At 31.8% G+C, this 72,089-nt stretch overlaps 2 protein-coding genes across 2 annotated transcripts; both read left to right on the forward strand.

The window, feature by feature from the left end:
- The first annotated feature begins 3,204 nt into the window (after positions 1 to 3,204).
- LOC144845052 (paladin-like) lies at positions 3,205 to 28,471 on the forward strand. Its single transcript, XM_078702180.1, has 18 exons — positions 3,205 to 3,316; positions 8,906 to 9,149; positions 9,807 to 9,986; positions 10,856 to 11,011; positions 13,485 to 13,724; positions 14,486 to 14,631; positions 14,977 to 15,085; positions 19,984 to 20,088; positions 20,941 to 21,036; positions 21,447 to 21,581; positions 22,108 to 22,224; positions 22,412 to 22,645; positions 23,030 to 23,182; positions 23,712 to 23,861; positions 23,997 to 24,077; positions 24,751 to 24,891; positions 26,132 to 26,284; positions 26,739 to 28,471. Exons 2-18 carry the CDS (start codon positions 8,913 to 8,915, stop codon positions 26,907 to 26,909), a joined length of 2,604 nt encoding a protein of 867 aa, XP_078558306.1. The 5' UTR covers positions 3,205 to 3,316; positions 8,906 to 8,912; the 3' UTR covers positions 26,910 to 28,471.
- A 903-nt stretch (positions 28,472 to 29,374) lies between these two features.
- On the forward strand, positions 29,375 to 53,687 carry LOC144845051 (uncharacterized). The gene is made up of 2 exons (XM_078702179.1): positions 29,375 to 29,806; positions 48,591 to 53,687. Exons 1-2 carry the CDS (start codon positions 29,452 to 29,454, stop codon positions 51,437 to 51,439), a joined length of 3,204 nt encoding a protein of 1,067 aa, XP_078558305.1. The 5' UTR covers positions 29,375 to 29,451; the 3' UTR covers positions 51,440 to 53,687.
- Positions 53,688 to 72,089: the final 18,402 nt, after the last annotated feature.

Consider the following 72,089-nt stretch of genomic DNA (forward strand, 5'->3'; position numbering starts at 1 on the left):
AATTTCTAAGCCGATGAATGATAACAAGAATTAAAAAAAAGGTCGCTTACAATTACTTATCACATAGGTCTTATCTTAATGATGGAGTAAGAGCAGTTTTCTGTTTGGGCTCATGCCTATTACTTGCTCCTGGCAAGATGAAATGTAAAACGTACTTTTAAGAACTTTTGCCGAATAAATATTATTATTATTATTTTATTTCATTATTATTACTATAAGAAAATGTGTCAATTTAGTTTTTATAGTTTGTCAGTAAATCATCAGTAGGCCTATTCAGTTGATATTGCTTCTGCATGTACTTTTATTATATAGTAAGGCTTACGTGTAAGTTCCGTAAGTATAAATATTTTATATAGTATACATGTAAATGTAAAATTTCCTGTCCGCAGTATATTTATTCCAATTTCTCAAACATATTATTCAAGTGAGATGTTAATGTAATTGACCGGAAGCCTCGTTTTAATAAGCCTGTTGCCCTTCAGTCTTATTTAAGTATACATTTCCACTAGCATGAAATCGATCAACCACGTTTAAGTAAGGGAAGAAGAACAAATTGACAAAAATGACTGAAATAATGATATCAGAAAGATTATTGTACCGAAGTCTGTACGTTCTTGCGTCTTAAAAGACTATTTAGAGTGTATCATTACAATTTACGGCTGAAAGACATATCTTGATAGGAAGATTAAGGCGTTTGAAATGAATAATTATGCTACTGTTACTTATTGTAAATAGCGAGATGTCCTGAAGCTAAAAACAAAAGATGAAAATGTAAATTGTACAAAATTTCACTCATTTAAAAGTCCAGATATTTCAGTTCCAAAACTTAATTGTAGAACGCCCTCTTTGGTTAAATAGGAAGATAAATCTTATGAGATCAACAAATAATGACAGTATCGACGATAGAACATTAAAATCAAATCAAATGGAAATGTTCTCCACGTTCAATAAATATGCTTTATTAGTATACAATATAAACATTCATTTGAATCTAATACTGGAGTTTGGTTCTCAATAATCGACTCAACTTTACTCGTCTACTTCAAGGGACAGATTTTTAAAGAGAGATTCTCAAATTTACTTCTGGTAAACTTAACTTAACTGTTTTATTCCTCTCACATTTTTTGAGATGCACAAAAATGAAAAAAGTTTGCGAATCAACATCAACAATCTTAAATGCATAAGATGGCGTACTTCCATATTGAACAATGTTTTACGCTCTTTAAATAGATTTTTAATTTAAAAACATAAAGGTTTCATCCTCATAATATTGCCAAAGGCCAAACTTTTCCTATTCGTGTTGGCCTTCGTGATAATTTATGCGATAATCAACGACTATAATTATTAATCTCATCTTATACAGAAAATAATGTTGGTGGTGGTGGCAAATATAAACAATATTTTAATGAATATATAATATTATAGTAAGCAATGTTTATGATTCTTCTTTAGGATAATTTATAATCAAGTATCAGCCTCGATCAAAAATGTAACTTCATTAGAAAATTATGGTAATTGAAGATGTTTAATCATACACATAGCCTATACTGTGTTACCACTTTTTCCAGTAGTGCCGCCAATTTTACCATATTCATGCATTCTCTACTACTCTATTAAAACTAATCTGATTTCTGGTACAAAACGTGATCTTTAATTGAACTAAAGACTTTCAATTTAGATCAACTTACATATTTACATTATTATATTTGTAATCAATATTTTGTAATGTATTTGGCTTCTTATTTTGAAATATTATTAAAAGATGTATGCAAGGTCATTTACGACATTGTATGCATAATATCGTTGACTTTTAAAAAATCGATTAAATAATTGTCTATATATAAACTTTAATAAACTTATATAATCTAATTTTGGTACGGATATTATTTTGATTATTTATGATACATTTTTGTCGTAATTACGAAAAGTTATTGAATAATTAACTTTGATAATAAAGTTGTAATGTAATCAAATATTCCCTATATACAATATGAGATCGCATTGATTACATCCATTTCAACAGATTTTATTTTAATTTTTTGATTGATTTATTTTCTGCCGTATTCGTATTATTTTGAACGGCTTGCCTTCATAATCATACAGAGCAAGACCGTAATTTAAAGTTCAAGCTTCATCCATTATCCCCATTTTAAAAGTGCAAAAGGAGTCCCATTACTTCGGTGATTAAGATGCGAGAATCGGTGGATGAATTAATCAACACAAATCTGATCCCAATATCCTTATATATTAGTGGCTTTGCTTTTAAGACTCCACGTCAAAATGCACAGTGCCACAGCTACACGTTTTTCCCATCCGTATGACGTTATAAAATAAAGAGTTTTTTTGTGGTTTTTTTTAAAGTCTACAGCAGCGTTCCGCAACCTTTTTTGACCGTGACCCCATGATCCTATTTTTGAAATGTTCGCGACTCAACATTGCGTATTTGATCTTACAGATATATTTTATTTTAAAAACATTATGAGTGTCACCAGCCACTGGATCAGAGGCTACTAATCAATATACCCAATGAAGAGGGCGCACACAATTAATTGAGCAACACCGACGGCAACATTTTGATCACCCCCTCTATGGGATTAGCTCGTGAGAAAATGTCACGTGCTCTGAAATACTTTTGGCCAATGGGCATTGTCGAAAATATTTCTTTTAACAATTAAAATTGTTCAATGTTTGTAGTATAGTAGCTGTAAGCTCACTGTACTGTATATAAATTATATTTGATATCACTAAACTCATGTTTTCCTACAATACTATAAATAACAATTGCTTAAGTTTTAAGATGTTTTTTTGTGTGTTTAGTTATCAGATACCAGTGATGTATCAGGATAAAAATATTATTAAAGACTAAGAACTTATAAGGTGGATTAAACCATTAAACTTTGCTAAAGTGTTTATACATATACAACAGTAAGTAACTCACCAATTACAAGATGGATTTAAACTAAATCTTTTCATTTATAACGCCCATTAATTTTATTCGAGCTCTATAGCTCTTATTTCGTAATTTAATTTTGATATAATTACTAGTTATATTGTATTGTGCTGCTTGTGCATTGCAGTTTATTTACTTGTTAATTTTGAAGTGGGTTTTCATCAACCAATCCTTCCGATTTAGTAACGACGCCCTCAATATGCTTGGGAAAGAGAAAAGACCAGACAAGAAAAAGAAGACGACTGCAGCGATCTCAAAGAAGAGATAAGTGTGTCTGCCTCAAAGTAGATGATTAAGCTTCGTTGTCGGCTGGTTTTCATGTTTAATCCATTAATTTTAAATCTTGATTAACAATGTAAATGAGAGGTACGGTACGTGTTGTTGTTTTTTAGATATATAATAAGATACACGTCAAGTTCTTTGAGTAAGTGTGTGTAGGCTAGATAATGTAGGCCTCCTCGACTCTGAGTAAGGTCGACTTCGTGTGTCTCAATCATGGTCACAGACACTCACTCATTTCAGTATGTACTTTTCTGTTAGTTTTAAAAACTTAACTTGTTTTTCGTTAAATATCAATTTCATTTGAAGCAGGGTCTCCTCCATAAGTAGTATGAAAGGGCCTATCTTCTCGGGTGACAACTTAACTTATTTTATTCATTAATTTAGAACTGAAAATTACCTCATGTACTTAATTGTTCCCTTTTCTCACGTATAGAAACTCCTGCATCGTGACTGCATCGTTACCGGCATATATATATCTATTTATCACATAGGGCTATGTCAGGAATATAATCAGTATATACCAACATTTATTGATAAAGTGTCAAGGTATATCCGGCCAATAAAAGTTTCTTGTTAATTCAATTCTAAAGATAGTTTATTTTGTTTATGAAATATATGATGTCCACCCTATTTTAATCCTGCTTTTTACTTCTAACATGGAAAGTTTAAAATCAATGGAAGCATCTACGGCTCCTGATCAAATTTTTCCGTCCATTCATCTGCATATCTCTTCTTCCCCACACCCCCCTTATTTTCAACAATGTTCTCGTCTTGAGGTAGTCCGACCAATTCGCCATCTTAAAGTAAAGTACTTCGCACGTTCTATGAAAACAATTTGCAGAGAAGCATTGGATACAATTGACTTATGCACAAGATCACACACACGGGGATGTTACGTCTTAGCATTGCGTTGAATATTCCTAGTACTGTAATATTAGTAGTTGAGCAGGTCTGGTTGATGTAGGCATGGCGTGACCCGTTCTAACAGAAAACCATACCAGCATGGTAATATTCCCTGTATATTCCCTGCGCACAGAAATAAACTATTCAGACGTGTTTCCTCGATTCCTTGACTCAGTTTTGGTAGATTCAGACGATAACCAATCGCAATTTCTTCTTAACCGATTTCTTTCCACTGCTGGACGAAGGCCTCTTCACCAATTGACCATTCACTTCTGTCTCTAGCTACTCTTTGCCATGCAATGCCACCATGTGTTGCAAGTTGCAAGTTAATAGATCAAAATCCCCAAATTGTGTCTATAGCTCGAAACAGAATGTCAATTGTACTATTTTATTTGTTATGAAAAGAATGATGCCGAGTGATGTGTTGATATATTTTTCATTGAGGGTTGCCAAACCCTTCTTGTACCATGAATCTCCAAAGGCTTGTTTTATCTAGGTAAGTGGCACTCAATCAACAGCTTAAATGGTCCAATATAAACTTTTCTCAAATTTGTTTTGGTCAAATACAGTATTGTATTGTATTAAGTATTCTTAATTTTTCACACAAAAATCATAATAATAAATAATTAATATTAAAAGAAGTAAAAGTACTATAAAGTTTGAAAAACAGGATTTTTTTTTTTACCATATTTAATGAGGATGATCCATCCAGCAATTGCTGATCATTAGGAACCCTGAGAGGTTCACAAGACAAACATATACACAAGATGATCTACATAAACAAAGTCTTATTACAAGTCTTTGGGAGTGGAGTTGTAATTTTGTCCTTAGAAAAAATCCTGACATGTGACGGGACTTGAACCCAGGACCCTTAGAGTGGTAGCCAAGCATCATAACCACCAAGCCACCTACCTCAAGCAAGCAAAGCTTTTGATCTGTGGCACAAAAAACTACCAAATCTACTTCAATCTGCATTCCGTTTTCATTTCTTTCATTACTTTAGGCAACCACCAGACCACCCTATTTTGTTAATGTCTTTGAGAAAGTTGATTAACTGTGTGAATAAATTAACCAAATTTCTTGAAAATTTCAGAAACAGGAAAATGTTTCCATAACTAGTTAAATAGCAGTTTTTAACCGGCAACTTTTAGCTGCAACGCAAAATAACGATTATTTGATTGACAGCTGTAGTTTTTTTAACAGTTGACCACCTGATCTGATTGCATTTGGGTAATGTTAATGTTTTTTCAACGACCAGCCACAAATTTAAATGGTTATATGGGAGCACAAATTTAGCAGAAATGTACTGTGTCTAACATTTTTATTTTTATTAAATAATTTATTCGGCAGTATGTAGCACAAACAGGCCCTTACAGTACTCATTTAATCGAGACAAAGTTCTCAATTAAATAGTTATTTTGAAATTTTCTACACAAAACAATCTAAACATATTGACAGTAAGAAAATGTGATTCTAGCAGCCTCAATGTTACTAATAGGCTGATAATCCTTTTTTAAAATATAATCTAAACAGTCTATAAATTTTGTGTGAATCTTGCGAAATAAACTGAAAAGAACGATTTTACTTCAAGGCCTAACCTATTGATTGATAAATTAATAAGTATATACGTGTATCTACCTATTGAGGAATAGAATATTCTATAACTGTTGCTAAGCAACTTTGCTTGACAAAGCCTTTCTCTTGGTAAGTACCATCTCTAATTGTCATCATCTTTCCATGTGAAATATACATTGACACTTTGTAAATTACCATTGTTCCGCTGTGTCGGTTTTGTTAATCAGCGTGTCTATTTACGTCTGTTACAATTGTAAGGGAAAAATACCTACTTTACTAGGTTTAGTATAATGTGCAATTCAACTAATAAATCTATTTGAAAAGGAAAATACAGAATTGTTGCAGAGAATTTCAGAAACTTTGTCTGTCATCAACAGTTTGAAAGAAAATTGTGTATATTATAAAACTTACTGTTTTAGTGTCTTTTGCTTGTTGCAGTATTGTTAAGTAAACATCAAGAGTTTCATCAATGTTTAACAACTTGTTTTAAAAATTGAAAGCCAATGCCGATATTGGCTTGGATATATAGGTAAGATGATTTCTTGTTTTCTATTTCTATTGATTACTTTAGTTGGAAAAAGTCTCATGTTTAATTTTGTGTATATATATACTTAATTATTAAGTGTTGGAAGTGTTCAGTTATTAAAATAAACTTATATTTACTTGGTTGTAATAAACCAATCTTTTTGAACAGAAAATGTGATCATTTTGGTTGAATAAAAATGTTTAGTATTCTTAAATCATTTAATTTTACTGAAAATTAATTTGTAAGTTTTCATTATGAATTAGAATTGGTATTTAATTAGTTTTTCTTACATGGTCAAGAAACTGTTAACATCAGTATAATTGTCCTTTAATGGTCAGCCATAGTGGCATTGAAATGTTTTAGAAAATATTATTATTATTTTGTTTTGTAGTCTTTTATCTTTTGTATGGTAGTCTTCGCTTTCTTCTATTTAGTAAATTAGAATGTTGTTCCTTATTGAGGTAGAGTAGCGTATTCTTAATTCTACATTCAATTTGACTGTACATATTACAAATATATTGTCTTTGTATCTTTTTTTAACAGTTTCTTGTACACTAAACTGCTTTGTTGTTCTTTTAAATACTATTTTAGTTCTAAATATTATATTTTCCTCAAACAGAATTATTTTCAAACACTTTTTGTATTACATTTGGTTTTGAGTGAATTTTGTTTTGCTTTTGATTAGTTTGCTAAGTTTGGTATTTTAAGCTTTGATGAATAATATTACGCTTATTAATTCTATTTATAGTTTACGTTGCACATTAACTTATCTGATAATTAGATTGTGAAAATTGTGGATGATAAATTTCTTTTTAATTCAAAATTGTATGTCATCTGATCTGATGTTTTAGATTAGTTTATATAGTTTATTCATTTTGTGCTGTTTTAATATGCATTGAATTTGTAAAACATATATCCAAAGGCAAAACAATGCTGTGGGTTGCTAGCAGTAGATGGATCTTAAAATAACGATGTGCTAAATCAAATTGAAACAGTCAGAGATAAATACTTCATAAAAAAAAAAAAATTAATAATTTATAATCTTAAGTGTTCTTCTACGAGGCTGTATCTTTCCTTTATCATCCTTTATCGTGGCTAGTAAATAATATTGGTAAAATCATTTTTATAGACTGTAGTACTGTATTATATATTTATAATTATTTAAAATTAATATGTTAAATATAATATAATTATTATTTAATAAATATAGTCTTTTGATATTTCTAAAATTACTGTAACTATAAATCATGACACACCATTTTCCCAATAAGTTGACCATCTGCAGAAAAAGGGTGCAGGCTTTGGTCTCTCTACCACCTGAAGACTATATGACACACAATAGACTTTATTGTAAAGTGGTTTAGATCATACGTTCTTAATTCATCTTTTAGTAACTCTTAACATAATATATGTATGTCTATTGTAGTACAACCGTATGTCTATGATGTGTAGTTAGTAATTAGCCAGGTACTGTATACTTGAAATAATTATAGTTTTGTGCATGCAACTGTGATCACCTACAATGTCTTGTAGCACTTTAGTCTACAGAGAATACTTTCACAATCCATATTAATTGTTTCCACACATATAATCTGGGATAATTTGATTTTGTTCTCATAGCTCTACTGAGTAGATCAACTTTACTTGCTACAATTTGCATACTACACCATACAAAATACAGTAAATAGTAAAAAAAATATATATCATTTACTTCATAATTAGCCCACAGGGTACAGAGGAGTTATTAATGTTTTGTTTAACCATGGAGGAATTGTTTGGTTAAACATTAGTTTATTGAGCTACAATGTTTAAAGGCCATTCTCAACCATACTTTATTTTCTTCCAAACCTAACTTTACTGCTATAGAACTGCTGGTGTTTATTGAGCTACTGTATACCAAATTTGATGCAATAATATAACAGCCAAGTAATGGTTTTCTGTATTTTCTTTGCTCTTTTTGATTCATAATTGACAAGTGATACATTGTGTGAAACTCATGCATTTCAGCCTACTTCTCACAGACTCCCATGCTGAACATTGAAAACAAGCCATTATTTCCTTTGATAATGTTATAATCGTGTGTATGCTTGGTTGGTGGTTAGATTTGCAATAGATAATAAAAACTGCCATCCAACAGAAAGATTTGGCCTTATGCTTTGTTCCTTTTTAATTAATTAAAAAATACCTTTTAATTAATAGAATATTCTATGACTGTTGCTAAGTAACCCTACTAATGTAAGTAATTGTCCAAATTATTCCTTTTAATAAAGCACTGTTAATTAGTGCTTCAAGTATTGCCATTGCCCTACAATGCTGCATGGCATCAGATTTATTTTTTGAAATTAAATCTGATGGTATTTAAATTTAGTGGAAATTTCATTTAAATATGTATATACATACACTTTTATTTAAAATAATAATTTACTTTTAAATGAAATTAGTATATCTATAACTTATATTAATAGTTGAACTAAAAAAATTATACATTTAAAAATTATTTAAATTAACTCTTTTCTGTTATTGAGTTAAAAGAATACAAATTAACTCACTAATGTAAAAATAGCTGTGAAAAGTAGGTTACCATTTATAATTCATTTCCTTATTGTAAAGTAAGTGTTTTGATCTAAAAATATATTAATAATTTAAACAATTGTTTTTTTTTATACTAGGTGCATAATGGGTAGCGGAAGTAGTCTCTCCTCACGCTCATCCACCCCCGAACGCAAGATACCAGAGACCAATCGCAAAAATTCCATCTGTCACGAAAATTGGAATGGACATGTGATTACCAATGATGTAGCACCAATTTTAATTAGTCGTGATTGTTGCGAAGAATTTCAAATAAAAATAGAAAAAACCAAACCAGTGCTTGGTTGTATCAGTGAAGGCAATTCAGAACATGCTCTGATTCAGGTAAATGCCAAATTTATCATATAATGAATATATTTATGAAAGCAATGTAATTAAACAATAGCAAAAACAAGACAGCAGATTCTGTACTTAAGCGTCTATCACACCTGCTTTAGTTCGTGTCCGGCTGCAGGCAAATAAAACCGCATCTCAATGTTCGTTTTTATTCATGTGGCTATACGACAATCTTTTTACTCCATATGCACGTAGCCATGTGGCGTGTCCTGAAGACGAAAAGTCTAATTGCTGTATATACACAATCTGACATGAACTGGAGTCAGACCTGAACAGGTGTGAATGACTCAAGTATTACAACTGTATTCATATAAAAGCATCAGCTAATTCATATCACGTTGTTCATAAATCACTTTAGATTCTTGATTTTAAATTCTAATCCAACGTTATTATTATTATGAATTTTGTTATTAACAATAGTAACTAATGGTAACAATAGTGACCTTTAATGGTAATAATACAGTAGTGTTCCCTTGTCATCTGAATAGGAGTTGGCCGTATAAAAGTTAAAACATATATTTCCTCTTCATTCTTTCCACTGGAAAGTGTCCATCTAATAAGGATTGTCTCCTGAATAGGGGGGTGTCCCAAAAGAGGGGTGCTATTGTAATTTATATCTAACACAGGCATTTCTGTTTCTCGCAGGGAGTGTACTTCTTAGTTTTTGATCACTTCAAAGGCATCGATGAAATAAATACATTGTCCAAATATGGAGTTGCCAACTTCCGTACTACTGGTCATGGTCTTCCTGTTTATGGAATGGGACAGCCAAGTGGAGTTGGTCTTCATTGTGTTGTAAATCACCTGCAAAATGAACCACAAGAGGTAAAGCTCTGTCTACACTACCAAAGTTTATGTGACAAAACAATGTGACATGCCCATATGCTGACATGATCATATCACTACTATGTTTGAGCATATCACTACCATATTAGTTTTTTGTCAAACTAGTTTGATAGTGTAGACAGAGCTTTAAGTGCAAATGTGTTCTAGATAATTAAGTTGAGAGAAGGAAATAGAATTTAGATTAGATGCTGGTGGACTCTATAATTAAAATATTCATTCATTTTGATTCATTGCTTGTGCCATTCTCAATTACAATTTTATCAGTTTTAATAAACACCACTTTTTTAACAGTTTTCAAAAGTTATTTTTTTTCTCAAATTGGCAATCTCAAAAAAAAAGAATACCATTTTTGACCTTAACCCTATTTAAGTGCCTATTTGCGATGACAGGTTTTAATCATAATGGGCTGATATTATTATTACTTTCACGATCCTTTTTTTATGATGTCTTTATTCATCTTTTCAAGTCATCATTATCTAGGAAAAAGAGAAGTAAATAGTATGTCTCGTCTGGTTGTCATGGCAATTCAAAATAAATATGTGCATTGTTTAATATTAATACAAAAAAGTCCACACAAATTTATTTTTATTTGTGCATTAATTTCTTTTGAAACTGTTTATACCTTTTTTTACATTGTTTATTTTTAACAGGCATGATTGCTTAACATATGCCAATATCAATATAGTTGCGTTGCAGTCATTCCAAGTTAGGAGATCTGGATTGGTTTTAAGTATAATTAATGCATACTTTACATTAAAAAAAAGAAACACACACATATTGTTAATTCTTAATATTTAATAATAATTTATTATAATCTTTCTTCATACATCATTTATTTTTATATTCAGGATGTAATCTTTATGAACTTAAGGGATGAACCTGTACTGTTTCTGAATCATGATGGCGATCTAAAACCATACACTCCACGTTTCAAAGACAGCTTGTTACAAAACATCACGTCAAGATCGAAACCAAAGCAGGTTGAAGCAGCTATAGCAAAAGAGGTATTAATATTTTTTTTATTTTAATAAACCACCCAGCGAGCATATGATTGAATGTATGCGCAGCATTTATTTGTTCAATATATATATACAATATTACAAATTTTTTTTATGTGCACCACAGTTCGGAAACTAGCAATAAAAATATATATTATTCAAAAACTTGAAGGTATACAAAAATGTTTAGCAAATATATTTGAAGATTATTATTAATTATCATTATATTTCATTAATCGTAGATATTAACTTATTTCATTTGACCTAATTTAATAGTTAAGTTCTATGTTTGTACTACTTATCTTAGGCACAAACGGATAACAGTTTTCAACTGAGTTAGAAATAAATAAATTTAAAAAATAACATTATAAACAATATAATTTGTGTAAATAGTGAACACAAGCAAATTGATTTAAATGGTGCGAATGTTAATATTAACATAACATATACAATTACCAGATCTTGATTTATTACTATGATTTTAAATACTGCCTGTAAACGCTGTTTTAGTATTGGTTTAGATATAGTATAGTCATATAATTCATTTTCACAATCTTCGGCTATTCTATTAAAACAAGCTGTGATAACAGAAATGATTAGTTAAACACAAGATAATATATTATTTATTATAAATGCTATTTGCTGTCTGACATGGTACATAATAAACACTAAGTAGAGCAGCATAATCTGTAGACATTTAGTTCTGGTAACAAAAATGTATTCTATGGAAACTACAGTGATTCTGAGAAATTGCCTGCTGTAGATTTGGAAACATATTTCTTTACAGAAAACCAGTTAATGTATATTTACCGTTTTGTTAATTTGACTGAAAAAACTATTGTTTTTATGTAATACCATGGTATTTGTATTTTGTTTAATGTTTTTAAGTTACACATGCAGGTGTTATATATCAATAAATGTTTTTGAAGAAATTTAAAAAGATGATTTTTTAGGAGAAAATGGCTTCTATTTTTCATACAAAATGCTTTAACTCAATATATGCTTGTGAATTGATAGTAATGATGTGTCCATGTTTTTGATAAATCTAATTTGGCTGCTATACAAGTTACATAACTTGACTTTTGGGGTTTTTTTCATAGTGGATTAATGTACTGTATTATTGTATAATAGTAGAAAATTATTTATGTTTTATATTTTATTATCTGACCTCTATTTGATGTTTTATCTTGATATGCAGCTGCTTCAATGACCTTAAATTGAATTGATAGTTTAATGTATTTTATTATGTACAGTTCAATTGCAACACAATCCATGCATTATATTTGTATCACCTAGAAATATGACAAATAATGTTTATTAGTTGAATAAAGAGAATATTTCATGATTTGGAAGATTGAATTTCTATTTAACAAGACAGAGCTGCATTAATAAATCGGACATATATACGGGTATATACTGTATATATAAAAATCAAAAGGCAAAATACTAAAAAAATGACAATGCTGAATCATAATGGAATACAAATAAAAAAGAAAAAACCTAAATCGAAACGATAAAGTTTTTAAAAAAAGCCAAACAGAAATTGCCGTATTTCTGTAGATTAAAATTGTTTTCTTAGAATATTTATGTATTACATGGTTTGCATTGATATTTTAAAAAAATGTTCAATATTATGATGATTATTTGTTGTATTACCGTATATAAATAATGTATTGCGTAGTTGTACTGTATATTCAACTTTGGCATTTTCAGCAAGTTTCCGGGAGAATATTGATAAATGTTGTCGTATAGCTCTGTTCTTCATTTCATCATTAATGCATTCATTATAAGTCAAATAAACAGTGTTATTGATTTGTTTATTGTTAATGGCTGCAAAGAAATTTAATAAAAACTATATCATTTATGTTTGAAATGTTGTTCCTACAAACAAACTGATAGTAGGAAAAAAAAAAGTAGATTTTCTGTGTGTGTGAAGTTTAAAATTTTGAATGCAAACACAATTGTTGTTGATATAATATAATAAATAATAAATTTATTTTTGTTGAAAATATTTTTGTTGAAACTATCCTAATGGTGCCACTGTATGCGGTGTTATGTTTATTTTTAAATCGTAATAATATTTCAATATGTGCATACTTTTTAATCTGTATTATCGTTAAAAAGATTTTTTTCAAGTTTTATTATTATTGTTTTTGTTATATTGTAATTTGTGTATGTTTAAGGGTTCCCACTCGACAGTGATTTAGTTCACTTTTGGTTTTCTCTGTGTTTCTCTTTTATTTTATTGTTGTACCTTTTGTACTGTCCTTGTTTTTTTTTTAGCCAAATGAAAGAAATGAAATGAGAGTGGGTGACAGCAAACCGTGTTCGTGGTGACAGTGTTTCATTTCGCACTAAAACTAAACATGTAAATAAATGTTGGCGTTAATTGCTTAATTGATTTGAATGTTGCCTTCTCTATATTCTTGTGATGCTTCAATCATCCAAGATTTTACACCTGTTTTTTACCTTTTTTTAGGTCATACAGATTGCAACAACAGATGAAGACAACCAGTTTTATTTCTACAATGATGTCATGAACTTGATGGAAGACCCACACAAATATCATGTACAGTTCTTTGATGACTTTCAAACAACAGAAGAGGTCTATGCCCAATATCTACTCTCTAGGCCCAAGACAAAATACATACGATTGCCCTTCTGCAGTAGCAGTTCACCATCAGAGGATGCTGTGGATAGTTTTCTCAATCTTGTAAAGGTATGAATATGTAGTCTTATTTCGTGCCTAGCTTACCTGGACTAACCGACAATAGCCCTTTCTCCTCAAAGAGCGAGATATAACTTGATAAGTAGAAATTGTATGCATTCTCAAAGAGCAAGATGCTAAAATATAAAATTCATTAATTTAAAATTTGTTGAAATAACTGTGTCACGCTATCTACTGTAATGTAATGTATGATTTCATATTATTGATTTTCCTGACCCGTACTTTCATCTAAAATGTTTATCAGATTATAAAACTCATTATCTAACTCAGGGTCACAATGCAGATATTGTTCTATTACAGCACTTTAGAATTATTTTAGACCCATTTAACAAAAGTCCTGTATTTTCTAGGTTAAATGATGTTCTGTTGATTTAAGAACTCTCACTGTTTTTGTTTTGATTTTACAATGCTTTACATAATTGCCTCTTTGGACATTATAGTAAGATATAAGAGGTGGCTAGCTTACTACAACAAACCGACAATAGCTTATCTTTTCGATATTTTCTTTCACATAAACATGATGGTGAAAAGAAATGATAACAATGGGATGTAGAAATGGTCCCACTAGAAGGTGTGGTTTGCAGAAGATTCCATAAATTGTTTATGTAATGTGGGGAAGAAGGAGAAACACAAACTCATCATTCCATCTACTCAAAATATAATTTTTTAAATTAAATAAATAAATACAACTGAAAATGAACTCTCTTTGCCATTAGTAGTATGTATTTTTTATAAAATATTTCATTCCATAGGAAATGCCTGGCTTTTTTGACCATGCGAACACAACCTTACCAGCTTTTGTGGTTAATTGTCAAACCGGCCAAGGACGAACAACAGTTGCGATGGTCATGTGTTGTCTACTTCTATCACATAAACGAGGACATCAGGAACAAATCGAGTAAATATTCATATTTAATTTTTCTATGTTGTTTCTATTGTAGTGGTTCTTAATATTTTAAATTACAATTACAGAATATTGTTTTTTGTACTTCATTTTCTACCTCATGGTCTTGCTCTTTATTTTCATAAAGTAGAAACTTCGAGACCCACCATAATGTCCCTTTCTGTGTGTGTTCCCTAAATAGGGGTTGGCTGTAATGTTCACGCATAAATTTCCCCTCATTCCTTTCACAGAAAAAGGGGTGTCCCAAAGGAGGGGTTCTACTCTGTAACTATACATTTATAAATTAAATAAGGGGTATTATTTCCAGTATTTTAGAAACTAACTGAAACTTTTTTTCAGTGGTGCTAAAATACCAAAGCATGAAGTGAAAAAAGAAGAACAAGGGCAGTTCCTGTCAGTGTGTAAACTAGTAGAATTATTACCAAATGGCTTGGAGATACAGAAAGAGGTAAGCATAAGATTTTATTCATCTTATCTAAGATAAAGGCTTCAGTCTGACATTTAACTCGTCATGATTTCCAGTTAAATATGTCTGTTATATTTATAGTTAAATTTAAAAGTGATTTATGGTAATTGAAACTTTACGTTTGTCTAATGAAACAAAACTATTTGATGCATAGGGTGATCAAAGATTGTATACAACAATCTTAATCGCCTATTCCACACGTAATGCAAAATAGCATATTATCGTGTATGCACAAAATAGTAAGTAATTCTGTTTTTTCACTTCTTCTATCATTCTTCTCAATACTGATGCAAAATCAAAAAAAAAAAGTAATGTTGGGTAAAATTCGTACACTGAATGCCTACATTGAAACAAGATAAAATTATACATTTACTGTAGAAAAATGCAGTAATAATTTTGACACTGTCCCTTTAGTTCAGCACTTCGTTTTACCAATCCCTATTTCAAAATCCTATATCCTAGAAATTTAATTATGAGTTCAGAATACAAATTTGTTAACATGGTATATTATCTATTCTGTGCAGAGAGTTCTGTCGTATCTGTCTACCGTATGATTGACTTTCTTATTGGGTAGTGAATACTTGATTAAATTGTTCAATATAGCAGTGATACATGTAAATATTGACTCCATTTTAGCTGACATAACCATGTTGCTTGTTTTCATTAAGTATTCTATATGATGCTAGACATTAAAGGGACAGTTAAAACATTATGTCCTTACAAAAATAAGTATTTGTAAATACTAACATTTAAAGTTGATTCTGTAATTAATTGCTAGTCAGCATTTTAGTAGTAGATTCATTAATATTTAAAATAAAATAATAAATTATTAAATTATAATTGATAAAATTTCAAAGCTTTTATTTATTCTATCCATAATAATTTATTTAAAGACGGTTTTCAATTCTCCATTCCATTTCGGAAAGGAATGGGAATGGATTCCCAGTAATGTAAAGGATTCTTATTTCTGGGAACTTATAAAAGTAAAACCTATTTAGCTTGTTATTTTTTCAAATTGTATGTTATGTGAACATTACATTGAATATCATATTACATTCAGAATTGTTACTGCATAATGCACAAACTGCTTGTGGATACTGTAATATATTAGACACTGATACATGCTAGGCTATTAAAGAAATAACCTTTATTTGCCTTGGACCAAAAGCCTTTTAACGATAGAATCAACTTAACTATCGCCATGTATCAATCATTTGAACATCTTTCTTAGATATAGAGTGTTGCAGTATTTGTTAAATAATGTATAGTTTCATTAAATTAATAATTTCTTTGTCTATCTCCCAGTAATAAATATTGATAAAAGAAGAAATCCTGCCCAGGTACCTCTCCACCACTTCACTAATAGTAGTTTAAAACCTTCCCAGTACAAATTCCGGTCATATTGATACTCAAGTACACCCAACCCACAAAAAAAAACTTTCATCATATAAACATTCTTAAGCTCTGTCTACAATATCAAACATTATGTGACAAAAAAATGTGATGTGCCCATATATGGACATGATGATGTCATATCACTACTGTATTTGGGTAAATCACACTTTTTTTGTCAAACTAGTTCAATAGCAAAATATAATAGTTAATTATATCTCAACCGTAATAGTAAATAACGATTATTTTATTTACCTGACGTTACGCCAACTATCAGTTGGCTTTCTCAAAGTGTAGTGACACGTATGTCACAGTTGACCTCTAGTTCAATAGTGTAGACAGAGCTTTAGTACAATTGCAGTCATTTTGATACCCCATGTGTATGTTAGATGCATGCAATAGCAAACATTTTTATTACAAACTAAAATCCTACAAGGGACATTTAGACCCCTTTTTTGTCACTATTTTGGATCCAAGATAGCAGATAATATTAAAACGAACACATTCCCAATACAACTGTAGTCATTTCTATACCCCATGTATATGCATACATGCAGTAAGAGAAATGTTTATAACATACAAATTCTCTCTCTTATAATGTATATAAACACATCAGGCAAAGAACATTAATTCTAAACCGCCTGGTGATATACTGAAATTTAATTAATTAATTTGAAACGATAAAGATGAGGAAATCTGTGAGAATGAGAAAAAAATATATATATGCTATAACACTTAACCATATTTACAACTGGTCCTAAGCTAAGCGTTAGCAAATTACAGGTTGCTTATTCTATGCTTTAACTCTGAGACTTTCTTTTATACAACAAGCCTTGTCCCAATTAAATTAGGGGAAACCTGCGTAGATCAAAATTATAAATCATTATTGAAATGGTGTAAAGCTTTTATGCTTTCAAATAAATTAATCAGGATGTGATTTTCAGAGCATGCCTGTTAGAGATTATGATTATTGTTTTTGATACAAACAAGGTTATGACTTGAACCTGTAAGTGTGTTTAATATATGATGTTGATCTCATTTTGCAACGGATTAATTAAATGCAAACTCTCAAATTCAAGGCAGGTATAGAGTGTAATTACTTATTACCTCTTACATGGAGTCATGCTCTTGAGAAAACAGGTTGTTAATTAAAATACCTCTTTAATTTTGCTGCTGAGTGCTTGCAAAGTGGTTTCATCATTCAAGTTTCATGTTAATATCATACTGAATACCCCACAAAAATTAATTTTAATCCCAAAGTGAAGATCTTCTGTTTTTATCTTTCATCTGTTCTTGCCGAAATTTACACCATATTTATTATTTTACAAACATTATAGGAGATAATTGATTCCAAGTTTACACCTTTTCCCAAAAGTATATTGATGATATATTTGAAAACAAAGTAAACTACAGCTCCGTCTACACTATCAAATTAGTTTGACAAAATATATTTATAGAGTTGATGTTGATTTTTTCCACCAGAATCAAATCTAAAGTCTATTGCCTTCCCTCAACTTAATTATATAGAACATATTGTACTTAAAGCTCTATCTACATTATCAAACTAGACAAAAAAAGTACCCAAATATGGTAGTGATATGCTCAAATATGGTAGTGATATGCTCAAATATGGTAGTGATATGACTTCATCGTGTCCATATATGGGCATATCACTCTTTTATTTCACGTAAAGTTTGGTAGTGTATGTAAACAGAACTTAAAGCAGCTGAAAAAGTAATTATGTATGCAAACTAATCAAACGATTGCATACAACATCAACACCATTAATTAAACACACACTTTAAAGTGCGTCATATTATCTACAATGCAATTTTGTCAAAATTAGATCAATATTTTGTTGAAACATCCAATTAATTGAGTGTTTTAATTGTCCATTAACTGAGTATATGAAATGAAACAAATTTAATCAATATAAAATTAATGTGTTTTGGTTTGTGTGGTTGTGTTTTGATTGAAATCAAAACAAAATCAACTGAAAAAAAAAATGAAAATCAAACCAGTAGAAACAGGATTAATTCATGTTTGAGAAAATTATATCAACATATGAAAAAATAATACACATATGGATCTTCTAATGTCATTCTCTTTTATCGCATAGTAATGTTTTAGTTTTAATTTGTAGATTTCTTCTCTAATGAAATCTGACTTTACTATGTGGAAGAAATACATTAAATAAGCTTTCTAAGAGTCCATTAGTTCTTTTCTTAATATCCATTAGTGTAATAAAGAAATAAGTAATCTGAATTTCTTAAAATAAAATCAAGATTGCTGGTTCTGAGATTTTCAATTTTGAATTTCCATTCTAAGCTGGTAATAATTATACTTGTTAACCTTGGCAAAATGATCGTTGATGGTTGCTAGGTAGTTGATTAAAGCTATTATTGTCTTGATTGGTTTTTGACGCATTATTTCCGTATCTGTTTATTTGATTTGAGTATCACATCGTGAATTTAATGTTAATATATGGTGTTATTCACCTTAACTATGTATGAATATCATTACAGTTTATGAAATATAAATGTACCTCATATTCCAGTGCTCATAAGTACTATAAACACCATATTATTTCATTGCTCAAAAACATATGGTAAGCAAACAAATACTATGCTATTTAAAAAACAAATACCATACTATAGCAAGAAATGCCAATGCTAATTACACTATAGTTGAATAATACTTGTATCTATATATAAATTATGGTTAATTCTGACATAGGCGAGCACAATGGAAAAACTTTGGTACTAATCTCCGCCTTGGATATCTACCTTATCTATCTCAGATGTACCGCGAAACGTAGATTTGATAACATTAGTTTTCAGTACTATGCTATTGTTCCATATTTCTATCTTAGGAAGATATTATAAAGGGTTTTATAAGAAATTTTCTGATTTCAGTCGGTAAATTTTAACTCTACGCGCGGTAGAAGTAATTTCCGGGTTCACGGTAAGGTGTGTCAATCACCTTGCAAGTTCCCTGCATGGTTGGTTTCAACCAGGGAGTTGTAAAACAACTCCCTGTTTCAACTAAGTTGGCCGTTGGTGCTTGGTGGCGATAGCCATTTTGGTTTTTGTTTATTTTCGGACCACGAGTGTGAAGGTATAGTAGTACATAAAGATCAAATTAAATATATTCATAAAACATAGGAGTAAATTGTGGGAAATAATTATATAAAATGACATCGAGAGAATTGATGTCTTTTGTTTGAAATCGAATGAAACCCTGATAGCTGAGTTGACTTTATGTATAGGCTACTGTGCGCTATCTGTGTCTCGTCAGGACCCTGGGATACTTCTGCCCATGTTGCAAGCCGTCTAAAACGTCTTCCTTCTTAGGCCAAAACGGCTCACTGTGTCGCAGAATAATGTATTAATTATACCAATTAGGATGGTATTTATTTGAATAAATGCCCGGAACACCTCCCCAATAAAACATCAATTAAAATAATTATCGCCACTCCCCCTTTTTAGGTTGATGTTATGATTAACATCTGTGGAGAATTAATCAACATACGTGAAGAAATGTATGACAGCAAAATTAAGATGACGAATTTACAACAAGATTATAACATTAATGTAAGTTACTACTTGGGAAAGATACTTGGATACCTTTTGAATATCAACGCCCTTGTGTTAGAAATACACCCGATCAATAATCAAAATAACAATCGGTCAAATGCATAGGGGTTCATCCATTCCATCAACAATCTTCGACATTACTATTTATGACATCAAAAGATATTCAAACAGTCAGCTGGGTCTCATAAAAAGAACAATGCATAAACTAAATTAATTATAATTAAATAACTTTAATCATTCAACACATTTATGATTTTATATGAAATTGGTACAGATAGCTTTATGAGAAAATGACAAATTATTTTAGTGATGTGTAAAGTGATTTATATTCTGGAGTTCATATTTATTTTATTTGTATTATGTGAAGTATATTTGAAAACTTTTTTTAAAGAAATGAGTTATTTAATAATAAAACATTTGCAAAATATTTTTCTCCAAATTCACTACAAAACCCATGTTAAAGATGGTTGAAACTCAATTTAATACAATCTCTTAAAATAAATTTATATGTATGTATCAATTATCAAAGCAACATAAACAAAAATAGTTTTTGCACCCTATTAATGTCTAATAGACCTTTGATTTTCATCACAAAAGCAGGATATGAAAATGTACACATTTTGAGATTCATAATTCACAATTCATAATTTCATTCAAAATAACCATAAACAAGGGCCTTTCTTTTCAGTTACGGCGTCCTCCACTATCTACAGCTATTTTGACCTTCATTCAAATCCAAGCATCTGAAAATTGAGATACCCCTCATGAAATAATCTCTAATCAAATGTTGCGTTTGTAACCCATCATCTTTCAAATTTTAATATTTTTATTGCAATACACGTTTTTCAGGGAGTCAGTGCAAGATCATATTTCCTGTCTAGAACTCTCAAATACTTGGAACGATACTGTTTCCTCATCATTTTCAATACCTACTTACATGATCAGGTTAGTTATTTTTTTCTCCTCAACTGTTTACAGATTTACACCTAATAATAATAATAATAATAATTCAACATTTATTAGTTTCTATCAATGGTAAAGTATGTATTCACACTGTGCACATTTATTTCAAGGCCGTAGCGAGAGGTTAAAAACAGACGAGGCAAAGATGCTTTAAATATAATCATTAATATAAAATATGACGATCTATGCTGGGGTGGGTGGTGAAAATTGAAAATTTTAGACGAGGCATGCTGGCTACGGCCCTGTATTTGTATTCTAATTTTATGCAAAGTGTTTTCATTAGATTTTCATATTTACAGCAAGAAATTTATAAAAATATACTTTGTTAATTGGCAACTTATTGTTTATTTGATAATTAAGAATCTCATTTAATAATAATAATTATTTTTTAGTTTTCGCAAATGTTTCTTTGTTCATTCCAATCATGGATGCGACAACGGCCTGAGTTAGTTCGACTTCTCTCCCAGAGGAACTGTACCCAGGAAAATGTCACAAGTTCAATTTTAACAAAAGCGGGTTGTGTGTTGGTAAGCTAATGAATATAAGTTGTTTTTTTCTTATGAAACATGTTCTGTTGTACTAAATGTACTCTTTGATATATAAAAGCTGTTAAGAAACTAGACAACATGTCTCTGAAGTCATAGGGATATTATAGTATAATATCTCCTATGCATACATATATACATATCTTTCTCTAATATATAAATTATTTAATTTAATTTACTTTATTTTGTCCTCAGAAAAAGGAAAATATATTCAGTGTATTTCATAGAATATAAAAATATATAATAATACTTTTGATGGCGAGAATGATAATAGTTTTGGTTTCTTCAAGCTTGACTGATTTGAAGAGGGATTATCTGTCTTCTTCCTTCTTTACGTCCAATTTGACCACATTGGATAACAGTCTTCATATGGCTTAAGTAACATCTTTGCTCAGATTAGGAATTTGTACACTACACATTTATATCAAATACAGTATATAAGAGCTATCCATGTTGTTTTTGATTGAGATTTAACAGACAAAAACCCATTATGTTCTGTGTTTTATAGGTATCAGATGAATCCTTTGAATCAGATGTAATGGGTTCGAAATTAGATGTTGGTGTCTCCAACTTCCGCAGTGTTCCAGGTATCCCAACATATGGCATGGCTCAGCCTACATTCAAGGTATAATAGTCAACTGTTCATTTCATCATTAACTTTACTATTAACTAACATTATTTGAAATTTAGATTTTATGTCTATTTTAATAGAGCCTTTTATCTTTCATGAAATTATTGGTACCATTGCACTCATAAACATTCATTATTTGTATACTATTCTATAAACTATTTAACTCTATTTACCTTTACAGGGTTTAGAACAACTCATGTCCTATTTAACAGACAATAAGCATAGGCATCCAGTAGTGCACTTGTTTAACCTACGTTCAGATCTGGTTGTAGACTGTAATGGAGAAACATACTCACCGAAAAGTAAAAATGATCTTGGTGCAAATATCTTTCATGCAAATATAAGTATTGAAGATATTGAAGAAAAGGAGACACGGTTAAAGAATGAAATTTTGTTGGACAAAAGTTCATTAGAGGTAATTAATTATTAATACCAGAAACTCTTAAATTCAATTCATTTTAGGCGCAGATCAACTCATGGTTGTTATGAATACATTTATTATTATTATTTTCTGAGGCTAGGAGGCACCGGATGATAAAAAGATCAAGTCTTAACCGATTCTAACTGCGGTAACCCATACTCCGGTTGGGTGCTAGATTGGTGTTTTTGCCTTTTTTGTTCTCTTCCTTTTGTTTTCCACTCTTTCTCTTTATTGTCAAGCTCATAGAGACATCGTTTATTTGCGCTATATAAATCTATCTACTACTACTATATTCTCCTCTTATTCTTACCAATTGCTATGCGTTAAATGTCTATATTTCTTGTTTGTTTATTCTTCCACTTATCATTTTTGTTATAGGTACACACAGATATCAAAAAACCGTCAGTTAATATGGAGTTCAAAAGTGTCATGACAATGAGAGAAATGTATGAAAGTAAAGTGTCTGATGGTGACAAATTGATATATCATCATTTTCCTATGAGCAATTATGAGAACTCACCTACAGAGGAGGTATTTCATTTACTTTTCTGTTTACTTGTTGTCTGGAATTGAAGCCAACTCTCAATATTTTTATTTGAATGCAGGATTTCCTCAAGTCCTTGATTACTTTTAGTTCAGCTATGAATTAAAGAATAGTTTTTAACCTAAAGCTCTGTCTACACAATCAAACTTTATGTGACAAAAACATGTGATTTGTCCATATATGGACATGATAATGTCATATCACTACCATATTTGGGCATATCACTACCCGTATTTAGACACATCACCCTTTTTGTCAAACTAATTTGATAGTGTAGACAGAGCTTAAAACAAACATATAGACCAATTTACTTGCAACTATGGCCTCTGGTTTCTAACCATGTTTTGTATCTTGTTGCCACATTTTGTGCTCATTTTCATACTTTTAGTCCCACCTTTTCTGCTGTGAACCTGTTGAGGGCCTAATCATGTGCCGTGGACATCTTTTACCACATTTTACATACCCTTACACCTTATTCATTTAAATGTAATATCCATTGTAATTTGTTTTTTAAAGAATTTTGACAATATCATGGATGTACTGCAAGACCTAAAAGAGTTCTATACTGACGAGGATGGACCAGCATTGTTATTTAGCTGCCACAATGGCAAAACATGGACCACCGTTGGAATGATCATAGCAGGCCTTGTGTGTTGGCACAAAAGGGTAAGTCTTTCAAAATTATGGCTCTCACACAACTCAAACCTTGAAACATTTATTTATAGATTATTCTACAATGCTTAACATAACTTTGTGTAAAGAGAAGAAAGTGTATAACTAAACAGTTATTGTATTTTCCAGGGTTTTCCTGTAGGAACAAAAGTTGGCCAACAAGAAAGAGTGAGCTTACCAAATGCAGAATATACTAAAGGAGAATTTGCGGTAAGATGAATACATGTCAGAATAGGTTATCAAAATTCTACATATCTACTATATTTCATTCCAACTATTATTCACTTCATTGTACCTTATTTTGACTTGCTTTTAACCCTGAAACTCATTTTTATTTTTTATTACACCTTATTTGTAGAGGGTGACCCTAAACCATGTATGCTGACAATCAAGGGGCCCTCTTGATGAGTGACAGTGTGTATACTAGTACACTGTGGTAACCTCTTACTAGTCTCGAAAGATGTACTAGGTTCTTTAAAGTGCACAAGGGCCAGATGTACTGGACCTATGGTTTATAGTCCTTTTCCGAGAAGACGCGTTCTACCACTAGAACCATGGAGCGAGTGAGGCTCCACTGTCTTAACCGCTTAGCCACTCACTCCCTCACGTGGCCACTCCCTCAGTAGTAGTATAAAGTTAGGGTATCTAAACTTCTTGATTATACTTGTTTTATTTATCTCCCATCATTTCTGTATTCGCTTATCTTTCCTCTTCTCTTTGTCAATCACTAAACGCTGTCATAGCAAAGTCTTTCTGTCGGGTGTACATAAAGCTATAAGGGTATCAAATATTTCTACTTTAGGCTATATGCATTGCACTTCTAAACCGTGAAGTCAATGAAAACTTTTATGAGTACTAAATTATTTATCCTTAATTGATACAGATTGTAATGCAGCTGGTACGAAGGCTACCTAAAGGGTTACAGGTCAAACGTGAAGTTGACCTGATGTTGGACAAATGTTCAGAGACCATGACTCCAATGCATTACCATCTCAGAGAAATTATCTTTTCAACCTGCAACAAGGTAAGCATAATATGTTAGTTATTTGTGACAGTAACAAGAGGAATTAGTCATTAATAATGTATTATTTTAGTTTATAATGAATGGATTTAAAGATGCATTGCCCACAAAAATACTGAAATTGAAATGGAAATCAATTAAGTTCTCAAAGTAACAAAACATAACATATATCAGGGGGATTACCACCTATCTAATAGGGACAGTGATAAATTTACTACTGGTAATCCTTGGCCACATTGCCTAAAGACATAAAATTTAAAAATATAAATAACAAAATATATATATAGAAGAAATTACAAATAAACTTACTTCTAATTAAAGAAGTCCTGTGGGCTGTACATTCAAGATAATAAATAATAATAATAAAATACAGTATAATACAATTTATGAAAAAGTGTATGACTTTTATGTTTATTTTATCTTATTTTTATTTATTTCAACAATATTTTATGAGGGTGGTCCATCCAGCCGATGCTGATCATTAGGGACCCTCACAAGACATAAACATGTAACAATAAAAATTAAATTAAAATAAATTGGCCCTCTCAGAAGAAAAGATAGGAAAAAGAAGATTATTATTAATCTCCAAAGTTGCTGTTTGGTAACTTTCTGAATTTAGGACTGTGAAAGCTGATGAAAATATATCTGACATGAACTGTATTTCTCTATTTATCATCATATTGTTCAACAATACATACAATTCTAGAATATCATAATATCACAGTACATTAATGGTGTTCTTAGGTTAATAACATTATTGATATAGTAATCAGCAATATTAATAGCACGATAGTAATCTATTATTTCTTTGTGCTATATTTTCTTTGCATACAATGTTTGACAATGATTGATCATTGCTGATACTATTAATAGTATCAAAAGCAACAATAATGTGTTTCTTTTCAATAGTTATAGTTCATATTTTTAGAAGCAACATGAGTTGTTCTGAAATAGAACAGTTCTTATAAATGAACTATAAAATGTATTTGTAAGAATGATTAAACTTACTATTGTTAGACAGCAAGATTAAACAGGTTAAAGAGAGAATTTAGATTGAACTTGATAAGAGTAGGAAATCAGAGCGTAACAAATATCTGAGCATGCTCAAATATCTATACATAGATATTTATTTGTGTTTTATAATTTCTGACTTTTTTAATTTGGAAAACGACATGATGCAACAATAATAAATTATAAATTGGTTTCTAAGGTTTTCTCTTCATTTAAATCTGATTTTATTTAGATAAAGACTTGCAGTAAAGAAAACAAAAGAAGTCTTCTTATGTTGTCGTTGGCGTACTTGGAGCGATATATCTACTTGATTCTCTTCAATTGTTATCTTCACATGGAAAGAGCTTCAGAATGGAAGAAAACTTTCGCAAACTGGATGAAAGAGGTAAAAATTGAACAAGGCATGATAGATAAAGTAGTTCGCAACGTTTTTGCAAGAAAAAGGAACAATCTCTGTTCAAGCCACTGGGTTGTCAAAGGCCTATGTGAAAAAACGATCAGGTTGAAACCTTTTTCAACCGTACTGGTGGCTACGGCCCTGATAAAGATTTCATTTCTTTGGGTGGAACCATCTATTTCCATCATTCATTTGTTTTGAAGCAGTATCATATATTCATTTTCATTATATTTATAATTTTCTAACAAATGGTCCATGGGAATCATTCAAAGTAAAGTTTATATCTCTTTTCTCCGTTTTAATATTCAAAATAACATTTAATGTGAGCTAATTAAGAGGGGTGAAATCCCAGAAAAGAAAAAATGCCCAGCCCAGAAAAAGATATATATCTGTATCATAAACAATAATTGTTTATATTCTAACTGTAATAATTTTATTTCAGACTGGCTATCAAGTAGGTGCCTACAAAACCTTGAATATGTTAAACTTTCATGATGTGAAAGAATTGGAAGAAACTGATGTTTACAGTTGTCGAGAAAGATGGATGGAAAATTGCCAGAATATTGAATTTTCTACGGCTGCAAAAGTCTGTCATTCAGTGCAATTTAAATGAGTTTTATGTAAATGACATTTCCGTGTTCCAATCGCAAGTTGCAGACTGTGATTCCATTGAACAATTGTCTTGAGCACATTTTATGTACATATAATTGATGTGTTGAAAATTGGGAGGTTATATCTTTATTCTGTCTTCAAAGTCAATATTGAATTCTCTATTTTTTTAGATCAATATCCAATACTTTTCCATGACTACCTTTTTTATCCATATTTTCAAGGTTTAGAGGAACAAAATTTTGATAAAATGCTGAAAAACTCCATACTTAAAAATATTGTTCTGTGTGCCCTCATTTATGGTATGTACAGTAGCGTTGTGCAATATTAGAGAGCTTTGGTTTCAGGAAAACGAAAAACAATGTTGATATGAAGTTTGCGTGGTGTACCGCAAACTTTGTATCAACATAATGGTTCCTACTACCCTAAACACTAGAGGGTGCTATGTAAATGTTTATATTTCCAACTACAGTATATCTAATTATATATGCCAACCATCCATAGCAGTGTTGATAAAACATGATTAATATTGGAATAATATTGAAAATAACGATTGATGAAGATGTTTTTTTTTTTGCAGTATGGTATTAAAAGCCATTACTATTCCTAACAGAATGGAACAACTAGAACATTTTAGGATAGCAAAAGTGTAATTAAAAAGTTGCATCTCTAGTATCTTAATTAAAAAATCCTGCATCATTATGGTTTACCAGTTTATAAGGGCATTATTTCATTGTTATGTCATTTAGTATTCTCTTAAGCTTGGTTCTCACTAGAGAAGCAACACAAGGACGTAGACACAACACAAGCGAGTTGACCAATGACAAGCAACAGTTTGAATAATTGATTGCTTGTGATTGGTCTAAACACTTGCGCTGCGTTAGGTCCTTGTGTTTGTGTCTGTAGTGGGAACGATGCATTATTCTCATTTGTAAATAATACTATATAGCAATTCATAAGTCAAGTGAGTGCAGAACTCCTGGTTGTAACACTGTTTGTAACACTGTATCCAGTGAATATTTGGTGCAATGCTTTATGTTTGTAAATAACTTGTACAAAATAGTTAATGTTTATAAAATGAATAAGTAATGTATGTGTGCTATAATTTAAAGAGAATGTTAAAATATAGTCAAAATATTATGTATCTTCGCTGGGCATTTCCTTTCTACCTGTAATATATTTGTAATGAATGTTTATGAGTTGAATCATAGAGATATTATAATATCTCTATTGTTGAATGAAAATCAAAGACTACAATACACACCTACTGTTTTAAAGTAAATATTTATTTTGTGTTCTGCTGCTAACATCTTGAATCAATGTTAAAAGCTCAGACAAGGTGTTTTTTTTTTTTAATATAGGCAGCCCTATGATTTTTTTTTTTTTATTATACTTTTGGAGGCACTTAAGCTCTATCTACAGTACACTATCAAACTTTATGTAACAACAAAAATGTGATGTGCCCATATATGGACATGATGATGTCATATCACTACCATATTTGGGCATATCACACTTTTTTTGTCAAAATAGTTTGATAGTGTAGACAGAGCTTAAGATTCAATATCACCATTAATACAGTATCACATTTCTGTTACAGATAACTTTTATTGTCCAAATAAACTGGACATTTGTTTGGTTATAAGACACCAAACAAATGGCGTCTTGTGTGTTCAGGCTGATCCGTCTAAATTTTGAAACTTACAATACAGAAGAAGGAAAATACAGTGCAGTTCAGCACTTTGTTTTACATTTACATTAAAGATGTATTGTCCCTTTAACTAATTCCAAAAAAATAAAAATAAAAAGATTTAAGAAAAAAGATTACTTTGATATGGCCAATTTAAATTTAGAATGTTTTGACCTTCAGTTTCAAGGGACAATGCATCTTTAACCCCTCCCAGTTTTAAAAGCCTGATTCCACCACTATTGTTATAATAAATAACTTTGTATTAAACTCAATGAAAAAACAAGAAACAGGACCAATGGATGAAAAGTTTAAACGAATATAGCAAAATGTACATAGTAAATTAATATTGATGTTCTTTGTTCTTACAGGGAGTAACACACTTTTATATTTGTAAACATAGGTGCTATGAAGGGCACTTTTAATATATCAATATCAGCTAAAAAAACTATTATCACCTTGTTTTATTGATTAACCGTAATTATAGAAATAATAAGTTATTGATAATATGGTTATTTTTTAATAAATGCCTGTATCTGTTGGAACTTATGTGTTATTTTATTTTGTTGTATGTATATATTGTAAATTTTAATAATTAGACATCTATATAATTATGTTTTGCGGTGTAATATATAATAACTGACATTAAACGCCTACTTGATAAATTGTGATAAAAATGAATCGTAGCGCCCTCTATGTATTCCAATCTCCGCCAAGTACAAACTTAGTTCTGTTGAGAACAAAACAGCGAGTTGAGTTGCGAGTGCAACGAGTAGTGGTGGAGTGTCTAGGCCTAGATATTATCAGAGATATGGAACTGGAGTCCATTCATATTGCTTCATAAATATTTAGAAATATAATGGCTCAACGAAACATTGTGTCAGAAATGCGACGGAATAACAAAACCATTGTTATAACTGGAAGTTCTATTGCGATTTTGTTAGCCCCAGTAACGTGCCGCGATGACAGCGACATCGGGGAAAAGGCTCCCCACTCCGGCGGTCGTGAAATATTTCGCGACTTCCAACGAGAGAATAAACTTAACTTGTGGAATAAACCACTGGCAGAATCTGTGAGGGAACTGACTTATTTAGGCTGGCTAGAGCCTGGGACATTGTTTGTTCAAGGAACAGATAGAGGACTGGATGGCCTACGAGAAGCTTTTTCAAGAAGGGTGCTAAAACCGCCTAGGAATTACACCATTCATAACCTTGGTGAGTAACAAAACACCCACACACATCATAAAGTTGAAAAGTATTCAAGATGATTGATTCCATATGTTGACAGCACTATCACTATTCCTTCTTTTGTTCTAAAAATAAGTTAGAAAAGTACCTTTTAAACTGAAAATAATTAAAGTTAAAACCATTAACTTTGTAATTAATCGGATAACTTTCCCTGCAGAGGAATACCCAAATTAAGTTTTTATTAAAGTTTCTGCACTTGAGAAAGAATTAACTTAAGAAATTGGTGTATTTGATTATTAAATATTATTTTTGGTGTGATTATGATTGGCAGCTGTAAATATGTATCCCTTTCTTCGACAGTCTGGTTTAGGAACAGATCTAGCATTTTTTAACATATAATAATTTTAGTCTGTCAAAATTGTTCATTCATTTCATTTTAGCCCCTAGCACTCCCCTGGATCCACCCCTTCTATTGTTACTCTTAACAAACAAGTTTGCCATTTTTTAATTTTCCCATTCCAGTACAAAAAGTACTTTTTGGATTTGTTGGCAACAATTGAATACTTCAAACTTTGCTGGTTAAATATATGCTCATATTACATTAAAGCAGTGAATGGGTGTAGTAGGAAAAAGAATGAGTTTTCAATATTGCCAATATTGTTCATCCCACCATCACGCAAGACGATCAGCTGCAGAGTTTAGTTTTTACACTCATTCTCAATTACAGTACAGTCTATCCAATTATTTTATAAAATTATTTTGTTATAATAATATTAATAACTACATAGTTTTTATCAGTGTATGTTTGCTTTTATATATTTGCTGTCTATATTTATCTACAAGGAAGCAGAATATGCGTTGCTAAAAATGTTTGCTATGGTTCTTGTCGCGTTGTCGCTAAGTCAACATGGACTTCAGTTTCACCTTATTTGTAATACAATCTATGTTTTTGAAAATTTATACTAAACTGTAGTTTCGTTAGAAATTAGTTTGAAGAATTGCAATATACCCTTATCTACTGTACGGTCTTAGACCATGTTGAGCTACCGGCCAAAAAACGTAACATACTGTACCCTCAATACAATGGTGAGTATTAAAGACATTGATGAGGAAAGCCAGCCTGCAGTAGCTCTTATTATACAAGATTCATGGTCTGGTCTGGTTGCAAAGTACAGTAGATCAACTTAGCTGCAGCTCAACTGGTCCCATCCCCCTGCAAGTACAGTATAACATCTGTAATACTTTCTGAACATACAATATATTTGTTACTGAACTATGGAGAATTTTTTTTCCGAAATAAAAGATAAATGAATAGACATATGATTCTAGATATTGAACTGTGTACTGTAGGAATATAAAATCCAAACAACATATTTAATGCAGCACTGCTATTTTAATTCATTGCATGGTTTCAAAGACTTTAGGATGCAAATATAAGAACTAAGCTGTATATTATGATACAGTTGATCTATGTAGGCCTACCAATACCAAATTATTTCTTTTAAAGCTTTATTACAAATAACTATATAAACAACTAAATCAAGATAAAATGCGATATCTCTCTGATTTTGACCAATATGGGACAGTCAAGTGGTTTACAATACAATATCTGTGAAACAAGCTGTTGTTTGTAATACAACACTTGTGTATGTCATAATCTATTTGTGAATTCTGTATGATTTGTTGTGTACTGTAGGGGTCAGTCGTTTTTCATCATGTTTATAAGTATACCAAAGAAGCCTTGTGGAAAGTTAAAATGTTTTTTTTTTTAAACTAAACTATGTGATAATCAGTCACTTTAGTGGCCGTTTAGCTCTTTCTTGGTACAGTAGACTTATTGATTGTTAGTTTCAACACATTGTCATCAACAATGGTTGATTGCTTTACCTTGTAGATGACGAATATTTAAGATCAACTTATTGATGCGGGTCGTTTTCAACATGATTGCACAATAAATATACATTTTTTATTAAAAATTCTTCTATGATGGATTACATTTGCAGAAACTCACCCACTCACACATCACTTGAACTTTTGTACCTTAATTTTGATTGGCATTAATTATAGATGATTTGAATCTGCAAATACCAATTGAGACCAGCTTTAGTTACATAATTCCATCAATTGGCTTTTATTAGATTATTAAACCAGGGAGTTGATTAAACCAATCCGATTCTTAAATCGCATTAAAACAGCCATTCCATTGAAGTTCAGTGTTGAATGGTGGGTACATTATAAGGTATCTTTTTACTTGCAGAATTGAATGGAGTTTACTGTTTAAAAGAAAATTTGAAACTTAATATTAAAACCTATTATGTTTTGATTGATTGATTGATTTTATTTGATATTCATACATAAAAGTTAAAATATACAATGTATAAAAAGAATACCTGGATAACCCATTAAGTCGACAAAAAAGTAAACTTATTTCCAATGGGGTCCAATCCGTAATGACTGAAAAGTGAGTGGTTGGGCCTAGTACAATTATCGTTAAGTATGACTCAGTAAAAATGAAAAAACAAGAAAATACATACAAGACAAGAAAACATCAAAAAAACAATATAAAAAATAGCTTAATTAAACTGAAATACCAAGCTGTTCATTATTAAAAAATTCTTTAAGTTTTATTTTGAAGGTTGCATTATTTTGTATTGATTTGAGTGAATTGGGGAGCCTGTTCCAGTCACGGATACCTAAGAAATAAAAAGTCGTATCATTAACGCCAGTAGCCTTAGGAGTGACAAAATTAAATGTTGTACCCCTGGTGAAATGGTTGTGATGATCAGAAATTAACAAAAAGTTATCCTTAAGGAAAGAAGGCGTATTAAAGTTATAACGAATTTTGTGAACATAATTTAATCTTAAAAACTTATTTCTGAGGCTGACATTAAGAAACCCAAGATCGGAAAGCTCTTTGGCACCTATGTGAGACCTCGGACCAACATTTAAAATGAAACGTGCCATCTTGTTTTGGGCAGTTTGTAATTTATGTTTAAGATTCTTATTGACACCGCCGTACCATGCCGAGGCAGAATAGTCAAATGTACATTGTATTAAAGCAGTGCTTAATAGTTTACGACATTTTTTATTCAAGCACGAACTTTGCCTATGTAAAAACTTCAACCTTGACTTAACTTTACTGATAACACTAGTTGCAATGATATCACATGATACATATTGGTCTAAATCAATACCTAAATATTTAACTTGCTTAGTACTTTTGATTCTACGGCCCATTAATTCTACAGAAAACTCTTTTACTTTGTTAAGCTTCGCTCTGCTACCAAAGATAATACTTTCGGTTTTGCCAACATGTAAAGATAATTTGTTTTCAGTTAACCAGTCCTGGCACTTAGTTAGGACAGTACTTAATTTATGAGCGATTTTGGTGGCATCGTGATGAGAATACAGAATCGTAGAATCATCAGCATAAAGCAATAATTGAACATCAGAATCAATACAAGAAGCAATATCATTTAAATAACATAGAAAAAGAATAGGGCCCAAGATGCTACCTTGCGGTACACCATGAGTAACTATAAGAGGTTCAGAGCAGGTACCATTCACACTGACAACTTGTGTGCGGTTAGCGAGATAAGATTGAAACCAGTCAGTACACTTAAAACCCATGCATTTTAGCTTGTTAATTAAAATCACATGATCGACGGTATCGAAAGCTTTTTGTAAGTCAATTAGAACCATTCCAGTAAGAAGGCCTTTGGACTTATTGTTTTTTAAACCGTCGATGAGATTTATGAGGTTGCTTTCAGTTGAATGGGCCTGCCGAAAACCGGATTGATAGGCATAAAGTATATTATTTTTGGAAAGATACCTTTCAACTTGTATAGCTACAGATTTTTCAAGAATCTTAGATACCGTAGGCAGAATACTAATCGGCCGATAATTCTCAACATTTGTTCTAGTATTTTTCTTAAATAGAGGGGTAACTTTAGCAATTTTAAGATCATGAGGAAAACAATTAGTTTTAAACGAAAGGTTAATGATATGAGCTATCGGTTCAGCCAAGATTATCGCACCGTCACGTAAGAATCTTGAGGGAATATTATCTAGACCGACGCTTTTGTTTACATTTAGGCTTTCGAGTTGAGTTTTAACAAATTCTATGGTAACAGGCTCTAGCTTAAACATTTTTCCTTTTAATTTAACGTAGTATTTAAGAAGATCGTTAGTGGACATGGTGAAAAGACCTATGCATTTTGGGAGTTTTTTGACGAGTGTTGACGCAACATTCGTGAAAAACTCATTAAAACGAGAGGCAACGCCTTTTGGACAGAAAGTTTGTTTACCATTGTCATCGAGAACGATTTTAGTGTTTGTTTTACATTTCTTCTCGTATCCGAGCTGTTTGAGGGTTTTCCATAATTTTTTAGGGTTGTCTTTATTTTCATCAATCTTATTGAGAAAATAATTAGATTTAGCTTTTTTGATCAGCCGCTGAGCTTTGTTCCTAGAGGCACAATAATATTTGTATATATCTAGATTAGATTTATCTTTCTTGAATTGTTTTAAAAGTGTGTCTCTTACTTTGATTTCATCGGCAATTTCGGAGGTAAACCAGGGTGCTATGTTTTGTTTAAGTCTAACTTTTTTTATTGGCGCTATTGAGTCGATCACCTTAATGATGATATCTTTAAGAGTTAACCACGCGATATTTACATCGACATTATTAGTGACAACAGACCAATCGATATCGTTAAGTGTTTCAAGATAGTTATTTACATTATAGTTTTTTAAAGATCGTAATTTTGCGGAGTTGTGTTCATTTTTATGAACATGAGACTTAGGTATTTTTCTAGTGCAATAAATAAGAAAATGGTCACTAAGGCCAATGTTAATTACTCCAGATTGCTTCACATTATTTTGTACATTAGTAACAATGTGGTCCAAACATGAGCTTTTTTCTTTTCCTATTCTAGTTATATCCTTAATAACATTACTAAAACCATTTCTTATAAGGCAATCATTATATCTTTGCGATACTGGATTAATATTTAAAGTACATATGTTAAAGTCACCAAGAATATAAATTTCACTACTCTCTTTGATTTTTGATACAGTTTCTTCAAAGTTGTTCTGAAATAAAGTTACATTCTGTTTTGGTGGGCGGTAGCATGTACCAATCACAATTTCCTTTGAACGAGGCAGATATATATTTATCCAAATTGCTTCAAAATCGTCGATATCCAGATCATTTCTACGTGTGAAGGCGCGTTCATTTTTTACGTAGATACAAACTCCACCACCAGACCGGTTTCTGTCCTTCCTGAGCGCTGTATATCCATCAATTTTGATCTCGTTATCGGTGATGGATTCGTCCAGCCACGACTCGCTGATGGATATAACAGTAGCTTTGGTCTTCGATGCGATGTGCCTTAGTTCAGACATTTTATTAACTAATGACCGCGCATTAAGGTGAATAAAATGTAGGCCTTTGTTAAACACGTTGAATTCCTCGCTTAAATGCTCGTAGATCCAGATCTGAGCGTAGATCTGAGCGTAGATCCAGATCTTACTGTTCCATATGTTGTTCAATTATTCTGGATCGGTGTCGATTTAAGTTGAAAAACACTGGCGAAAAACCAGTTCACGAGAGAGAGTAATCGAGACACGTCTTATCTGTACGCTGCCTGGCGTACTAATTTTACTTTTTAAATTAAACAAATTTATCAATTTTTAGGTTGTTGTGTGTTCTGCTATGACATGCTACATGCTACAACATAAATTGACAGCCGAATCTGGCTAGCATACATTATATTACAGTAATTTTCTTTAAATATTCAAGTTATATCTGGATTACAGAATATAATACAGGCATTCAATGCTATAAAAACAAATACAAAATTATAATCAATTATAGAACATTTTCAAAGAGAATACAGTATTATTTGACCATTTTTAATCAATATTGTCCTGCGGTCACCATACTTTTGCCCAAGTGCATTTAAAACTTGTAGAGTTGGTCAAACCATTAATGCTGCCATTATTTTATCATGTGGCCTTCCACAAACAATACAGCTTTTGTATTTAGTATTGATTGTTTCAATTGTCACCATGTACCTTGTGTTAATTCAAACCATTGTCTCTTACAAATTGCATATAGCTGAATTTAAATAAACCTAATTTTAAACTTCAGAATAAAAGCATTTGTGTAGGATTTTTTAAGGATTGAGCTATTTGAATGAATTAAAAAATACACAGATGAAATTAAGTAGAAGAGTAGATCTTAAGATTTGATTTTGACAACATTAGAAGAACAAAAATAAGGTGGAATTGTACATTTGATTTTAATATCAGTAATAAGAAAATGTGTTCAATCATTTGAGCAGTATTTAGCTTACAATGAATGAGGCATTTGCTGCGATATTCTGTCCTCTGCGCCTCTCTAGGTTATTTTTATTGGTTTGCACTGCTGTAGGTCCATGTTGATGGTTTGTGGACATTAATCTGTTATGGCCCTTTTGTCGAATAAATAAATGAAAAAATGATATCCAAAATGTCTTTCTTTAAATCGTTTTTCCCCAGCTTGGCCAATTTTTCAATGTTTTCAGAAATTTGTTTCATAGTTTTTGTATAGTATAATGATAATTATTTTCAATTAACTAAGTACAGTATTAAATTATTTGGCTATAAGTTGTTGATGGTCATTTAATATACTAGAATGATTGACATACTGTATGAATGGCAGTAATAGTCAATTGTCACTGAATAACACATCCAATCAAATCCATTCAAACATTTGAGTGAAAGCAAATAGTAAACAATGACAATGTTTTATTCAGTGACTAAATTAATTAATTGGCATTTCTAGGTTTCATCTCCTATTTTCCCATTCATTTCAATGGCAAAACAATCTCCAAGCCACAGAATATACATCATCCTGCATTGACAAATTAGGTATTGCCCTAGCCTTCACATCAACTACAGTACAGTACAACAATTCTTCTTGTTTCTCTGTATTCATTTTGTTTTCGGAAGGTTGCTGTAATGTTGTTTAAAAGCACCCTACTGGAATCATTCATTCATTATTCAAATGACAATGGACACCATATACTGAAAGAAAATCCGCTGGCATAATTAGAAATATTTAAATGAGGAGTTAACAAGAGTGTGGGCTAAAGTGTTGAAATCCAATAACTACTGAGAGTATGCAGACCTTTTTTATAATAAATTTAAAGTGCAATGATATGATAGAACTGTATATCAAGAAGTAGTAATTTGACTTTAGTACATGACACTAAATAAAAGGTGAGCTCACTTCACTCGTTTATCCTTTAGCGAGTCTACTGTACATGTATGGTTCTAGAAAATGTATGGAAAAGTGATGTAATTGCTTCAAAGGAATGGTATTTCAGTTTTATTATCAATTCTTCTTAACATTCATACATTCCTCTTATCATCATCATCTTTTTATCATCAGCAAAATTATTATTATTGTCTTGATTATTGATATCTTCATTTTTTGCAATTCTCATAATTTCTACCTACATCTATAACTGTATTCAACATTTTTTCCCTTTTTTAACTGTACAGTCTTTTTTCATACTACAGTACGTATATCAAAAATATAAAGACTTAAAAACAAGTCATTTGGTCCATATATATATATTTATTCAGTGAAAGAATAAAGAGATAAAAGCCAGAAAGAATGAGGAAAACTACGTGTGGTTGTGAAAAGGGCATTGCTGCAAACCAACAAACAAAATAATATGAAGTCTAAGTGACGTGTTTAAGAGTATTATGATAAATTATGTAGCGCTGTTATGAAATGCATATAGTAGCTGTACAGTTAAAGTAATTTATGATACTATTACTAATACATATACATTTGAAAATGGGAACAAGACCCTTTTAAAGTTAATTAGTCCTTTTTCGTGTGCAGTTTTCTAGATAAACCGTCATTGGCTTGTTTCTCTCCTAATTAAGATAGTAATTATGAAGTTCAGTAGGCTTGTTAGAACCAAATTAATGGATTTGTTGCTGCAGTACCTCAATACTTAGTAAATCCCATCAAATTAACTACAGTTTTATGTGTCTAATTATTTATGTTTATAAAACTTTTGATCAACTTGCTGAATATAAACAAAATTTAGTGAAAGCTTGGCATTTAGGAAATTTATCGACATTGTATAAATTCTTTCTCTTCAATCACATTATCATTTGCCTCAGCCCGGAAAAGAGTACACCTATGGTTGGTTTACTCATGTGTACTGGCACAATATACTCTAACTTGTCTAATAAATTTGGGAGGAGGAGGAAGAAAATAAATATGTACAGATACGGTACCGCCAATTCTGCTTTTCTTCCCATTGTAATAAATTACAAACTTCCTATTAGTTGAAATTAACTTAATATAAAATTATTAAACATCAGTTTATTTTTGCTATTTCAGCTGTGTACACATATATTGCTATATAAACATTTTTGAGAGAAGGGTCAATTGACAAGGTCATTCTATCTCTTAATGTACCATGTTGAGGGTTAAAAACAGTTACTAATAGTAATAGGTATACTTTTGGCTTGAATACTAAAATATAAACCAACCAACCAAATTTTATTTGTACCACGTTGTTAAAATGATAATGAATAATATCATATCATATACTGTACAGTACGTAACACGGCAAAGTTATGATTCTGTGAAAGAGGAACTTGCTTTAAAAATTCTTGATTTTGTTGATATCTATTTCAAATTATAATTTCTTTGCCATTTTATATGTATATCCAGTTTCAATTATTTTTCGAATTTACTAATTTCGTGCAATGTATAATTTATGTTCAGTTCAAGAGTACATTATGCCTACAGTGCATGGGATTAAGGTTATAAAGCTTAACTGGATAAAAGCTGTTGAGGATCTATAAATTGAAACATCCAATAATACATTAAACAAAATCTGACAAGATTTTATGCAATTAATAGAAACATAAATTATGAGAAATAAAACTTATTAACATTTAAGCTTTCAGAAGGCCTACAATGATATAGTAGTCATTCTACTAGACTTTATTTCATAATACCCGGTATGCTTTTACCCCCACACTGACTAAGTGGTTTTCGATCGATTGCGTTTGGTCCAGTAAATTCGAATTCATATTGCGATAATTCATTGTACAGAAGTATAGGCCTACACATTATATAGAAAAACAAGTTAGGAATCTGACCCAAATAAACTATTGATTGATTCTTTAAAGATATGAGTGTCATTAATAAACCACACCCTTTTGGAAACAAACCAATCAACAAGCAGCATTATTTGCTTTCTTATGTCAGTTGTAAAGTTTACAGTTGTAAAGTTTACTGTCATTTTGGGCTCAATTGCTCTTTGCTTTTTCTCAGAAGAAAAATGAAATCTCCTGGCAACCTTACTGTATATCAAATGGCACATTTATTTACCTGTCATTTTGGGCTCAATTGCTCTTTGCTTTTTCTCAGAAGAAAAATGAAATCTCCTGGCAATCTTGCTGTATATCAAATGGCACATTTATTGTCACATCATTTGTCCCAATGGTCTCTCCATTATGGTTTGCATCCCGGTTACCATAGTGATACATCTTGTAATCCAACAACATTTCGATTTGTGGTTTTTATTGGACAATAAAGAAAAGCTTTGGAACGATTTTGATATAATTTTGACCTAATTTGAACTTAAGTATATAATAGTAATTCTTAGTACTGTTTGCTAATATATTAAAAGGTTTTTTTTAATTGGTGAATCTATCATCTATAAAACTGTTCATTTCTTCATGGAACATTGATTGTTTGTATATATTACGATTAAGTATTGTATAATAAATTGAAAGATGAAAGGGATGTATTTTACAGTATAAAATATATCACTACTATTTAAGTTGTCATTGTAATCGGTGATGATACTGTACATCCATATCTTCCAGGCTGTTCACTTCTACAGATCAATAATTAAATGCTTTTCATCCTTCTTTTTATTTATATAGTATACCGTAAATCTTCTAATTGTAACCCTGGGTTATTATTCTTTGATTGTTTTTTAGGGTGGGTTACTATTAGAAGGGGATTACTATTAGAGTAGTGGGTTACTATTACTAATCTTAAATTAGGCACCTGAAAATAGTAACACACCCCCAACTTTTTCGGTCAGCAACTCATAGCAAAATAATAAAACAGTATGAATAAACAAATTTGGCTGAACTCTAACTTTATTTTAAAAACACCCAATCCTCCCCCACTCCCGAGATCAACATGCATTATCTTCTTATTTTCAAAATACGGCTGCATCATAAGTTTTTGTGACTCTTAATAGTAACCCTTATGGGTTACTATTAGTAAGTGGGTTATTGTTATAGATTGACTTATAAGGTGGGTTACTATTAGAAGGGGGTTACTATTAGAGTGTGGGTTACTATTAGAAGATTTACGGTAATACCATGCTCACCCCGAATTTAGGCTATAAATTTTGACACAGAACTTTGTTCTTTTTATGTAATGACAGTATTTCCCCCTTCAATTTTAGGAAAATTTACAGTATTGTATGATACTCTTGTAGTAGACTTTATCTTTATTGGACTTCAAATCAAACCGTGACCTTTGTACTCTTGTACTTTTGTGTTTAAAGTTGGTTTGTGACTTGTTGCCATGGGAATGGCATGGAGTGTGTCAAATGAATTGTTGGAACTCATCTACACCTTGTTTGTATTGTCATCCATGTCTGTTTGTAGGCCTACTTTATTAATGGACACTGCAAACATTTTTTGTTCTATGTGTATAACATGATCCTCTGTGACCTGTTTATATAGCTGACTATAGCATGGAGTGTAGGCAGAAAGGCCTAATTAATTAGGGGACCTTGAGTGCCCAGGTAACATTGATTAGGGTGCCAATTGTATTGACATTATAAATCCATATGTACAGTTTTATAAAACTGTTCTTTTATGGATGGTGTTCATTATTAGATATAGTAGACAGGACAAACGTCTACAGTAATACAGTAATGCACTTGTCAATTGTATGACCCACTATACGACCCCCGGGAGAGGTGCGTCATTTGTCCGACGTGTGTCATACCTTATGAATACCATGACGCACATGTGCGTCAAAAATGTGACTTACCTTTAGGTGACCATGACGCACCCATTTTGACGCACTGTGACCATGTTATTTATGATATGGTGGGTGGTAAAGTGACAGACATTGACCCACCATTGTTCATTGATGTGACGTACCATCTAGGTTTTTTGACGCACCCCTGCGTCAATAATTATTTGTAAATGACGCACCATTGACGCACCTCTCCCGGGGGTCGTATAGTGGGTCATACAATTGACAAGTGCATAAGCAATATGCATATAATTAAAGCACATGTTTATCAAAAATATATTTCCTATAAAACGTGTTTACAGTAATCTGTGTGTTACAACCATATTGCCTTCATTATTAAAGTTACCATAACATTACTCTTTAGAAGTCCTGGACATTTGTCAAAAAATGATACTTTAAAAAATTGTCTAAACCTTTAAAAGAGGGTGTCTGAAGTATGCAGTTTCACAATTCAAGTGTGATGTTTAATATACTTTTAATGTTTGATCTGGAAATTAAATTTGAATTAAAAAATCATAATAAATAAAGCTCTGTCTACACTATCAAACTATATGTGACATATGGACATGATGATGGGTACATCACACTTTTTTAGTCAAACTAGTTTGATAGTGAGTGTAGACAGAGCTTAAGTTAGGACATCCTTCATGACCATGATATATTGAGTTAATTTTGCTTATAGGGCCATACCTTCAAGCATCCAGCTTGAGTCAAATGGAAGGTGACATATTATTATTCTCATAACATAGGGCTTCTTCTCTTTCTATAAATACAGTAGCTTACACCAACTAAAGCATGTCATGCAATGTTATGATTGTAGAGAAACCTTCTCAACTATCTTGAGACTGCAGGCTGACTAGATAACATCTGCTTCCATAATCTGATTTCAATCGTGATGCATCCAAGTGTAAAGCGCAAGACATTGGTCATTAATTATTGATTTTAACTTGAAAATCACCTGGAAATAGTATTCAGGATGCACTTTGAGCCGCTGGCTATTATGCTTCATTTAATTAGACAATAACTGGCCAGTGTAAATAGTATCGGTAGATTTACATCATTGAATCAAACGTGTTTTGTTTTACGCTTCTTTTAGGTGATTCACTGGTTATTGTTCAGTTGATTAAATTTCTTTTCTTCTTTCTATTTTTCTTGACAGTTTATAAATATTGTATTGTTATGATAATGTATGGATCCAGGATTTTTCAAACAGGGGAATCTGTCAAAAATATGATATAAAAAATGATATCAAAACGTAGTTCATAAATTTATTTCAGCTGTCAAAAGAGGATCCGTCCCTGTGTAGTACATTTTCATTGTACAGTACCTCCGCATACCTTAACCATACAAACATAGTTTAGAAATTTCAGTTGTTTTGTTGGTTTCTATCTAAACAGAAACATTAAATAAATTAAAACGAGTTGACAGATGGTGAAAGTATGGATTACACTAAAGTAGATATTTCTTCTGCGGATTAAATTTGATTTAAAGACTATATTTCATCAGTATTAAATTTTAAACATTCGTTTCGCAGGATGTCATCGCTTTTCGCTGCCATTGCATCAGAAAAATGGGTCAAAATAGACTTGATAATGATTTCCACAGGCTAAATTCATATTTTGTGAAGATAAGACGACATTATTGAAAAATGCGCATCTAGCGAGCTATCATAGCCAACCAGGCGACAGAAACAACACAGTTATTTTAATGCAAAGCTTTCAAAGGTAATTGTAAGAAGGCTGGTTGTCAACACACAGCATAAGTATACTTGATGTTATTAAAGCATGTCAGTATGATTTATGCAATGATATATGGGTCGTAGACATGCTAAAAGTGAACATAGAAAGAAACATACATTTTATATGTTAACTCATGTAACCCATGATTAAAAAATACTGAAAGATTTACATTGACAAGTTGGCAGCAAGTGAACCATGCAGCAATGCTTTGTTGATGGATAGATCATTTGCGTTGGTTTCAAACAATCAAGGTATGACCATGGACGAACTACTGTACATATAAAAATAAGTCTAAGTCTATGGTACAACAAAAGCCCCAATTTGTAACTTTTATGCTTCTCCAACAACGTTTATCGGTCGCTTTCTTTGTCCCTAAAAAAGTAACAATTTTGGGGTTTTTTGTTTGTTGAATAGGCCATTATAATATCACATTTAGCTGTTCCCTTTGACCTAAAAATTCTGGTACACCAATGATATATTATATAGCCAAAGGCTGGATGTCAAACTACAATGTTATCGCAGTTCAAAAAAGTAATTCTCTATGGAGAGGGAACCAACAAGATGGCGGCTGCAAGACAAGAATATCTGTTGTAGTCTATTACGTGACTAGCTTACCTGGATGAACCGACATAGGCCTTTTCCCCTTCAAGGGGAGAACATAACCGAAAAGTAACATTTTATTCATGAACTCCCCTCCAAGACAGTGGTATCGCCCATGCGCCACGCCCTCAGGTGGGCGGCAACGCCCATGCATACCTCACCATTTCTTTTCGAGACGTCGAAACGTTAACACGTTCCGACAACAGAGGAGAACAATAGAACCTATTGTGTTTGGACATACTTATAGTATTGTGCGATACTGAGCCTAGCTCTGCCGTTGGAGTGGATTATACACGAAAGATCTGTTTTGTTGTGTGAGCAGCTACTGCTAGAAGCTAAAGCAACGCTACTCACGTTAAACATATCTGCCAACGAAGCTAAGTATCATAGTTTCGGCCGTTATCCGTGGGATTTCGGTCTGGTTTTTGTGTGCTAACTGAACATCGCTAGCCAAGACCCGGTGCCGGGTTTCCTTGGCCGATTGTTGTGGGCTATACGTGTGCTAGTCACCATGCCCAAGATGGCTTGTGTTGCGTGCGGGGGGCCTCGTGCCACGATAAAGTGGGATAAACATACGAAATGTTTATCCTGTAGAGATTGCAGCCAAGCCGATCCGTGTGAAGTGTGTGTCAGGTGGCCTCCGGCGCGATTCGCCGCTCTTCCAGCACGCGCTGAGAAGACCTCGCCTATACCTGAGTCTTCCGCGGAGGCTCCGCCGTTGCCCCCGATCCCGGTAATTCCGCCGCCGATCCCGGTAATTCCACCGCCACTCATAGACTACCAACACCACTCTTGGTTTGTGTAATTTATGCACTTGTCAATTGTATGACCCACTATACGACCCCCGGGAGAGGTGCGTCATGGGTGCGTCATTTACAAATAATTACTGACGCAGGGGTGCGTCAAAAAACCTAGATGGTACGTCACATCAATGAACAAGGTGTGTCAATGTCCGTCACTTTACCACCCACCATATCATAAACAACATGGTCACAGTGCGTCAAAATGGGTGTGTCATGGTCACCTAAAGGTAAGTCACCTTTTTGACGCATGGGTGCGTCATGGTATTCAAAAGTATGACGCACATCGGACAAATGACGCACCTCTCCCGGGGGTCGTATAGTGCATTATGTGGTCTTAATGTATTATATTAGAATATTTTTTATATTAAATAATGTTTTTGAACACATTTACGGCTGCCATCTTGTTGGTTCCCCTCCTGTTGGAATCACTTTTCTGTCTGGAGTACACCTCCTCGGCTTATTACATCTCTCTGGGTAACACTGAGATTGAGATTGTGTCGTGAATGCAGTTTTCCTATAACATTTTGCTCACAACCCACAGTGGCTGCTAAGAGGCTAACCACTTGCAATTGACCAGACATGAATTGAACGTGATAATAGACTACAGTACCACAATTTTTTTGTTTTGGCCAATTATTTATTTTACATGCATTTGAATTACAGTAGTGGTAAATGACGATATGTAACCGTGTTACATAAAATGAATTATTAACATTATTTTTAACTATTATGTAAAGTACATAATATGAAGAGATATCATCTCAGAAAAATATGAATATTTCATTAAATCAGAGCTGTTTTATGATTATTGTGTGTTGATCACTCAATCAGACTTTAAGATCATCGACCCCCTAACAAACGCCCCCTGGGCTATTTTGCATGCCTTGATCTAAATTCTATATTTTAACATATTTACCATTACACATTTTTCTCAAAAACATTTTCAATAATGTGTTCTACAATAAGGATGACCGACTAAAAAAAAAATATTAAGAGGTAATTTTATGAGAAAATTTATACGATTTTGATCATTAATATTCGCATGCTAACGTCACGACTCCTCTTAACATAGCCATAAGCTATGCTGTGTATATTATTTTATTGTTCGGTTATTCAACTTTATAGACAGTCATGTAAGTCCACAACAATAGGAAGATAAATGTACCTAGACTTTTACCACAGAATATTACAGATATTTAATTTATACATTATTTATTGCAGACTATATTTAACTTGATAATATAGTTTAGATTCACTTAATTAATATTTAAATTTTTAAACAATATTATTGCCTATAAGCTCACTTTTTATTTATTTTGTTTAAGTATATCATATTATAGTTTGTTATATAATCCACACAAATTATACTGCATGTTTGGTGCTATGTAATCAAGTTAAATTTGAATTTTTTATTTGAATGGTACAAAGCAGTTTGTTGCAGAAAGTTGAAATATTCATGATTTGAAGGGTAAATCCAGAATAATACACTTTTATAAATATAGATTATCCCCTTTTGTATCATTTAATCTTTTTTTAATTCTTTATTGTTGATCCCACAGGTAGCTTTCATATCTGGACTGAACTGTTAATCCTTTTCATTTAATCTTCTATTTGACATCCTACTTTTTTATAAAATCTTCATTCTTCTGTATCTTTCCAAATTTACTAAAAAGTTTCACACAACAAAGATGCATTTTGAGAAATGTGTTTAAATAATTAATTAAGTCTTTTATAGTCTAAACAGGTTTTCAAATACCATACCAAATGGGAAATTTCCTGACCTGGAAATAATCTTGTTGGCTTACAGTTTCATTATGGCTTTGTAGATTCGTATTCACACACTACTGTGAAATTCTTAATATTTGGTTACTTTTACAAAGACTCATTGTCCGAATGCTAACTAGCAAATACAGTTCTCTTCCAAAATTTCAACAGTTAAAATACGTTTATAAAATGCTCAAATAGAAAAACAATAGATGTAGTCATGTGTTCACTGATTGGTGTTTTTGCATTGTGTTGTTTTGCTTGATAAGTGGATTAAAAACTAGGACATGTATATTTTGCTACGCTAAAATTTGAAGTTGGATATCGTGGAGCCATTTGTTCGATTGATTATGACGATATTTATTTATCCATCGATTGACTGACTTCACAAATATCCAAAGTACTTGTTGAAATGCATATGCATTGATAACAGAATGTGCGGGTGGGAGTTTGGTGATGGCATAGAGTTCACTTGTTATCTATGATCAAGGCATCAGGGATACACAGTAGTTAAAAAAACTCTAGGTTTAATGTTAGTGTCAAGAAGTTAAGGGTTGGGGAGGTGGAGAGGGTGGGAGAAATCAGACGTTTGTATTGAAATAAGGTTTCCAACCTCTACCCAGCATTAATTAAGCCTTGGTACAGTACATACCCAGAAATCAGTTAACGCACTTGATGGAAAAAGTATTTTTAAAGTGGCGATGAAAGTTTGAAGGGATCATATCTATAGGCGATTAATTAAGACCTATTTTTTTTCTTTCGGTCACTATTATTTTCAACTTTGTCTTAATTTGAGATCTAACACACAAAGGTCTAAACAACTTTTTTAGCTACTGTAGGTACCAATATTTATATTTAAATCAATCATCAAGCAAACTCCCTGGGAGTATCAATGTTTATATCTCTTTGTGATGCTATAATTAAATTATATAATGTAGTTAATCTATATTGATTTTTATTACAAGATATAAAATTGAATCCTATTGTAATAAAATCTAATCTATTGTCATTGCATGTATGGTTACCATGGAACATAGAATCCTATAAAACGATAGTATCCGCAATACATAAACGTGTTTATGTTCAAAGAGTCTTGAATAACAGAAACATGATCTAGTATGAGGTGTATAAGTAGTAGAAAAACAAACTAGTACAACGTGGTATAATGTACTGTACTAGTAGTTGAGCCTTTATGTCAATCTACCAGTACTACATTATACTCTAATACCATTCATACCTGTGCAAATAAGTGTAGGCCATTGAATAATAGTGATTCTTCTGATTGCCATTACTGTAGTAAAGACTGGTTTCCATGAAATTCTTACCCTCTGTTGTAGGATATATTGATTAAATAGCCAACTAGTTGCAAGTTTCCATAATAAATAATCATATATACAAATAACCCAATCAGATAAATTGTTAAAGTTGAACTCTCACTGTTAATTTGTTTGCAATTGAATTGACTTGCCTACAAAAATCAGTTTACAGAACAATTTGTCAGTTGAACTATTGTCATATTATATTCATATTCAGTATGTTTAAAGTAATGTATTTGACATGTTTTGAATAATAGGCTCATTGTGTTGTTATTTGCTTTATTGTGATTATATTTTGTTCATCTCTAAATCCCTTTCCCTGGATTGTCTGACTGCAACTTTCCATATTATGTATATGTTTATAAATAGTGTACTATTATAGAGTTTCACAATCATACTTAATATCCTTGCTTTTGGCTGTGGTATCAGTGGTATTAAATAGTAGTGTTACTGAGCAAATCTATGATCCATCAATATGATAAGCTGAGCTGGGGAGCTTGATTGTATAGCCAAGTTTACTCACCAAACAAAGGGCTAGGCAATGATAACCTGGCCATTGTAATACAACTTTTTTCCCCCAAATAAGCCCTTAAGCTTGTCATGAAATCTGTAAATTGGGCTATATAGGCTTGTTCATTTTGTATAAATAGACTTATAGAGTTTTTGATTTGCAATGAACTTTGGTCTATGTCAATTCATTGTGCAAATGTCGGAGAAGGAAGCTGGGACGTGCTTCTTTTCTCCCCACCACCTCAACACACTTTATGTGATTTCTAGGTCCAGATGACACAAATAAGCTCTTTAATGCCTTATATGTATACCATACAATATTCAAACTATATCCATGTGATTTAATTAATTTTTTAAAAAGTACTAAATTATGAAATTAAAATATAAAAGTTTTGTACTTTAAAGTGTAGGTAAGATAGCAAATAAAGATAATGAATTGATCGCAATCACAACTCATGATTGTGTTACGTTCGTAAATATCACTTAACTCGAACTCACTCCTACTGATCGTATCTACATGTAAATAAGATGACAGTCATCATTGAGCTGTGAAGATTTTTTATAATTCACAATGACTAGATCTTATAGTGTGATAGCGAAGATATCAGGTATAAAACAGATGTCAACAAAGTGATGACTGTCCTAGAAAAATAGTCATAACCACTGAACTGAAAAAGGAAAAACTTACTAAATTGCACTTTGGATTAAATATGATACAGGTCATGAAATGTGTGCAATTATAATGCAGTAATTTTACAATTAAAGAATGAATTTGTATGCTATGTACAGTATCGTCATATAACCGAAAAAGTCTTGATTTTATGTCTATAAATTGGTTTTGGTACTTTTACAAACAGAGCTTAAAAAGCAATTTTAATTAATGAGATGTAAAATTTTTATATTAAGACTACAGGTAAATAAAAGAGATAGTGATAAAATTATTTTAGATTTTTAAACCACATTGATTAACTTTCTTCTTTTTTTTAGGTAATGTACCATCAATACAGATGACCAACATACAACAAGCTCAGTTCATCCCTCTCACCGAGGTCCTCTGCCTAATTATATCCGAGCTGAATAAACGAAAGATCAATGCAAACCAAGAAGTGATTAGAAGTAAACTATCAGAGTGCTACAACCATATAACATTACCAAGTATGGAGATCATATACAAATCATTAACACATCTGTTAAACCAGGGGAAGATACGCCATAATGGAATTGGATACATTGCACTTGATCAATCTGTCCCATTAGATTCAGAATTTGATGATTACCTTTTGAACTCTGCTTATTACATTAAACCCGAACAGACTGAGAAAACATACTTAATGTTTAAAGATGGTCAGATAACTAAACATTCATTGCCTAAATCTGTGTCAGATAAGAGTACGCAGACTTTGGAGGAAAAGCAAGAGCAGGATATTGTAAAGACTAAAACGGCAGCAGTATCAAAGGTGGAATCTCCAAAGGTTCCACAAAAACAAGTTCCTGTAAAACATCCAGGTTCCAAGACTTTACCTGCCAAATCACCAGTGCTTCATTCCTTTGATGACTCTCTTGTCTTTAATACTCTTAAACCAGAGTACTCACGACCAGGGTTACAGAGAAGTCTTTCTATGCGTGAACGCAAAAGTAAATCACTTAATCGCTCTAACTTTGATCGCACAAAGTCGATGCGTACCGGACGTGTTTATGCAGAAGATGACATGTTGCTGACATCTGATTCTGAGTATAAAACATCATGCCTTGGTCGTTTGTTTACCAGTAAACACCACACAAAGAACCATGCAAAACACCACAATAAAAACATTTTATCGCCAACAGTCCCTGCTAAGCAAGCTAAAACATCCAACAGTCCTAACAAACGTGAAACATTTTGTGCTCAATTTCCACCGTCGGATATTCATGATCCATTCTTTAATCATGTGCGGTGGTTGAACAATGAAAACACAAAAAAGAACTCAAGTGAAATTTCAAGCACTTTTAATGATGATCAAAGCGTGATAACCACTGATAGTTTTGGAATTCCTCGTCCACCACGTGAAACAAAATCCTTACCAAAAGACGCAACAAAGGTGAATGTATATCGTATGGAAACTGGACATTTGAGTAGTAAAGCTCAGAGTTTACAGATGAAGTATAAAGAAGCCCAGCAAGAGTCAATGCCTGAAAGTGAAGCCGAATTCCTAAAACCGACCAAACTGTATGATAATAAACATCGTACAAAAGCAGTTTCACAGCAAACCAACACGAAAACTGGAAAAGTGAATCCATCTACTAAAGAAGACAAGATAAAGCATTACTTTCAGTCTTTGCGAGATACCAGTCCAATTAAAATTCAACCGTTCCAAGGTGTGGATAATGAATCCTTTTGTAATGACTCAGAGTTAGATTATCGGCCGCAAAAAGAAAACACACGAGGTAGGGGGAATAATATCAAAAGTAAGGTTCGCGATAAATCAAGGGAAAGGCCGAAGAAACGTCACTCACAGAAATATGATTCTGAATCTCAAACATCAACTTTAACAGGATCTGAAGGATTGCCTGTCCCACCTGGAATGCATAACGGTGACATTTCTGACAGTGGCAGTTCTGTGTATGTTGACAAATATCCACATCATCCTCATTATGAAGTGCTGACTTCCGACACAGATCAAACTTTATCCTCTCATGATAGTGAAATGCCCATACAATATCGAACACTAGTAAATGCAAATGAGAGTAAGAAACCACATCCACAATCACTGCCAATATCACCTATTAGTAACCAGTTCAAACCTGTTAATTCTGGTAGTAACAAACAAGTTAATTCCAGTAACAAACCAGTTCAATCCAGTAAGAAACAAGTTAATTCCAGTAACAAACCAGTTCAATCCAGTAACAAACAAGTTCAATCAAGTATCAGACAAGGTAATTCTAGTAACAAACCAGTTCAATCCAGTAACCAATCTATTAATAATCAAATGGGAGATCGGCGAGTTTCAGCGCCTATTGTTGTTTCTTCAAGACCTCCTATCCAAATTCCACCAGAACCTCCTCGAAAAAATTCAGAGTATTACTATGATGAAGAAATTGATCAACTTATGAGAGGATCGCCTTATTCTAATGAAGAGCGCCCTCTCTTGTCACCTGTGCAAGCAATTAGGACATTCTCTGCTTATCCAGAATTCTCTAGTACAAAATCCAATAGTCAAGATACTTTAGATTCTGGAAGAAACACTTGTAGCATTTCTCTAACTAGTTCTCATAATTATGAAACTGTTCCTACAACAACCAGTTATCATGAAGGCCACCAATACAGTCAGATCAACATACAGGGTCCTGACATAACAAACGGAATTCAACATAAGACATCTTATATGAATGGTAATATGAACGTCCAACCTAATTTAAACCGTGGCCCGCCAATACATAATCGCATTGAAAGCCTAAGCTCAACAGGCGATGGTGACAGTGGCTTTAACTCCCCTCGTTCATCAGTTGCCCATAACCGCAATTCTTCAACACCGATTGAAATCATGTCACCAGAGCGATTAAAATCAAAAACCTCACCAACAAAACTTTCAAACAAACCGGAATATGCGAAACTAGAGGAAAATGATAATTATGATCGACCACATAGTCGAAACCGAAAGAAAAACAGACCTAAATCCTACATGGATAGTGAACATTCAAGCGTGTCGGATCTTACCGTGAAAACAGCTGTTAGTAAAGATCGCAAACATTCCGATAATAGTTCGTCATCTGATAAATCAGGAGCTTCAAACCTACGACGCAAACAACAAAATGGAAAGCGACACCACAAAAGCTATGAATTAATTGGCATGTTATAGTTAAATTTAGTATTTATTAATACATTGTAAATGTTTTAAATTATTCAATTTTAATTGTACATAAAATTATTCCTTAATAAGTAATGTTTGGTAACATGTGAGTTTCATCATGTTTTAAGTATTTTTTAGAATAGAGAACAATGGGAGTTATTCTGTGTACAGTAACTATTTTGGCTAGTACTTTAATCACCTCTGGATTAGTTTATAGTATGTACCTGTTTCAATAAATAATGTATTCATTTTAGCATTTTAGGGTTCAAAGTAGAATTATTCAATTTGTAGGCCTACCTACCATTTTTGAATAAGTATGTATTTCATTTTTAACTGTGAAAGTTTTTAATTGTTCTCAGCAAGAATGCTATAATGATGCTAACTTATTCAAAGAATGGAATTTAACAAAGTATGATTGTAGTACAAGGTACTAATAATTCTTCCCTGGGCAAGAATAAAGTACTTACTTATTTAATGCCCCATTGCAGTCTTTATACAAGTCTCTATGACAGACGATACTGTCAATTATGTTTTGTTTATCATGGGGACAGTTTACACACTGAGAAAATCTCATCATTTTATGTTGATTATTACCTTGGGAATAGCTAACTTATTCATATATCAAATGGCGCGGCATATGTGGTTCTTTTAAACAAATTTTGATCGTGAGTCATTGGTTCGACTTCATTAGTAACCAATGCAGCGTTTCTTATATCTATGTACTATGCCATCTACAAATACTAACAATCTTTAAATAATGTTTTAGCTGATGTTTATATGATCATGGAGAAAAATGTTTTTACAAAACAAATTTTAAATTTAAAATCTTGCTCATTTATAGCATATAACATTTACTTTGTATTCTACAGTTTTACAGTGTCTGCTCAGTTAATGTTTGGAGATGCTAGCAAAAACTAGTGTAATCCAAAATGTAGTAAAGGTTTCAGGTGTAGGTGATAAATGTGATTACTCTATGTTCACATATTTCATTATTTGAACAAACAATTAATTTAAAGCAATACGTTATCATCAAGAATGATAGCAGGAATGATAAATGTCAAATTACTTAGCATCTGTGATATGTGTGAACGCTGTGAGTGAGTACTTATCAGAATCTGTCTGTGTTTGCTGACAATTTGCATGTAAAGACAACTAAACGATGTTGTATCAGTATTGTTCATATGCTTCATGAAGCTGTTTATAATTGCATATCAAAGTTCATTGTCTAAACTGACTTTACATTTAGTTGTAGTAATTTTAGAAGTAGTTGTACAGTACTTCACTTGCTTCTCTGTTAAATGCAAGTTACACTAGCACTCCTTAATGTGGCAGGTACTATGACGACTATACAAGAATTATGAAATTTAACGGAGTGGTGCATCTTTGAAGGTCAATTTCATTTGAGAGTGTAGTAGTTAAGAGCCAATGTCACCAATTTTAATTCTTATGTTGTTCCATGTCGACCATTAATTGTTTTCATACAATACAGAGGTATAAAAATATCGATAGAGGGCTCGGAACAGACCACCCAGTGTAACTCTCTATGATGTTTGTTTACCAGTAAAATTGAAATTAAAGATTGATTGGGAAAATAGGGAAAACATGAGTAAAAAATGTGTATGGTTTCTATGTTTTATTTTGGCATTTATTTTTTAGTGTTGAGAATCAAATATGATTTATTTAATTAATTTCAAATGTGCTAATTCAACATAAAGTAAATTGTAAAATTCTAGTATTGAATTTTTGAATACCATTCATACTAACTACAGTTAATATGATTATATATATATATAATTAATAAATTAAAATGTTAATAACAAGATTTTGTTCAATAAAAAACACAAATAAAAATGTACTTTTTTTTTATCTTAACAGAATGCCTTGATATTTCTCACTTGTGTTTACACTACTGTACCTATCATTTATGATAATTGATTACTAATATAAACATCAATATTACTTAATTATTAAACCGCCTTGATGATCTTTCTAATATATATCTAATTTATTTCTTTATTTCCATCATTACTAGTTGTATTATTTATCCTCTTAAAACGCTTATTTTAAGTTAATAAAGGTAGACAACTTGAATGTACATAAGTTAGGAATGTCATTTTATTTCGACCTATTTGTACTTATCATGCTTATTACTTAAAAGTTACAATGCAGTTCTGTGCTTTGTTTCTAATTTTGCGAATCTTGTATACAAAAAGCTGTATTGTTTTAATGAGTAGTATATTAAAATAGCACCTTAATGAAATAAGCCTTTGTGTGCATTTTTTATAAAACTGTTAATGTTATTAAAATAATGTCACATAATTAAAATAGAATATACTGTAAGCTGAAATAATTTAGTCTATTTCGTGCCTAACTTACATGGATAAAACAACAAAAGATCGTTTTCTCCCGAGCCATGATACGAAAAGAAGAAAGTTCCTTGAACATCCCTCTACAATAATGGACTAATCCGTGAACTTAAGGTCGGCAGTGCCTCCTATCCTACTATTCAGGCCAATTTACACACACGAGCGGTAATGGTAAGCGGAAAATAGAGCGCGCGGAATTCGCGAGTGGTGTGGTGGAAAGTAGGTGCTTGTAGGCCATGAGGCTAGTGCATGTTGCAGGCACTACTTCCAAAACTAGGCTAGGCCTACTACAACACTCGTATTTTGTCATCTTGGACTCGACTGATTCACGTAAATAGTTGTTGATAGATATCAGGGAAGAGTTAAATTAACTCTTCCCTGGATCAATCATGTCGTTGATTGGCCAGAATCCACACTTACCGCGCTATCTTTTCACAAAATCGTATCTGTTTCTATCCTGAACGGATTTCCGCCCGTCCGCTCCGCGTTCAAATGGTCATAAGAAATAACACGGGTTCTATTTTTCCCCGCTTACCGTTACCACTCGTCTTTGTAAATTGGTCTTTAGTGGTGGCTTTTCGTTATAGATCTTACAAATCCATAGCATATTTTTTACGTTGACGTTTTCTACGTTAACCATAACCGGTCCAACAACAAACAAGGTCATATACACGCGTGCGCAAATTTGAGTTAGTGTTTACCGACCGACATTGTGAGCTGTAGAGTCGCGTTTGCACGTGACTAAAAATATGGCTGAGGAAAACTTTTGGAAAGTTGTTTTTATTTCAATTATCGTACCAATCCATTGGTGCATATACGACCAAGGTAATGTTCATCCCAATCACACGGATGATATAAATTGAAAATTACCTTCTTTCCATGTCAACGACCTGATCTATTCTTAAAAATCTCTTAAAGAAGCTGATGTGTACTATAGATTGTTCCATCAACAATTCATATCCAAATATAATTTGTTTTAAATTACCACTTTTGCGGCTGAGTTAATCAGGTCTTAGGCAAACGGCAATAACAATATAATTGCTGAATATCTAAGTGTATGAGGCTATATTGAGATAATGTACACTGCTTTCTTCAAAATTAGCCTAAAGACAAAAAGAATTGAGAAACTAAAAAAAAAAAATTGAAAGTGCACAGGGATAAATTTCTCATCGAAAGAAAATAATATTTCAATTACTTTTGACCAAATATCTTACTTTTTCTCACCTTGATCAATATCTGTTGTGCTTTCGTAATGGGAACAATTTAATTAAGTACAATTTACATCTGCATTCATCTGTAAAAAGTGTACAATTTCACAGAAGACAACAAGAGTATCACTTATGGTAAATTGAAAATGTTGCCTTGCGCGCCAATGTTGTTATTGAACGTTCGTCGTTTGTATGTTGTTTTTTTTTAAGTGTTAATTCCATGTGAAGAAGTAAGACATTTTTTCAGCTAAAACGACTACTACATTAGAAATGATCTTTCCTTCCACAACTGACAGTACACCTTCTGAACTGGATACCCACAACTAGAAATAACATCGAATAATATATATAATGTATACCATAATCAAGTATGAAACAGAAGTTCTGAGTCAATACTTACTCTACTGAGCAGACCTATTGTAAGATTTTTCATTTCGGTATTTATAATAGGCCTACAACTTTGTTTATAAAGTGTGTTGGAAATTTGAAAAGCAAAAAGAAAGATGTTCACTAAAGATCATACAATAATGTCAAATTGTTGATATAAAGTTTGCGGTATTAGTGTATTAGTTCTGAAAAGAACTGTTGAGTTTCTCGACGTTTCGATCAATATACTTTGATCGTCCTCAGGAGTGAGAATGCAGAAAGTCCAGTAAACTTGGAATATAAGTCAAATTGGCTTTTCTAATTATGTAAGCTTTAATTAACTAGTGTTGACAATAAATTACTGACGTCCTTTTTCTGATTACCATGATATAAGCTTAAAAAGATAAAGAATCACTGCCGCCGTGGGGCAAAATGAAAGTCATCATTGATAATGGGTTTCAACCATTATGATTGTGTAGCCGATGGTCACGCTGATGAATCATTAGAGTACTTGTATAACTTACCAGCAATGTCGTGTAAGCGAACGAAGAAGAAAGAAAGAATATATATAATATGGTGTCTGGCATAATTAATACTAATAGCCCAAAAAGAAACGTATACTTCTTATTAGCTGGAGTACTACGCGGTAATGGTATTTAGTTCAGCAAGTAATGGATTTTAAGTGTGCACATTGGCATTAAACCTCACCCAAACGGCTTAACATTTCATCTAATCGAAACGACGAAGTGTCGTCACGAAATCCAACTCACCAAGCCTCGACGAACCACCAAAACACTTTATGACAAAAATGGATGATTTCTCTAGCTTTCGTTTAATCCAAAACGAAATATAAACACAGTGAAAAACATCAGTTTAATTAATTTTGATTTATTAATTTAGAATGCATTGTGTATTTTCTGAATTAGCTGATGGATATTTGTAAATTTGAAATTTCGTGTTTTGTGAGACCTGTCTAAAAAAAGGCTTAAAATGTTTCGTAATCATAACTCAAATCAATATCACTTTCTTCCAAAGTAGTACATAAAATGGCAAATAGCATCAGTATATAAAAGTTTAATATAAAAAAAGAATGTAACAAAAAAATATTTGAAGGTTATTACTTCATTTCAAAATGGAAGGCTAAACTCAGGAACAACGTACCACACCAGGAAGACAAGTCAAATGGCACTGACATGTCCGAATATACCTGGAAAATTTCGGACAGAAAGGTTTTTCAAGTACCTTAACGATCTGCTGATAATATTAGGCCTCATGCAAAAATATCACACTTTAACCTGCAAGCCAGATCAACTAATTCATTCACATTAAAATAATTATATATATGCGTTTTAAGATGTATTAAATATGTTTTTAACCTTACCCTTTTGACACCGTGCTCTACATTACGTAGAAAAGGAACACGTATTTCTCCTAATGATATTTGACTAGCCAATCGTGGCATTGTATCGCCAGCGCGTAATCCCAAGACTAATGTAAAAGAGATTTACATTTCGCATTATTATAAGTAGTTTAGTTGAAGATGAGTTTAAAATTATGTTCACTTCCTAAACGAATTCACATAAATTGGAAATGTCGACTGCATCAACGTCTGCAGAATTATGCGTTAATAAAATGAATTGCTAACATTTTTTTATGTTGAAATATTTACTTTTTAGACACTAATATGTACAATTTTGTTTCTTTGTAGTGATATTATAATGTAATATTATTTTTTATAGGAGATTGAAATACTATATTGTATTACAAAAAACTAAAAGGGTTTTAAAAGGTTTTGATAACTTCGATAGAAGGTACATCTTGGATGGAAATTGGAAAATTGTTCCACAGTTAGCTAAATGAATATATGTGTGCACATAGCTTTTTATTTGTATTGTTAATTTTCTAATTGCATGCATGTATTTGCTGTAGGCCTATAGCCAAAAAGATTATAGATTTAATTTAAAGATAATTGAAGGAGTCAATGAATTCGTCAATGTCAATGAAAATTATTTTATGATCTGTCCTTTTATTATGTGTATACTTTGTACAATATCAGAATACCCGGCCTTAAATATACTATTTTATTGAGAATTATCATTTTATTTTTATTTTATTTCAACAATATTTTATGAGGGTGGTCCATCCAGCATCAGCTGATCATTAGGGACCCTCAAACAATACAAACAGTAAATACAAAATAAACTATAAAAACACAAAATCAACAAAGATATAAAAAATAAATATATATATATATATAAATATACAGTAGGCCAACAATGAAAGAAGGATAAAAAGAAAAAAAATCAGAGAGAGAGAAACAGGTGTTTTAATGAGATTAAATAAATTAAAATTACGTTAGATAATCCATGTTTTTAGAAACGTGTAGCATTATTAGTATGATGGGGTACTTTTTCATTCAGAGTGCATCAAGTGTAAAGTTTTGAATGAGGGCAGTATTTAAAAATGTTGTAAATTCATCGTACATAATCTTGAAAAAAAAAGAATAATGTAGCCCGGTTAATGACAAACACGTAATGCTACTACAGCGCCGTTCCGCAACCTATTGGTATTAACTTGTTTATATCCAAGATGACCGGTTGGCTCAGAAAGTCGTGTTAACAACACGGATGTCATGTTCGAACCCCATGCTGGTCGTGGTGGAAAAGAGTTAAACCTTTCGAGGTACTGTGTTTGGGGTTCACAGAATAATACGTCCCCCGTTCCACCACACAGGCAAGTCAATGCATTTGGTGATGCCGTGGAAACGACACAATGTCTCTGCCACAGCTTTGAGGTCGTTTCCATCACATTACCAGATGTAGGGAGTCTGAGAGGACTATGACATAGTAATAAATGGGTCACTTATCTTTTGGTTCAGTCAGTGTTTTTTTTTCTGTGGATTCGATCTCGTAAATTTTATGCTTAGCGCCCTCAATTTTAAGAACACAATACATGTCAGCAATTAGGAGCAAACGTAGAACATTGTTAAGATGATGCCGCTTTCTGTAAGATCAAATACGCAATGTTGGGTCGCGAAAATTCCCAAAATAGGATCATGGGGTCGCGGTAAAAAAAGTTTGCGGAACGCTGTACTACAGTATAGTCTTTCTTGGCTCATGACATGAATTTATTATTATTATTTGTTTTATTTATTTAAAATAATTTCTACAAATAGCAGCTGCGTATATAGGTAAAATAATTAGATTGATCTCAATATAGTCTAGTAGGTCTTAATACAATTTTAACTTTGAAACAACAAAATCTATAGTTTAAATGTTTTTCTTTATATGTTTGTAATTATGAACGCCATCAGTCTATTTATTTATTTATTTATTTGGAATTACACCTTTAGATCGGTGGCACACTTAGCACAAAGGTGCATCCTTCACAATATAAAATATAACAATTAACAGAAAAGTAAAAAAAAAAAGGCAAAAGCAACTATCAACCCCTATCCTACCCAATCCCGACCCCCCTCCCCCACCCCAATTTACATCGATACATACAGTAGATCATTACTTTACACAAATGAATACAAAACAAGATATAGTAAAGTGTATTAAATAAAATAAACTGATAAACACAGCTTATTACGAAAAACCCCACCAACCCCCCTCCTTCCCCCTCCCCCACTTTTTTTCAATTTACTTAATGTAGCAATGTAGATAACATTGTTATTGAGTCATGGAATTCAATGAATCATTTCGAAATTTCCATGCTTGTTTTAGGTATCTTTTACAAAAACTATCCAAAATATTTTCACACTCTTCATCAATTAAATTATCTGAGTATCCCAAAATATATTTAAGTTTGTCATTTTCATGAGAAGTATAAAAAGTATCAAACATATCTTTGCTGCCATTTCTATACATATCCACATATAAATTAAATAATTCCTGATTACGTATATTATTTAAAGCTGGACAATTAAGGATGAAATGATGGATGTCTTCGTCCGAATTTGTACCGCATAATTTACATTTTTTATTATTATCAATATTCCAATTTGCAGTTCTATCATTCAAAGGTAGAGTATTTGAACGAGCTTTAAATTTTAATGCAGCACCTTCAAAATTAGTTTTATCAATTAAGTAGTTTTCAAGTCCAGGTTTTGATTTTAATGTCTGTAATTGTCTGTAATTGTATTATAGAGGGCGCTAAATCAAAATATAGAAACGAGAAAGTTGGCGTTAAGATTGCTGCTAACTGTGTTGTCTGTTGTTCTGGATTCGATTGATTGATGTTCACACCCGATATATTTTTAACAATAGGAAAAAATCTGAGGTATGTAAGTATTTAAATAAATCACCTTGCAGTATATGATCTTTTAATTTACAAAGAAAGAAGAACGATGTTAGTATTAAAGTTAATCCGTATCAAAGATTGGTATATAACTTAGTCCATACTCATCAGTATTAGCTAGGCTTTAGGCTAGGTACGCCTACTGAGCTGTCTCTCACACCTGCAGCGGGCAGGTTGTCTAGGTACTACTATAATACTACTATGTATTACTAGATATTACTACTATGTCATATGTTGTTTGTTTTCTTGCATACTATTACTTAATTTATCTAACAGAAACATTTTAAGATAGAGGAATTCCTCAATAACAGGTTTAATATATTATACTTATAGAGAACATACAAATAAATACTAGGCCTGTTTGTTTTCATTTAATTCCTTATTTTATTAAATCGAATAATTTGAAGGCCATAATAATTAAGAATAACCAGACTGGTAGGTCGTCTACTTCCTCCCTACATTGAGATAGTAGTATTATAGTGGCTTATTCTCCAGGCAATGCAGTGCACTAACCTTTGTGTCCTGAAGTATATTTGCTTTTTTTAGGTGGTTCTGAATATGCACGTATACTTGTAATGAAAAGGCAAAAACGACAGAAACGAATCAGTTGTAAAATGTACCTTTAATCACTGCTTGGTACAGTGATGTAGTTAAGTAGTCGGGGTTGTAGGTTCCATTTCCTTTATGATGCCATACCTTTACCAGTCTTATTTGGGCATCAAAATTACCAGAATTATACAGGAAGGTTTTAAACTATTTGAATCACTTCCGGGAAGGGGTTGGGAGTTCTGGGGTGTAATGGAGTAATTATTGGAATTGTACTGGGAATGTTTTAAACTACTGTATATTCCGTCATGGAGGGATTGTGTTTTGGGAGTAATTGGGATATTAACATAACCAGAATTTGTAGTGGGAAGGTTTTAAACTAGTGGAGTGGGAGAGAGATACCTGCTCTGGGGATGGGTATTTATTCTAGTTGAACCAGTACTGTATATACATGTAAAACTATTTGTTCCGCAATATCTCCCTTTCATCATTGTTTTTCAAAAGCTAAGGTATCGCGTTAAGTCTGTTCATCTATAATCAAAGTGATTTTATGTATTGAATAATTTTATTTAAACCCTTTATTTTTTTTAGATGTATGTTCCTAAAGGTTATTGCACTGAGAATGAATACAAATATATAATTTCCAGTTTTCAAAACAAATTTCTGTTAATTCTTTTTAGTGGACAAAATAAAGATACTAACATTACTATGACTATTTCTCCAAATTTCGTAACCTATAAACTATAAATATACAGTATTATGACCAGTAATAATAACTAATAATTATTATAATCATTTTGATCCCAAATTTAAATTCCCAGAAAAATTTTTCCTAATCATTCAATAACTCTTTTATGAATTATTCATTACAATCTGTGTTTTATTATAAATATGCCATGTTTATTATTCATCACCTTGTTTGTGATATTGGATATCTGTACAATATCTACTGGTATAAACAAATTATACAGATTGTATTGACATTGTACAATCTAGATTTTTAAAATCCAAATAAATATTCCTGTTACGACTAGTGAAATTATAAACAATGCATAATTTTAAATTGTTTTATACACTTATTGATTGAGAATAAGTTCATGCAAAAAATTTAAGTTCGCTGGTAAAAAAACCCCTGGCTACGGTCCTGGGAGGCGATGTTGGACAGGAGTCCGCCTATGACTCTAGGCTCTAGACGAATTAGCAATGTTTTAGAATGTATTCAGGTGTACCTGTAAGGAGTGTTTATTGATAATACCGGGTCTTTCAAATTGCAGTTGAGGTGCGTTGGTTTTGTCCTTTGTTCAACAAAGTATGCGTAAACACCACTTTGTTCTATATCTACTAGAGAGAGGGCCGTTGAGATACACATGTGTACTATAATGACATGACCGCCACGACAACGTATATTACATATTTATTAAATGTGTAATCATGCATGTGTTTGTGTAAATTGCTTGTTTCATTAAAAATTACTTCTTTGAAATGCAGAACTGTTCTGTACAATGTAGTCAGTTGGTAGCTATGAGAAAAAATGTATCGCTATTTAAAAAAATTCTGTGCATTCCATTTCTTGTGTAAAATGGATGTTTCAGAAACACATTACATGTAGATGTCACTGCCAGAGGTGGCAGGTATTGTATGCAAATGCAAAAAAAAAAATTTATGTGCAAATGGGTCTGCACTTTGGAAAGCTGAAATTAACACATACTGTACTTGATACAATTTTATGTTCAAGGAAAGTAAGCTTATAACCTAGTGTGATGTATTAATATTTTGATACCTACAGTATGAAGTGTGAAAGTTTCACATTAAAACAAAATAAAACATACATTTAACAGAAATTGAAAGTTGTCACAAATTATCAAGTCAACAAATTGAAAAAAATGTTATAAAAAATTCAAAATTGTCCAAGATGAAACTAAGCTTGGTTTCATACTTAAAAATAAACAAGAAATATTTCTTACAAAAAACGTTGCTTTACCTTTTGACATAATTTCCCACGAAACTTTGTTGTACAGCCGCCGACAAATGTACTCACTAATCAAACAATTCTTCATTTCATCTACTATACTGTATACACACCATTCGGCGATTGTACGAGAATATTAGCATTCAAAATGGCTGCCAAAATCCAAAATGGCCACCATAATTCAAAATGGCGAACATTTTAATGTAGCTTGGCCATTATTCAATGATAAATTGATGGTGTTATACCCAGCCTACATTGATAGATAGATGAAGAAAACATCATTGAACAGGTCTTCTCCCAGATATGCTTTGTGGTTTCCACATGCCCAGTCTGAGTTTACAAATTCCCATTTTTTCAGCCTTAGTAAACTATAAGCTTCCGCGTGATACAGTTTCCTAATGCTTCAGTCCTATTGAATATAACTGCCTAAAGGTGCGACGTGAAAACAGTGAGTGTTTAATATAGTTTTCACTGTTCGTCACAGGCTGATGTACTGTATGATAGCAATTGCAACAAATTCATGATTCCTAATACACTACGGTACAGTAGATGTTTATTATATTATTGGAAGTACGAAATCTGAGAAAAGTGAAGTTAGTAAAGCCTATCATACAGTAAAAAGTAATTTACTTCCTAACATCCCATCAATATTGAAACATACTGTACGGTTTACTTTACATGCTTTGATGAACTACCAAATTGTATTCTTTTCATTGAATTATGTAATTGAGGTTAATTGCAATATTCAAGGTTGCTTTAGTATCATTCAATGAAGATGCTCATGGTCGTTTCACCTTTCATAATCTATTTTTATAGGTGATAATCATGATTTGTTTCAATACTCAATTGAATTCTACGGTATATTCAATTTTTCAGAATAGCCACAGAATAGAATAGAGGACACATTTCTGAATCTGAATATAGGTATTTTATTTATTTATTCATGGTCAAACACAGTAAAATATGTACATTATTTGAAATTATTTTTGATCAAAGTTAAAAATTCACATAAAAATATAAAAATGAGTTAAAAGGGTTTCAATTTTGTAAAATACAAATAAAACATATCATTTAAAATACAGATAAAATACATAGTTTAAAATACAATACAAGCAAGATTGGTGTGTGAAGGTACACAGTAATATGACATGGTGTCGCATGGACTGTGTCTTGAGAAGCTACAGTATACTGTAGCTATAGGGATAAAAACAGGGCCAGAATGTAGCATGCTATTAAGGATGACTGGGGGTATGGGATATTGTACTTCTTTTGTGGGACAACCTCCAGGTAGATATGATATTCATACCCCTAGACCATCTACAGTACAGTACCTTGCACTGATGGCTAGAGTTAGATTGGTGCCCAAGGAAGCTGCAGGTACTGCACTAACATGGGTGGTGCTGTGGGTTTGAGTCCTATCATGTATTAATACACAGTACAATTAATTATATTGACAAACATGATCTGATCAATTACACAGATACTATATATGTTGTTGCACTTTAAGGCTAAACAAGTGGTTTATGGTATTTAATACACATAGTAGTACACACATTAGTAATCTCTCATGCCCATGTCTTCTACCATATCTTATGTCATAATACAGAATAAATATAACACTATACATATATGTACGTGTTAATTAATAGAGTTAATTTGTTCGTGTACACCCAGAGTGGTCTGGCCAGTCTTATAGGACCAAGCGTTTCCAAACCTGGAAAGCATGTACTGTACTGTATGTACATTATGCAAATCACAACAATAGTAACAATTTGGGTGCATCTTGCTATTCCTTGCTATAGAAATATCCTTTACCAGCAAAGCATTTCAGTATCATGTTCAATTGTAATGTAAACTGTAAGGAGTTGATTATATCACAATGCAATATTGGGTGACTTTAGCAAGGATTGTGAAGATTTAATTTACAGATTATTTACTGAACGTTGTAATGTAAGATTGCATTACTTAGAGGTATTGGTGACTTTATAATGATGCTTTTTTTCCTTCCTTCCTTCCTTTTTTCTCCTCTCCTTTGTTTTTTTCTGTTCTATATTTTCACAAATGTGTCTTATAAGTGGCATGCTTAAATATAATCACAAAAAATAATTGAATAATCAATAAGATATTTTATGGGGATCGGGGATCAAATCTATTGTTTAAAACGTTAAAAAAACCTTCTCCCTATGTTAAAAAACCTTAGTGACTACATTATTCCTGAAACATGGTGGTATATACAACCTCTTTCTAACTTATGATAATATACCATGAATAGACTAATAGTTTATATACTGTAGACTAATTGTATATAGACTAATAATAGTTTGTATATAGACTAATAGTTTATATAGACTAATAGTTTAACAAACACGAAAAGAAGATTGTTGATATAGTTAGGATATAGTTTTTTATGGATCAAACTATTATGGATCTATGGATATTTTTCTGTTTATAGACAATGCAAAACTCAGAAACTGTTTATATTACAGAAATGACACTGATTTAAATACTGTAACAGGAGAAGAAAAAGAGGCCCTCATAAATATTTACCAGTACCACCTCCTATATGTATGTGACAGATGTCAAACAATCATAGCAATCTGTGTCAAACCACTTATATGACACTCATAAAACTTCAAAACTAATGTTGTAAAATTTAACTCCAACTACCTTTATAATAATGAACTGCATTTAAATAAACACCTCACTTGAATGTTAAATAAGTACAGTCGAATAAATACTGCCGTCGAAAGAACTTCAGTTAAAAAAATGCTTAAGTCGAATAAATATTATAGTTGAATAAGCACTAAAGTTGAATATGTACTGTAGTCAAATAAGTGCTTGAGTTGAATAAGTACTGCAGTCAAATAAGTAATGCAGTTGAATAAGTGCTTGAGTCGAATAAGAACTGTCGTCAAAAGAAATTCAGTTGAATTAATGCTTAAGTCGAATAAACATTATAGTTGAAAAAGCACAAAAGTCGAATATGCACTGTTACAAATAAGTGCTTAAGTCAATTAAGTACTGCAGTTGAATAAGTGCTCGAGTTGAACAAGAACTGCCGTCGAAAGAAATTCAGTTGAATTAGTCAAATAAGCACTATAGTTGAATGCACTAAAAGTCGAATATGCTCTGTACTGTAGTCAAATCAGTGCTTGAGTCGAATAAGTAACTGCAGTCGAATAAGTACTGTAGTTGAATAAGTGCTTGAGTCGAATAATTACTGCAGTCAAATAAGTAATGCAGTTGAATTAAGTGTTTGAGTCGAATAAGAATTAAAGTTGAATACACACAGCAGTCGAATAGTGCTTGAGTCAAATGAAATGTAGATTAATAATTACTGTAGTTGAATAAGCACTGTACTTGATAACTGTAAGTATTGCAGTCAAATACACACAGTCGAATAACTGTACAAGTCTAAAGTACTGCAGTCGAAAAAGCACTGCAGTTACATAAGTACTTTCTTCGAATAAACACTGTTAGTTGAATAAGCACTGTAAAGTATTGTAGTCAAATACAGCAGTCTAATAAGCTAATAAGTTGAATAAGTGCTACATTAGAATAAGTATTCTGATAATTCTTTTTTTATTATTTGACAATGATTTCTTTTGTTTATTAATCATTGAATGTAGCAGTCACAGTATGGTTTTTAAATTTATTTTTAGTGTTCTCTTTCAAGGCATGTTTTATTTTATTTCCCTAGCTACTCAAATCTCATTAAGAATTGTATGCACTCTGTTGCCAGGACAACACAGTAATACACCACAAGGGGACCGGTAATTGTAAGTACTGTAGAGCGTTGAGATAGTGCTTTTTGTTCTACCGTACAGAAATTTGGTTCAAGTATAGCTTTCTTCTAAAGACAATAGGTAAGCATAATCGTTTTAAAACCAACTAATGTTATTCTCTTGGTTATAATAATTGATGATGATAGTTGTTTTCAAATTCTCATTGCCGAAAGACAAGCTATTTTGTCTAGCAACAGTTTTTAAAAAAATGATCATATTTATTAGATGTTTACATAAATAAATCTTCTCCAAATTCTTGAGACCATTTGTGACACCTATGGTTGAAATAAGTCACCTTTTATTTGGCCTTTCCTCACTAGTCATATAATTCAAGTGACTTATTTTATACTTACTAAAGTAAATCAAACATTAAATGTATATATTACCCACATAGTGTTCACCTTCTGTAATACCTGTCTGGCCTTATGTCTCTAAAGTAAAATTAGTAGATTTTAAAGGCTTGAGAAAACAATATTATATCATCATGTAATATGATTTTATTTTTGTATTGTATGTTATACACTGGAATACAGTACATGTATGGACCTTGTTCATGTTTTTAGCCAGTTTGACGATATTTCCTATTTCATGCTTGGCATACCTGGATAAAACAACATGTAACCCTTTTCACTTCCAACGAGAGAACATACTGTAAATGTAATGAAAACTTTGAACACCCCTCCAAGAGAATTGTACTGTATCGTCTGCAAGCCAGGCTCTCATCTGGGTGACCCTGCCCATACATGCTTCACCATATCTTTTAAAGATGCTGAAAGTTTATGACATTTTTTTCATTGAGAGATATTGAACTATAACCTATTATTATTATTGAAGAATATAATACAGTACTTTGAACAAGTAAAGCTGAATGTTGGTTCACCGAGTACAATAGCCTTAAAGCCTTGCTTGTCTATTTAATGTATGCCATGTACTCGGTCGACAAGCTAAAAAATGGCTTGTCACCGTGTTTGTCACCGTTGCAGTAAATGTTTGTCTTGCAGGCTGTGCAGCTACTGTAAACTTTGCTGTATGAGGTTTGTTTTAATATTCTAATATTCCGATGCCTATTGGATAATGGTATCTTAATTCTATCATCATCTTAAACGCTAATCGTTGTTAGACATTGCGCGTCTCACTTGTGTTCGCCACTCAGTACGTTTTTTAGCAAGCATGTGTATAGGTCCGCATGTAAAAAGTTCTGTTTCCTTCTTTATGTTTGCCATCCATTTGGTCTTCCTTTTGGTCTTTCTCTGAGCCTCTCTGAGTGCGATCTTAGCTGGTGTGTTTTCATTTAAACGGAGTAGGTGACCATACCATGTCAGCCTTCTTTTCTTAATGTTTTTACTCCACTCAATTTCTCCTGTTCTTTTATACAAATCTTCATTTTTTATTTTTTCCGGCCACCTTATACCTATTATTCTCTTTAGGAATTTAATTTACTTGCCTGAAAATAAGGAGTTACAAAAATATTTCTTTGTCTTATTTCAAATTATGTATATTGAATTTATTTGTTGACACGTCTCCTTTGTCATCAGTAGCTTTAGAGCGATGGGTTGTTAAAGTTTTTATGATAAGAAATTAGTCTGGCCAGCCTGCCAGAATTAAATGTGAATCATTATATATGGCTAGTGGCCTGAAATTAATTGTCTTTTTATGGATTTAATACGACATCATGTTTTCAATGAAACGTTCAAAACTTAAAGAAAATGTATATTGCAAAATCATATACTTTGACACTGCTTTCACTGATTGGCTCTTCACAAACAAGGTCATAGCTTTTGTAGCATAGTTTATAAACAATTATCTTGCTTTATTTTCAAATTTGAATTATAAAGAAGAAAGGGTAATAAAGAAGAAAGAAAGAAAGATTTGTTTACATACATTTTTTATTTTATGTTTTATTTTGTTATTACACGTCTGTGTCATCTTATTATATCATTGATGTTATTCATGCTCATTTTTCATCTGTCACTGCGGGAAAATGTTGTAGAGCCAGAGGCCTAAAAAAATCGCATGTATTAATTTAACACTCTGACATTTAGGTAGCTGCATAAGTAGATAATTTCTTTTGATGTTAGCAGAGTATAGTCGTTATTTTGTCGTCCACAAATATCTTCTTCATATAGAATAATGCACAAAGTATGTTATAAATAATTTGCATAATTATATAAATATTTATATTGTAAAGTACTACAAATTGATTCTTCTTTCATGTTTGTGTAGAACTAACTATATTACTTATTCCTATCAGATACATTTTTGTAATAATTGTGTTATGTTAATTTTTGCTATGGTCATGTGACCTGACATTTATTGGATTACCCTTTTTGACCTCAAATCTTTTCAACAAAATTCTTAAAAAACACATTTTTTACACTAGATAATGACTACTGAAAGTTTGAATTATTTTATTTCTATAAATACACTAAATAAATGTTTGCCAGTGAAATAATATGAAAGCAAAAATCAAAAAAACACTACAGAGAATCATGCATAATGTTCAGAATTGTTTTTTAAGAGTTTCAAAGTAACCTAAGCTGACAGCTAAACTATAGAGGGAGTGTGCAGTGGAGGCAATAATTGTAAACAATTATTTATTATATACACTGTAGTACCGGGCATACATATTTACATTTATATCATATACTAAGTATTCCGTGGTTCATCTACATAGTAAAATCCATTTTGAGTTGTGATTACATGGGAGATTCAGAATCTAGTTTAATTATAGTTGGTTAATTGTTATCTGACTGTTGATCACACTTGATTTAAGCTCTGTCTACACTATCAAATTAGTTTGACAAAAAAAGTGTGATGTGCCCATATGGTAGTAACATGGCCAAATATGGTAGTGATATGCCCAAATATGGTAGTGATATGACATCATCACGTCCATATATCACATTTTGTTGTCATGTAAAGTTTGATAGTGCAGAGCTTAAAACAGCAGTGTTATTGTACATCAGCTTTATACACATTTTCTTTGTTAAGCAATCAAAGCAAAGTAGCACACATTAAAGATTTGCAATATAGTACTTTCTGGAATGAATTTAGCATTTCTTTAGGCTTACATTAATATTATTCATACATAGCACCAATCTGACATAAATGATTAATCCGTGCTTACACTAATTGCTGTGGTAACAGTGGCCTGCTTATACTGACTTAGCTATTCCACTTGATTAAAAGAATAAATCCTTTTGGATAAAGAAGCAGGTTTGTTTTGATTAAAATTCAGAAATAATTAATCAGATGTATATCTTCTTTAAAAAAGGATTTACTTGGATTTTAAACAGATTTATTTCCATATTAGTAGATTTTCCATCCAGTATTTCCAAGTTTCGTAAACAATTCCATGTCTTAACTGTAGCTTATTTTCTATCTATATTTATCAACATTTTCCCTGATTAATAATTTTTGAATAAAATCCAATTGAAAAGTTTCTTGTCTTTGTTTACACATTTATTAGTTATTTTGCGGTATCCTTCTGATTGCCTATAGATGTTGACACCTAATATTTTTTTTAATGCACCTTTATAGTTTGATGCCTTTGTAAATTCTCCTGATATTTCTTTCTCTTTTTTTGGTGACATCTGGGAATTGTTCAGTTCAGAAATAAAGTTGGTTTGTTAGCACCAAGAAATGCAAAAAAAACAAATATTTTTATTAACACCATTATCAAAAATTGTTTTTTATATATATATAAAATACTGTACAGTTATATTCTTCAATCTTAATGAATTCCATGTACCTAAAATACTATAGTACCTTAAATATAGTACCTTTAATTACATATTGCAAATAATTGAAGTGAGCCCTCATACTGCCACACCCATCGATATTTTCTTTTCAAATTTGCAATAGTGATAGACTTGCATATATTTGCAAGCATTGTTATAACCATGGTTTTTCCTTAATATTATAGACCATCTGTTCCAAATGTTATGTAAACATTTGTGTAAATTAGTTTATAGCGAATGTTGTATTTACAGTAGTATGGTCATTCATATTAAATGTAGGTTTAGAGATATGCATGATGATCGACTGCTCTGTGCAGTAATATAGTGTTAAACTATAGTAGGTCACCCAGTCTGATCATGGCTAAGGGTTTGTTCACACATAAGACGTACGGTAATTTGTGTCATTAAAGTGATCATCAGGTCCAAGCAGATAATATGTATACATTGTGTTCTCAATGTACTTTGTATTTAAGTACAAAATTATGTCAGAGTAGGGCAAACATCTGACCAATTACTCAACTTCCTGACACAAAGCTACTCCCCAGTGGTTAAATACAATTTTCCTCCTTATTGCAACTTCTAATCAAAATACAAGTTTTATTATAATCAAAATTAAAACAATATTTTCCCAACAAAATGTTGTATTGTATAACACACCTAGCATTATCGTTTTAATGCAGTGGCTAGAGTCTTGTATGCCCAATATGAAATACACAGTATACTATACAGTAGGTCCAAACTACTGTATGCAAATCAGAAGTGCTGGATTATTTTTCATTATTAATTACATCATATTATCTTTTAGTTTATTTCAACCATAGAGAATTTGTTTCTATTAAAATTATTAATCATATTATGTTTAAGATGTCTTCCACTTTTTCTCTTTATTGGTAAAGTTTTAATGATAATTTTTACAATTATAAAGATTTTGATATTCAAATGTTGAAAATCTATTTTTTTTTTGTTCTCTGTAATAAGTATCGTTATGCCTCAATTCTCAAAACAAGTTTTGATGATATACAGTGTTTGATAATATCATTATCTCAGCCAAAACTTACACCTTGACTAATTACTCTATAAGTCATTATGTGCTATAGTTTTAATTGACATGATGATCATTAAGCCTACAGATATGTTATTCACATGGGACAAAAACACTGACAGAAAATTCTAATTATGCATTGTGATGATAATGATGATGATAATCTAATAAATTCTAATAAGGATGTGTTCATGTAAAGTATAATTAAATCAGACCGAGGTGTGTTTTGTTGTATTACCAATAAGATGTTGTTCACTTCATCAGTATATTTCATGTAGTAATAGGGCATTGAACATTATAAGCTCTCGAAGTAGTTCACGTGTGACGATGCTACATTGAATGAATTTTCACTTTATGCAATAATGCATAAATTTAGTGACATGGCTAGTATTGAATAATTGCATACATATTCTTTTCCCTCCATTTCATCTTTATTGTTTGATGTTTTACATATTTATTTTAGCAAGTATCACCTTCACAGTATATTATACTGGTAATAGTTTCTAGAATTTACTATACGTTTTATGTTTTAGTGTTTATCGTAACCTTTGTAATACATTATTGGCATTAATAAAAATTGCAATATTTACAGTTAGAGCAAGTTATTGACATAATTGATTAATGATTGTAGCTGATAGTTAATAAATTCAATTCTGAATTTTGCAGATTGATGAAAATTGCATTTCATATTTCTTCTTAATCTCATTGTGAGATCATTATCATCGAAAATGATGACAATAGTGATGATTGATAATAATATTGTCATCATCATCATCACGTTTTTAATTAATTTAAATTATTGCCACTTCTCGTCTATTTTAATTTATGTGCAGCGCATTGAGAGCTTGCTTATACAGTATGCGCTACGGTATATGAATGAACTATTATTATCATTGTCAGATCATCATTATCATTATCTTCATCTAAACATAACAATTATCAGGAAAATTCAAAACAATGTTATTTAAAAAAAATTTGTATCAATCTTTTTACCTTTTGGAAAATGTTGCTTTTTAAAAAGCAGAGTGTATAACTCATGTCTCTTCAGAATGTTTGCGATGTCATATTAGACATTTTACACTTTGTAAGGAGACCATCAAATTGAGCAGTGTAAACATATTCTTTTGCTTAGGTTTTAACAGGTTTTCTACATGCTGAGTCTGTGTTTACTGTGAAACCGGTGTGTGATATAAGTAATATAATCTGGATAAATTATCTTAATTTTCTTGCCAGCAGAAGTTTGGCTATAATAACGTACTGTACGCCATGTTTTCTATCGGCAAAGTTGGCCGTGAGATTTTATTCTGTTATATACTAATTAGACAGCCTTAGTTC

The sequence above is a fragment of the Antedon bifida genome, chromosome 6 (genome assembly GCF_963402885.1).
Source record: "Antedon bifida chromosome 6, ecAntBifi1.1, whole genome shotgun sequence".
Classification (NCBI taxonomy): domain Eukaryota; kingdom Metazoa; phylum Echinodermata; class Crinoidea; order Comatulida; family Antedonidae; genus Antedon; species Antedon bifida.

Excerpts from the sequence above, each read along its gene's own strand:
- LOC144845051 (XM_078702179.1), top strand. The coding sequence starts at position 29,452 with ATGGCTCAACGAAACATTGTGTCAGAAATGCGACGGAATAACAAAACC. Across the intron at positions 29,807-48,590 it reads TTACACCATTCATAACCTTG|GTAATGTACCATCAATACAG; the intron begins GTGAGTAACAAA and ends TCTTTTTTTTAG.
- LOC144845052 (XM_078702180.1), top strand. The coding sequence starts at position 8,913 with ATGGGTAGCGGAAGTAGTCTCTCCTCACGCTCATCCACCCCCGAACGC. Across the intron at positions 9,987-10,855 it reads TGCAAAATGAACCACAAGAG|GATGTAATCTTTATGAACTT; the intron begins GTAAAGCTCTGT and ends TTTTATATTCAG. Across the intron at positions 11,012-13,484 it reads AAGCAGCTATAGCAAAAGAG|GTCATACAGATTGCAACAAC; the intron begins GTATTAATATTT and ends ACCTTTTTTTAG.